At 43.1% G+C, this 72,089-nt stretch overlaps 2 protein-coding genes and 1 pseudogene across 2 annotated transcripts; 1 reads left to right on the top strand and 2 right to left on the bottom strand.

Moving 5' to 3' along the window:
- The first annotated feature begins 9,657 nt into the window (after positions 1-9,657).
- LOC148834163 (uncharacterized) lies at positions 9,658-14,889 on the top strand (annotated as a pseudogene).
- Positions 14,890-22,116: 7,227 nt separating this feature from the next.
- Positions 22,117-42,718, bottom strand: LOC148834162 (calcium-activated chloride channel regulator 1-like). Its single transcript, XM_088916690.1, has 14 exons — positions 42,370-42,718; positions 37,883-38,026; positions 35,961-36,114; positions 35,443-35,551; positions 35,055-35,214; positions 33,898-34,125; positions 31,585-31,809; positions 30,401-30,578; positions 29,697-29,803; positions 28,607-28,828; positions 26,150-26,420; positions 25,309-25,473; positions 24,179-24,400; positions 22,117-23,820 (listed from the first exon to the last, which is right to left on the bottom strand). The coding sequence occupies exons 1-14, from the start codon at positions 42,514-42,516 to the stop codon at positions 23,468-23,470; spliced, it is 2,685 nt and encodes an 894-aa protein (XP_088772816.1). The 5' UTR covers positions 42,517-42,718; the 3' UTR covers positions 22,117-23,467.
- Positions 42,719-47,738: 5,020 nt separating this feature from the next.
- Positions 47,739-71,362, bottom strand: LOC148834161 (calcium-activated chloride channel regulator 1-like). The gene is made up of 14 exons (XM_088916689.1): positions 71,202-71,362; positions 69,125-69,268; positions 67,196-67,349; positions 61,096-61,204; positions 59,842-60,001; positions 58,965-59,192; positions 56,405-56,629; positions 54,816-54,993; positions 53,986-54,092; positions 53,429-53,650; positions 50,892-51,162; positions 49,835-49,999; positions 49,361-49,588; positions 47,739-48,797 (listed from the first exon to the last, which is right to left on the bottom strand). Exons 1-14 carry the CDS (start codon positions 71,346-71,348, stop codon positions 48,445-48,447), a joined length of 2,691 nt encoding a protein of 896 aa, XP_088772815.1. The 5' UTR covers positions 71,349-71,362; the 3' UTR covers positions 47,739-48,444.
- Between the last annotated feature and the right edge of the window lie 727 nt (positions 71,363-72,089).

Here is a 72,089-nt window from a genome sequence, read left to right as displayed (position 1 = left end):
TTGCTCAGGTCCTGGTTTCCTGGTGCTCAGTTGTTAAGTGAACATCTAACATGTCTTGACCGCAAGGGTCCAGGCTGACCAGGTTGAATACATGTCAAACGTGTGTTAATGTTGGAAAAAGGATAAGGATAGAAGTGAGTAAAAGTGTGATCGTGATTGGTGAGTGGTTGGTAAGCTGGAAAAGTCGTGTACAAATAGGCCTTTAAAAAATTCACCTAGTGGGGTGGGGCCTGTCTGGTATAATCAGTATGGGAAAGAATTCCAGTAAACTTAAAAAAATAAGGGAATGAAATTAATTGTCAACTCAGAAATTAAAAAAGGGATAGGCTTTGTGACAGTGTAGTTTCCCACGGTGGTGTATAATCGCTTCTGTAATTGTATAATTGTCTAATTGGCTGGAAGGAGGGTGGAACAGGGGGCAGGTGCACAAAATCAAGTCTGAAGTGAACGAGCCGGAGCGCCCTTAAGGGGGAGAGACTACAATCGTGACAGTGGCTTTACAGTTTGTAATGGTAGTACTCCTGCTGAGGGGCGCAGTTGTTGAGACGTGCCTTATTTCTGTTTGTAAATAAAGCTTGGAAGCCTCCTGTGACTTGAAATCCAAACTGGATCTTTATCTCAATAATCCAAGAATTTTATAATCCTCTTAAAAGAGTCTACAGAACTCAGGAACACCCATAGCTCGAAATACAAGAGGAGCTCAACCTGTCAAAACAGTCATATTTTTTGACTGAACACATGAAAGAATATTCTATTATTTCGCAAGACGTTGACTTCCAACTAACTGGACCCCTGCCAGCTGGACAAAGAAAACTCAAGAAAATTAGCTGTACTTACAACAGAAATTTCAATGTTACTATTACTCATACTGAACGTGCAGCTTCACAATCCAAGAATTTTATAATTATTTTTTACCACAGATTGGAGGACTGCTGTCACACGCTCACAATCCTCTGTTTGAAGAAACTTCCAGAAGCTTATTTATGTTTGTTTTCTAATGGGTTTCTAGCCTTTTTACAAATGGAACTATGAGAAAAGACAAGTGCAACTAACTGTTTTATACTTTTCAACATTCTTACAGCTCATCCTTTGTGTCTGTGCTTTGTGTATCTCTGGCTTTGAACCCAGATCTTACTATATCTCCTAACTATTCTCTCAGATACCTTCTGTGCTTTTGCCATGTGAACTACTGGCTTTGATCCTCACCTGCTAATTACAAACTTGGATTGGGTTTTTAGTTGCACTTTCGGCTGCCTACTCAGCTGCTTCAGACACAACTGGATTCATCCTTCCATCCCGCTGTTTCTGTGTTTCATCAGGTGAGTGGAGCAGCAGTAGAGTTTGACTGAGCCAACTATGAATTCTGTGGGATCAGAGGAAGGCTCACAAATATTGACCAGTCAGCAGGCTAGCGTAACAGAGCTAAGGGAAGCAGTGATAAACCTCTGTGCTTCAAAGAACAACAAGCAGCAGGCGTTTTCTTCATCGTCAAGCAGCGTCAGTCCCAGCTCTGCACCCTGTTCAGAGATTTTATTAGTCACAGATACATCCCCCCCAGACGATCTCTGGAGCTCCTTCGTGCAGCTGGTGGGGATTCTTACTGCATTGTGATATAATATTCTCATTGCAGCCCTCATCATTACCTAGGGGGCCAAATGTATAGGCCACAGTGGCTTATAATTCTCTTCTTTCTGGGGAAGCCTTGTCATGTGTGTAATAGGTGTGATAACTCACTCCATATAGGTGTGATAACTTTCATTTACTCTAAGGCAATTCATTGACTTTAGGGCTCTAATTGATTAATTCTTTGACTCTTTCTAGTGCATCATGAAACTTTATTGCCATCAACCCAGCAAAAAAGCTAAGAATTCTTCTGAAATTTTATCCTGTACCTGAATACAATTAAATGTTTACTTGCATATTTAATCACATGACAAATACAACAGATGACATAATGGTGACATAGTAAATTACATTACGTGCAAGATAACAAATGACATTGCAAATTATTGGAGACAGGAACATGGTTGTAGCTTTCATCTTAAGCAGAATTTAGATAGCAATGATGTGGGAGCTACTGGCAGTGAAACGTACTCTAGGTGAATGAAGGCATCTGCTTTTCATGGACCCCAAAAATCTAAGATATATCGAGAAGGCTAGAAGTCTAAATCCTTGACAGGCCAGGTGGGCTTTAGTTTTCTTGCAATTTATGTTTACCAACTCATTCAGACAGACTAGAGGCTAAGAAAGGTGGGATCAATCCACTCTCAAGAACGATGGCTCTTCAGCAGATCCTGAGCCCAGTATCCCACCTTCCTGCAGTGGAAGTGCCTTCATGATCAGCCTTGGCTTCTGATCCTCCAAATGCTGGTAAGATTCTCATCTCTCCCACTACCAGATTGGAGATTTTGCTTTAGGGACATAATCCGAGGCTCACAGGCAATCCTAGTATGCCATGGACAAACAGATTCTTCTCATTCATTATTCCCTGGTAAACCCTATTCTGTCCCTAGACGTCACTTTGTGGAAGGGAGACAAGGCAGACAAGTCTCCACTCCTATTGTTTCTCATTTCATCTCTCCGTCTGTGTTCTCAAAGACGGTTTTCCTAACTCATACATCAGAAAGACTACCGAAACCAAACTTATCCTGCAGCTAGGATCACACATTCTCCCTTCTCTTAACGACAGACTACTGTTCTTTTAAATTTTCTCCATTCATTGGAAGTTTCAGTTCACACCTCTCTGTACCCATTCTGACTTCACACCTCTTGATTGGCCTCTCTGTCTGTCCCCTGCTCCCGCCTCTCACTCCTCCTCCCTCCCAGCCTTTGCTCTCCCGCTACTTTACCTTTGCCTACTGCCCTGTCTCTCTCACACCTGAAGAAGGCTCCACGGCCAAAACGTTGTGTTTTCTCTCTTCTTTTTTTCAGCATGGAATAAACCTATTGCTTGTTCCTTTGCAGCCTACGCATGCTGATGCAGCTCCCCACCTGAACTACTAAAGTCTCCACTCGGTTAACTTGTTAATTACTGCAATAACTAGATTGGGACAAAGATATATTCCACATCTGCACAGTTAACTGGTACTTACCTTGTTCACCAGTGGATGTTTAAACTAATTTAAACCAAGAAACAAGTAATAGGATTATTCCATGCTGAAAGGAGAAGAAAGGAAACACTACGTTTTGGCTTCGGGCGTGGGCTCATAGAAAACAGAAAAACGCTATTTATTACTGAATGTTTTAATAGAAATAGCAGCACCATCAATTCAGGAAAGTATTACAGTGAAATAGAAATGAAGTTGAAAAGATGCAGTGACTGAGAAATGGTTTGTAAACCCCCTAGGATTTTCACATACTGTATGTGCAGCACAGTACCACGGTCAGTCTGACAGTTTGGGATCCAAGCACAGGGCTTCAGGTCTTTCTGGGGGAAGCCTAGAGGAGCAAAAGGAAAAAGGCAGGCAGGCATGTAGACGGGATCAAGGAAGCAGGTTTGTTTGGAGTTGTTGCTGAATGACCTGTTGGAACGATAGGACCATAGGACCAACTGGAATGAGGCTGCTCTGAGAGTGGGTGCTGAAGGACTGGCTAGAGAGAGGCAGGTCAGAGTGCGTACTCCAGCACACACCAGCAGGAACAAGGCTGCTTAGAAATTGCACCAAAAGACCATCTGGAGAGAAGGGTAACACCACGTTCAGTAGCTGAACAATGAGGTATCTACTAGCAGACTTGTTTGAGCTCATCAATGTCAGAGCACCAGTCCTGTTATGATCCAGGCCTTAAATAGGGTGATCAATTGGAAGATTGGCTGCCTGATTGATAGGCAGCCGGTCTGTTGGACAAACATCCTGATGTTGTCCTTGTGTTCTGGGCTGAAGGTTGAGCACCTATGGGAATGTTCGGGTTGTACAAAGTTTGCTCTGATGAATTTCGTGCAAGTAGTGTAAGTCTCAAAGTTGTCGTAAACCCCTGGTTCACTCTGGGGAGAGCTAGAGTTTGTGAGAATTGTGACATGATGCGGCACTTCCTACTCGCTAGTCACTGTAATAACTCATGTAATGCGATGTACAGACAAATTAGTTTTAAAAAAACAGTAAGGACAGTAAATATTAATAAATAAGGTTAAAACATTATAGCTTTTTCAGAAAGTTTATAAAGTTAAGACAGTCTGAACAAGCACATCAAAACTTTTCCACAATAACCACCTATTGAAATAACTGAGTTAAAGACTTTGATGCAGAAAGAAGATAAGATAAGAAGAAGAAGGTGGAAAAATGCTGTTTTTTTTCAGCTTCCTCTAGCAGCGAAATACAGTACAGTACAGTATAATATATTTATACAGTATATTCCTAAATTAATATAATTTATAACGTTCAGAAAACATTGTGCTTCTCTATATTGTAAACAAGTGCCGTCCTTCGGATGAGACGTAAAACCGAGGTCCTGACTCTGTGTGGTCATTAAAAATCCCAGGGTGTTTCTCGAAGAGAGTAGGGGTGTAACCCCGGCGTCCTGGCCAAAATTTCCCGTGCCTCCTAATAATCCCCCTCTATGAATTGGCTACATTACTTTGTTCTCCTCCACCACTCCAACGGCAGGCGGAGCGCCGCGCCGGTTGGAGTATTCTCGGTCGCATTTAATGGCAACGTCAGCTCAAAGATTTGGTTCAAACCACCAAATGGAGACCGGCGTGCCGACAAGCGGACCCTGCTGATGCGGGATTAACGCCAGGATGAGAGAGAGAGACATTGTGCTTCTGTTATTTTTATTGTCGGCTACCAAAATTTCCATTTAGTTCCAAAACTCCATATCGATATTCCACATTATGTAGATTTAAGGATGAGAAACAATAGGGACACAGATCACATGATGCAACCGTTTCACTAACATCTAATGCACCCCAAGTGCCACCTATTGAAAGCTATTTCTTTCTAATGCCAAAATATAAAAATAGTGTATCCCCTGTGCCTTAATTACTCATGACTTGTTTTATTAATCCATAAAAGACTAGGAACTGGTTATCGTAAACTCTATTGGATATTTACATGAAGACTGCTGGCAGATTGTCACTTCCATAGCCAGTAACACAGAAGTAACTCACTTTGACTTAGGGAACTCTAGTGAAAAGGCTGCCAAGCTAATATTTTGGCTCATGATAGATTGTTTTTCACAAGAGGACAGCTTCCAAGTAAACCCCCTGCCAACGGGGTGGAGAATACTTGGAAAACCAACTGGATTTTCGACTTAGATTTCATTATTACTCATACTGAACTTGTGGTTCAATAAGTCAAGAATTGTTAAAAGATCCTTTCTTAAAAGGGATGCAAAGATTCAGCTTTAACCGCAGGTCTGGAGAACTGCTTTTGCACTCTCACAATCCTTTGTCACGTCTTGTGTTTTACGGTCTGAATATTACAAACATATTTTTCAAAGTTTAATGTTTGTGTTTTCTGATGGGATTGTGGCCTTTCTAAAAAATGCAGGATGACGCCGACAGGGAAGGCTGCCATCCTGCAAGCTCCCATTCGTCCTTGGCTATTTCTTTATTTTTTGTTGTTTTTTGTACTGCTAACTGCACATACTGCTTGCTCGGTGATTAGTTATGACCGACAAACACTTATAAACATCGAATATTGACACAGTTAAATCTACGCCAATAATTACTGCAGACTATCTGGACTGTGGTGTCTCACCTGTACCTGTACTGGGAAGACGGCATCGTAGGAAGAGGGGTAAACGGGCAGGCGTTCTGGTCAGATTGAGGCAGCGCAGCAATCGCGCCCCACTCCCGAGTATACTTCTTGCTAGTGTGCAGTCACTGGACAATAAACTGGATGAACTGAGAGCAAGACTTGCTTTCCAACGGGACATCAAGAACTGCAACGTGCTGGCATTCACTGAAACCTGGCTTGACCCGTCTGTTCCGGACAGAACAACGGATTCGGGTAAGAGCAAAGGCGGCGGGGTATGCTTCATGGTAAACAATTCCAGGTGTACAGACGTGGAGATTATTTCAACATCTTGCTCTACACATCTTTAACATTTGACAATAAAATGTCACCCTTTCTATCTCCCGAGGGAGTTCACATCGGTAGTTCTCACAGTGGTGTATATTCCGCCGCAGGCAAATTACACAAAGGCACTGGATGAACTACACTCTCACCTTAACAGACACGAAAATACACATCCTGAGGGGGCATTCGTCATAGTGGGTGATTTCAATGGTGCGAACTTGAAGAAAACAATGCCCAATGCCTAACACATCGACTGCCCGACGCGCGGAACAAACATATTGGACAATGTTTACACTCCCTTCTGGGATGGTTACAAAGCCCTCCCCCGACCTCCATTCGGCAAATCCGACCACGCCTCCATTCTGCTACTTCCCGTTTACAAGCAGAAGCTTAAACAGGAGAGGCCAGCGTTAAGAACCATTCAACGTTGGTCGGATGAATCAGATTTTATACTAAATCACTGTTTTGCTACCACTGACTGGAAGATCTTCCGCGAAGCTGCCGAAAATAATATCAATCTGTATATGGAATATGTTAGTGGCTACATCAGTAAATGTATTGAAGACGTGGTTCCCAGGATTACTGTTTGCACATATCCAAATCAGAAACCATGGGTAAATGGCGAGATACGCGCCAAACTGAGAGCTAGGATAGCTACTTTCAATTCTGGCGATATGGATAAATGCAAAAAATCCAGATACGACCTCGGGAAAGCTACCAAAATAGCTAAATACAACTACAGAGTTAAATTAGAGTCATATTATCACGGCTGCAACACACGGACCATGTGGAGTGGTATACAGTACGCACCATTACAGACTACAAAACGCAACCCAGCTATATCGCACAACAGTCTGCCTCTCTTCCTGATGAGCTAAATTCATTCTATGCTCGGTTTGAGGTCAGCAACGCAGATCCAGTCAGGAAGATTCCAGAAATCCAAGATGGAAACCCACTGATCATATCCAGAGCGGATGTGTGTAAAGTTTTTAAAAAGACCAATCCACGCAAGGCTCCTGGCCCTGATGCTATCCCTGGCCGTGTTCTGAGGGCATGTGCAGACCAGCTGGCAGATGTCTTCTCGGACATATTCAATCTCTCTCTAGCTCAGTCTATAGTTCCTTCCTTCTTTAAGAGAACCACCATTGTCCATGTTCCTAAGAAACCCAGAGTCAGCTGCCTGAATGATTACCGCCCCGTTGCACTCACATCAGTTATCATGAAGTGCTTCGAGCGGCTGGTCAAAGCATACATCACCTCCTCACTGCCCGACACCCTAGACCCACTGCAATTTGGGTATCGCCAGAACAGGTCAACAGAGGGTGCTATTGCCACTGCCCTCCATACTGCCCTCTCACACCTGGATAAGAAAGGAACACATGTGAGAATGCTGTTTGTTGATTACAGCTCAGCATTCAACACCATAGTGCCCTCAAAGCTTGTCATCAAGCTCCAGGACCTGGGACTGAACACCTCCCTCTGTAACTGGATCCTGGACTTCCTGACAGAACGTCCACAGGTGGTGAAGGTGGGCACCAACATATCCTCTACCCTGACTCTAAACACTGGAGCCTCACAAGGCTGTGTGCTTAGTCCTGTCCTCTACTCCTTATTCACCCATGACTGTGTCACCAGGCATGACTCAAACTCCATCATCAAGTTTGCGGACGATACAACAGTCACCGGCCTGATCACAGATGGCAAGGAGTCTGCGTACAGGGAGGAGGTTGAAACCCTGGCAGTATGGTGCCAGGAGAACAACCTCACTCTGAACATCAGTAAGACTAAGGAGATGATTGTGGATTAGAGGAAACACCAGGGAGGAGATCACACACCTATTTACATCAATGGGACTGCAGTGGAGAGGGTTTTTAAGTTCCTGGGAGTTAACATCTCAGAGGACTTAACCTGGACCAACCAACCAACACCGTGGTCAAGACAGCACGGCAGCGCCTGTTCTTTCTCTGCAGGCTAAAGAAGTTCGGCATGCCGTCACATATCCAGGCCAACTTCTACAGGTGCACTATTGAGAGCATCCTGACTGGTTGCATCACTGCCTGGTATGGGAGCTGCTCCGCCCGGGATCGCAAAGTATTGCAGAGGGTGGTGAAGTCAGCGCAGCTTATCACCAGCTGTGAGCTGCCAGACATCCAGGATATCTACTCAGCTAGATGTCTTAAGAAGTCCAGGTCCATTCTCAAGGACCCCAGTCATCCCAGTCACAAACTGTTTTCCCTCCTACCGTCCGGTAAACGGTACCAAAGCATTCAGTCCAAGTCCAACAGATTACAGAACAGCTTCTACCTCCAGGCAGTAAGACTGCTAAACAGCCAACCTGCAGCTCCTTCAGCAAATCACCTGTAATGGCTACATGGACACACAGTTTTCTCTGTATTCATCATACTGCACTACATGTATATATTGCACACACCATGGACACATAACAGCTCTACTCATATTGAGTTTTATTCAATTTAAAAAATGTAACCTCAATTTTGTGATTTTTGTGTTTTTGTGAATTTTGTAATTGTTGTGATTTTTGTGAGCTCGCAGAAAAAAACATTTCATTGCCAGCAACTACTGCTGCAGGCCGTATTGTTGTGCATTTGAGAAATAAACTTTGATTTGATTTGATTTGAGATTTGATTTGAAGTGAAACTACAAGTGAGAAGCATTCCATACAACTAACTGTTCTTACTGTATGCTCTCAAACCCCACCCAGTGCAGAATAACACTCAGGCCCCAAGTGCTGTTAGGAAAACTGTCCAGACTGGCCTAAGAACCATAACAATGGATGGACAGAAAATAATCAAAAATATATTAAGCATCAGATTGGAATCAACTCCAGATGTCTGGACATTTGAGAGAAATGAAGTTAGCACAATGCATTTGTTCTTGCAAGAATCACTTTGTAGAAATAAGTGAGATTTTACAATATACTGCGTAGCATTTTCCTCATTAGGTCAAATTCCAATAATGTTGCTTTATTAGCCCTATACAATCTCTTGCATTAGGAATCCAGATTTTCACAGACCCCAGCTTGCTCTCCATGAGACACACAGACAGGGAGAGAAGCTTGGGGTCAGAGCACAGGGTCAGCCATTTATACAGCACCCCTGGAGCAGTTGGGGTTAAGGGCCTTGCTCAGGGGCCCAACAGAGTAGGATGCCTCTGCCGGCTGCAGGATTTGAATGAGCGACCTTCCAGTCACGGGCACAGATCCTTTGCCACAGAGCCACTGCTCCGCACCACAAAGCCACTGCTGACAAAAACAGCTGACAAATATAAAGTCATAGCATACTTAGTACTTTGGCATGAATTTACCACGATGAAGAAATTACACTCTCGGCTGAAGATTGATGTGGTCAGCCCCCCTCATGAGGAGTGAGCCCGGGATACAGCTCTGAGACTGAACATTGTGTGGAGGAAGGAGTGATAGAAATGATGAGCTCAGAATTGTGGGTGGCTAGGAAGTATTTAAACGCAGTAGATTGGAAATCCAACACTAGAATTTGACCTCCTACCAGGCCCATAGGTGGAAAAAAGGACACAGCAGATTAATTGTTCTCAGTGTCCGATTAGCGGTGAAGATCACAGAGTTTATTAAGTGAGTGGATGACAATAATGGAATAATGGAATAATGGAAGAGGAGGAAGAGGAATGGCAGAGGATGGAGATGGGCAGGGGAAACAGAAAGGAGAAACAGCAGGCAGCTGAGATGCGCAGGGGAAACAGTCCTTGGATGGAGACAGGAGGGGATGATAGGTAATTAGCGGCTGCAGGAACTGGAGGGCTGTGAGCGTGAAAAAAATATAACATCCTGTCAAATCATATTGCGTTGCTTCTGTCTGTGACGTGCATTGTATATTGTATATTGTGTATTGTGTGCTTGTCATATGGTGCATTTTATAATATGCGTTTTTTAGTGTGTAATGCCGCAGTGTGCATATATGCATGTTATATAGTGTGCATTGTGTTGCGTGAATCGTTGTCATGGTCACCCTGTTAATCGGCCTCTGCTCCACCCACCTGTCACTCAGTGCTGGTTGCCATGGACACCAATTGACAAGAGGGATATTTAAGGGCTTCTCGGATTTTGCTTAAGGTTCTAATATAGAGTTTGGACCTTGTTCCCTTTGTTCTTTGAAGTCTCCTGTTTTGTATTTTTCCTGGATTTCTTGTTCATTCAATCACGATTCCTGGATCTCCACCTTGCTTCATTAGTGTTTCCTGTGTTGGACCTGGAATGCCCAACTTTAAAATACCTTCTCCAGCGAAACAAGCTCTTGCCTGCTTGAAAATTCCCTTTCTACTTCTGCCTTTTTTCACCTCATCAGCATGTCTCCATAGTCCCACCGTGCAGCAGGATCAGTACAGTTGTATTGTGTGTGTTGCCGTGTGTGTGTTACAGTATGCCTATTGGCACTTGCATGCATCGTGCCCTTTTGCATACATTGTGTTTCGAAGTGTTTCGTACCACTAGTTTGTCGAGGTCTTTCAGGAACATTGTTGTCGGGGTGCAGCCTGGTCTCCACTCTGCCCTCCACACCCAGCACCTCAAACTTCAGGCTGCATCGTCCATCAGCCCTATAGTTGTAGAAGAGACCTAAGTATATGCCATCGTTTTTCTTTTTATCAGCTCCTGCAAAGAGAGAGGGGTATTAGCACAGGTTATAAATAAGCCATATGTTCCTTTCAGGAACATTGTTGTCGGGGTACAGCTTGGTTTCCATTCTCACCTCCACCCGGATTTCAGCTATGGTCTCAGCTTTGAACTCGTCACCTTCTCAGCTGTGGCTTTGAACCCCTGCCTGCGCGCAGCACTACACTGCAGTCTCTGTCAGTGCACCCCCTGCACTCCCTGGGTCTCATCCGCCTCGTGCCCAGCAAGTAAGTCATCTGACCACTCCCTGTGTACTGCTAGTCCCACTGTGCAGCAGGGTCAGTACAGTTGTATTGTGTGTGTTGCCGTGTGTGTGTTACAGTATGCCTATTGGCACTTGCATGCATCGTGTCCTTTTGCATACATTGTGCTTCGAAGTGTTTCGTACCACTGGTTTGTCGAGGTCTTTCAGGAACATTGTTGTCGGGGTACAGTCTGGTCTCCATTTTGCTCTCCACACCGAGCACCTCAAACTTCAGGCTGTATCTCCTGTCAGCCCCATAGTGGTAGAAGAGATCTGAGTGTATGCCATCATTTTTCTTTTCATCAGCTCCTGAATCATCTTTGATTTGATCTCCAGTTGCAAAGATAGGTGAGGAGAAGGAGAGAGAGACCAGCAAACACTGATTGGCTGATTGTAGCAGCTAGAGAGAGAGAAACTGCTTTAAAAATCACTTGAAGATCATTCATAGTCCTCTTTTATATGATATACCTGTATAGTATCTTGCAAAACTATTCAGCCTCTTGCACAGTTTTCGCACTTTGTTACACTAAAGATTGCTATCACGACACAAAAAACATTCAGGTGTTTGTCTGTTGCTCTGGATAGCACTGGATAGCAGAGGTCAGCAGCTCTGTGACAGGTAGACAGATGACTGGTGATTCCAAGCCATTTCCCGTTTCCTTCTATGGAATTTGGCTCCAACAAAAAACACCAAAAATACTTAGCTCTGGCATCATAATGACCCACTACTGTGGAGGATGGTTTACAACAGCAGTGATCTCTATTGGCCCCTATACCAGCTGCTGTTGTACCGTTGATATACTGGTCTCAAATTGCTGCCGTAAACTTAAGCTATATTAGTCAGTTTTTTTCAAAGCTGTCTATGGTAATGAAAATGTGTTCTTGATTACTTTATCTCGGTAAATAAAGGGCTGTATCTCCAAGGCTACCTGAACTGCATGTGTGAAATATACAAATGATGGACAGTCAACATGTGCCTGTACAGCTGTCAAACAAATCCAGCATCACTGTGGCCTTATCACTGAGGTCCGCTATGGCCGTGACATGACAGGCCGGGCGCCCTGGGACAGCTGTGCAGAGATAACAAGGGGCTGGGGGTAGATCATGCATCCAGTGACAATGATTGAAGCGACACATCCATTGATGGCCTTGGAGGTCACTAGCGAAGTGAAGGTCTGGTGGGAGCTGTAGGTATTGAGACCCTCGTACCTCCATGAACCAATCTGCAAGATTTGACCAAGAATGAGAACTCATAAACATTAGATGCTCAGCCAAAGTAGGTGTCACGCCCTCTGCAGCCAGAGGGCGCTCCTTCTCTGTCCTGTCCCTAGTTTCCGGTCTGCTGTCCTTCCTGTCCCTCTCTTTCCCTTGGGCTATATATTTCCGGGTCTTGCACTCTGTCCTCGCTCAGCATTGACGTTCGGATGTCCTGAGACCCGCCTAGCACCAGGGCGCCCCACGTCCGCTCCCTGAGGGCGTAGGTTTCTATACGGCACTCCTGAACTCTTTGCATTAATGAGCCCGGGCCTTTTTCCCGTTCCGCCGCTACGCATATGGGTCTTTTTCCGCTCTCCTGCTCCCCACGGTTAGTCCCTTTGGACGTCCGTGACAGTAGGCTGAATACATTACTAATGAGATCTCCTGATATCGCTACTACTACTCAGAAGGTCCAAGGTTCCTGATTCCTAGTCAAACCAAAGAATTATTTTGTTTTACTTAGTCAGATATACAGTATAAACTATAATCAAATTTTGTATATCACAGTATATCAAATATTAACATAAGAATTATAATAAAGTAATAATATAAACAAACCTCCAGACCAGCAATTTCCAGGATTTTTGTATTTAGTCTAGGTTGTGTTCTATTTGCTATAGAAGGCAGGTCTATCTCTATGTGTGGCCTGTTAGGCATTATAAAGGATTTGAGTACTTGGTAGCAGTCATGGAAGGAGATAGTGGAGGATGTGTTTGTCCAGAGCTCATTCCCATTCCTCAGCTATACAGTCCAGAAACCATCCTCAGGGCTCAGAAACCATCTTGTGGATCAACTCACTGGTGACTCCTTCCCCTTACTCTTAATGCTCAGGCTATTTATAGAAAATATATCAATGGAGGAAATGAAAGTCTCTATAAAAAATCAAATTAAATATTTTGGAGAGATTTGGGCTCCAGTTATCTAAATTTATCGAGCACACTCAGATATGTACAGTACTTACTGTACAAAGAGTCACATACACATACAGTACATGTACACTTATAAAGTATATACTGTACCATCATATGCCACATTGTCCTTTTTTCATTTTTTTCTTGCTTTTTGGGGACGTTATCATTCCTATCATCCCATATTATTATTGTGATTATTTCCTTATCTATCCTTTATATAAGTAAACTATACTGAATTTAACCATAAAATTTCCCTTTTATATGTCACATTTACTGTACATTCTGTTCTCTCATTCTGTCATTTGTACGGTTTTATCCTTTTTTCAAAACAAAAAGTTTTGTTTTTCTTTTTCTCCTATTCTTGTGAAATTTGTTTGATCAAAATAAGTTGATAGAAAGCTTCTTAACCACTTCTGCATTGGATCAATGTCTGCCAACAGATGAGACAGCAAAGTTGTTCTTCAAATAGAAAGAAACTGTGCTGAGGGGCTTGAGTCAGACCTGGGCCGTTTCCCCATGGGAGAATTCTATAAAAATCAGTTCAGGGGTGAGAACTTTGACAGTAGATATGAGGAGGAGAAGAGGGGCCTGACTGGGAAAGCACAGTCTGTCTAGGGCACTTGGAGGGGAGGTCTGATTTTAGTGCTGGGCTGGACCTGGAGAACGTGGCTGAGCAATTTATTTTTCTTTCTGCGACTGGCCACAAGATGAAGGGAGGCAGACAAAGGCAGTTAATCCACAGGGCACTGGAAATGCCCTACTGGATGGCTCTGGGATTCAGAGCAATGATGCTCAGAATGGTCCCAACGCAGGTTTTATGGGGACCGGATAGGGCAGGATAGAGAACCACAGTAGCAGAAGCAGAGCTCCAGCATCCAGTTCCTAGTCACCTGTAGCAAGAAGAGCCTGATGGCTCAGTTGCATGTGAGGAGGCACAGTAACATCTATGTGCTGATAGGGACAAATAGGTCCCACCTCATCACTACCTTCCTGAAGAGCTGCAGGCACAAGACCTGGGTGATCCTGGTGGCTTCCTACTGGGGCTGCAACATCTGTGAAGAACCAGTAATACTCCCTGACCATAAGCCTCTCCAGCTGCTGTCCATCTCCTGCAGTGATGTGTGCATGACTATGAGACTCCCTGCTAGCTGCCTGGAGGAGACCAAGTTCAGGGATCCTCTGAAAGTCAAGATTCAGTGGAGGAAAGTGTCCAATCCTTTGGCTACATGGTGAAAGACGGCAAGCAGCTCAATGCTCTGATTATCACCCGCGCTGCCTGTTACTTCCTGCTCGTGAGGAACCACTACACAGTGAAGGTGGCATATATAATATATATTTGATGGACAAAGATGGGAAATCAAGATGCCCTGTCCTCATTACACCTTAATCCATAAGAGCACTGCAGGATTTCCAAAGGTTGCAGATGCCCTGTGGCACGGGGAACCTCTCTCCTGCCCAGTGTCTGGCCAAGAGCTTTTGTGTGGACCCTGATATGTCCTCTGGCTATTATTGCCTGGAAGAGCACACAGCAGATAAGCACTTTACCTTCTCCATCAACTAGATCTTCTCTGTACCCTCTATGAACCCAGCTAGTAATGGGTTGCTGGGAAAAAATCTTGTACCTTGGTTATCTGTATCCTATATTGGGCCATTTTCAGGTTGCTTGTGTTTGGCGGTGAGACCCATGTCTATGTGGTGGGGGAACCCTCAATCTACCTGGCTGAGGTGGAGACCTTGGTCAGATACAGCAACACCAACTATGAAGACATCACAAGGAAAATTCACTCGGACAGCTAGCTGGATGGTGCTCTTTGACTGCTGCCCTAGTTTTCTGGACTAAGGCCACACTTCCTCTCTGTATATCCACACCCAGCAGTCTCCACACAGACACCACCACCTCTTCCACAGCCAGACCTTCCAGGTCCTGCACTGTACCTCCCAACAGCACCTGGCCATTGAGATCTACTCCATGTGCTTCACGGAAGTGTTTCTTCCGTGAAGTGTTTCACAGTGCCTCAGAGAGGCGCTGTGCGGAGGGGCTGCTTGACGGCCACAAGATTCAAGAGACTCAGAACCTGAACACTGACTGGCATTGTGCCAGGACAATTTGCCCAGGAGAGGTGACCAGTCCTGCCCCACAGAGGGAGGGGGTTGTTGCTGGTGAGAGGCCCTGAAAGGCTGATGGGAAAGGAAGTCTTGTCTTCAGGTTGCAGAGAGTCTGGGGGAACTGGGTTCAATTACAGACTGGGTTCAATTTTTGTGTGACTACTTGAGATCTTTTTCAGATGTTTATAGTTGTTTATGTGTCTATGTGAAAGAGATTGTAAGTTGTTTTTTTAGAAAATAAATGAGAACCAGTAAAAAAAGGAAGGATGCTTTCTACTAATATTCTATAAATCCTCTTTAAAATATTTTGACAAACTCTAAAAGTAAACCACCTCCAGCTAAAACAAACAGTTTCTGATCCAGTAATAAGGGTGGTTGGCATTGCTACCTTGCAGGGCTCCGTGTTCAATTCCTGGGGTACTGTCTATGTGGAGTATTACACATATACTACATATATAATGTATATATAATACATATACATATACATAGTATTACACATATAGTACCTATGTGGAGTTTATATATTCCCCCCACGTTCACACGGTTTTCCAAACAGTCCAAAGACATGCGAGGAGGTTGATTGTCTTCTGGGAAATTTATCCCTGATGTGAGTGTGTTTGTGTCTGTGTGAGCCCTGCATTGAACTGGTGTCCTGCCCATGGTGTATCCAGCCTTGTGCCCTATTCCTTCCAGTACAGGCTCTGGGCCCACTGTGACCCTGAATTGGATCAGCAGTTATTGAAAGTAATGTGATCTGGTAATGTATTGAAAGAAGATAATTTCCTGTAGCTGTCTGGATAGTTGTATCCATACCTCTACCAGGATTTAATTTACAATCAAGAAGCTCATGACTAGCTGAGACATCCAGGACTCAGCAGATACGTGTGGTTCATCACACAAGGTGGAAGAATGTGTTAAAATACACTGAGTGCATTACAAGGGTATGTCCATCAGAGGGAACCCTCTGTTCACTCTTTCAGACTTGAAAATCTAAATCCCTTCATAGTATTAAGACGCAGCAGCACCCAGTTCCACAGCAAGGCAGCCTGCAGTCAAAACAATAGAAACATATTTTGGACTGATTTTAATATTAATTAAAACTGTCATTGTTGTTAAATGGATATAGAGTTTGAATGCTAGACTGCTTGTGCTGGAAGTCTTAAGTCAATTAATTAATTATTCATCTTGAAAATTCACTTTTACGTGTTTAGCGGCTACTGTTATCCATGGTGACCTACTTTTTAGACAAAGTTAACATTAAGTGTAGATTCAAGTACGAGAAATAATGTTATTGTCACAGCTTTTATTTATGTAGCACACATACTGCGCATACAATACAAGTCCAAAAGCAGCTACTGTAGCATCTGTCTGTCTAAACCAGTGTCAGATGTCCTGTCTGGGAGTGCAAGAAATGCCAGAATTAAAATGATTCTAGATAAGGGTGTATTTTTACATGTTTACTTATTTTTACTGTGAATTAATATATATATATATATATTTCTTAAAGATGTGCTTAATTTGTCATATATTCTTAATTTAGTTGCAATAGTAAAATATAATTTCATGTCTTTCATTCTTCAGTTATTAGTTACCTAGTCATACCCTGTACCGTATATCTCAGGTTAAAAGAACTGGTCTACTTCAACAATTATTCACAAGGGGTGTGAGAACACATGTTCACAAGAGGAAAATCACCAGAGGCAGAAGAACATTGCTGTTTCCTTATCAAGGCTGTCAACCCCTCCTTGGGAGGTACTGTAGTTCAGGACGATTTGTGGCTCCTTGTTCCCTCTCGTGCGCAGAGATGCATCTTTGTTCATTGTGCACATAAAGACTTTTTTGTTCTTCTTTGAGCAGTAACAGCATGATTGCTTTCAGAAATAGCATTTTTTAGGAATTCACAGCTCTGCCCTCCCTATTTAAAAGGGAACTCTGGCTTATTTTTTACTCTATGTTGGCAGGACATGAATCACATGTTATGTTATGACCATACAGCCCTTCACTTATATCCAGCACCACCTGTAGGCCCTGATTCTTCTCAGGTGCTCCTTCAGATGGTTTTCCAGAATAGACCTGCATATAGTTATATATTTTAGGCATATATATTGCATATGTTCCGGGCATAGCTAGATTTCACATCACATGCTGCCCAAACTTCGATGCCTTACTTTGCAGGCTTGTTTAGCTGATGCACCATAACATGCGAGGCCAGGATTGCACAAGAGGCAGGAACTCCTCCTGTTTTACCCCCACATCTCTGATCGCAGCCAGCTTGTCTCTTTCACAGTGAGTGGGTCTGGCATGACAATGATTGAAACAATCTCCCTGGAAATGACATGAAATGATTCCGGTTACATGGTTGCTGAAAAAGTTCCCACTCTGGAAACTACACAGGGAAAATCCAAGGGAAAATCCCAAGAATGTGAACTGTCCTGAGTGCACAGTGTGCAGCCTGGGTTCTGCCTCTTTGTAGAGACAGTAGGGGCAGCTGGATGGATGGTGTGAGTAAACATGAACTCGTGCACTGTTTGTGCAAAACTGACTCATGACAGCTGTTTCTCATTTTGGGTTACAAATTTAGATTATTTAAATGATCTAACCGCACATTCTCGTGTCCTTATTTCTAGAAGACAGCTCTTTGCTCCAGATCCAGTTCAAGATATATGGCCTTACAAAAGTATTCACCCTCTTCCCATGGTGTCCCACTGTTGCTTCTGCATATTTCAGTGGCAGGTGAAAGAAGTAATAATATATTGCTTCATATAATTTCTTTCAAATCAGGGAAGAAAATGGAATGATACATTGATAAGAAGTACTTTATTTTCATAGTCATTTTATAGTCTTTCTAGTGTATTTTTGTCATGTTCTGGTATCTAAAAAGACTGTGTTAAAATTTTGTTAGGATAATTATTACATTTGTTAAAGCTTTGGTTCGGCATTTGGTTAGGTTTTGAGTGGTCTGCCCCTAACCCTGTTTTTCCCATAAGCCCTGTTATTTTTATTGCGTAATTTTGCATACTGCGAGGTTTTACAGGAATGCACCTATCACGTTATAGCAGAGACGCCTGTACTTTAAAGGAGAAGCTGTGGTATGATGCAAAACAGACTTCTCTGTGAGAGAAAACAGAACAATACTGAAAATAAACACAAACAACATCCCAATTAGAACCACTGCACGGACAATATGTTTTGTCTCGAAAAAGAAAGAACTGGAGGAGTAAGCAATAAGCAAGGAGCAGCTTATCCAAGGAAGATGACAATATTTGATGATGAAAAAACTAAAGTAACAGCCAAAGAGATAGCAGATAATCCCCAGAGTGCAGGGGTAAAAGTATCTCCATTCACTGTGCTCAGAGGACTTCAACAGGAGAAACCCAAGGGCAAATCTTTCATCAGCAGTAGACCAGGCTAGATCTGAGTTTGCACAGAATTTCAAAGATGTGCCACAATACATTTCTGGACAGATGAGATGAAGATAAACATTCATCAAAGAGATGGAGAGCCTCTCTCTCCAAAAGTGTGGGGAAAGAGAGGAACTGCTGATGCTTCTCAGCACACTACCTCATTTGTGAAGCGTGATGGAGTTGGAGCCATGGCTTGTGCAACAGACTCTGGAAATGACTCTGGTCTTCATTGATGATGAAACAGACGATGACAGCAGCAGAATGATTCCTGAAGTGCACCAAAACTTTTTTCTGCTCCATGTCCAAAACAAATTCCTCCAGACTCATTAGGAGACAACCCTGCAGTGATGACCCAAATATAAACATCAATTGTTGTGCATGCATTTCACATTTTGAAGAGGAAACCAAAGTCAAAATAACTCCACAACCAAGAAGCAACAGAACGTAGCTGCAGCTTAGGCTTGGCAAAGCACCTCAGGAGTCTGGTGCTGTTGATGGATCACAGACTGGAAGCAGTCATTGGTAGTGTATGCATGTAATTGGTACTGTTTGTGACTATAACAGCGCAGCCAGATCTGTTTCAAAACTGGGTTGGGCTACCAGACAACAGCATGGAGACACTGCAGAACCAGAAGGAAAAAGAAGTGCAGTACCTGCATTTTCACCAGTTTTTTTAGGGCATAGGCTTTGCCTTCTTGGAAATGGTTTCCCTATTTAGGGATTGAGAGAGGAAACAGAAATTGCTTACTCTGGTCATGAAACAGACATTTGCGGTCTCCCGACAGTGAGAAATCTGGTATAAATGAATAGTGTCGCCATCTCCTTTTGAATTGTAGTGTCATCGAAATGAACAGTTGCTTCAGGACAGATTTTCTGTCTCCACATGCTGACCATGCATTTCAAGTCAGCAATCACACCTCGATCCACGGGTAAAATGAAGACCATGACCTAAGTCAAGTGTAACAGCATTGTCTGAGAAAAGAAAACACATTTTTAATGTTAGACTCTGCTTTTCACAATATTTTGTTTTTCATTTCCATTACAAAATAATCCATGAACCACCTATGTTTTGTAAAACAAGGTTATTTTTGTGGATTTTTGCGATGCATTCCTCAATTCTCCAATGTCATACTGTACAGTAATGTGAAAGATGTTTAATGGGACAGCTTACAATGGGGACTGCCTGTGCTTGATTCATTGGCAACACCATTACCACATTGTAATCTTATCTCATGTCTAATACAATATATCTCATATCGAAAAGAGTATGGGTGTTACCCCATCGTCCTGGCCAAATTTACCCCTGGCCTTCACCAATTATGGCCTCTTAATACTCCCCATGTCTGAACTTGCTATGGCTGCCGTCTATGACTACACCAGCAGCTGCAGTAGATGTGGAAGCTGAGCTAGTATTCAGAGCTGTAGCAACTCCCTGTGTCCTGGGGACCTTACCTTGATCTTGTCAATGAGCGCTGTTCTCAGGCACACGGGGGTTGATGGCGACGACCACCCCCCTGTATCCATTATTAATCAGCTGGACTGGAGACCCCAGAGTTACAGAGACCGTCCAGCACAGCAGCAGCACAGAGGACAACATTTCCTAGAGCTCAGAGGGAGGGTTTGCTGAGTGTGTGCTGTGTTCCTGCACTATTTATTGAAAGACCCAAGCAGGGAAATACCTGGTGGGAGTGGATCAGCTGGAGCATGTCTCCACTTTTCTCCATATCTCTCCTTCTGACACAGTCTCAGAAACCCTGTTTTGCCTTTTCCTTCCTCTCATACTACTGTATTGTGTCTCAGAAGAATAACACAGTTTTATCACCATTACTTTGCACTTTTAACCCATTCTCTAATTACAGTTTACAGTGTGATGGACCATACCTAAATCATGATAAAGAACAATTATCTTCAATTTTGAAGTAAGACCATAGCAAAGAATACATATGTTTTACACATTTTTACACATTACACAGCTGTTACACACAATTGTTACTGGTGGTTTGTCAGACTGCAGCGAGATTTCTTTCCTGTTTGGCAATGCACAAGAGTGACAGAAAGTGAGCATTTCTCACTTTCTATCTACTGGTACATATCTTGGAAAATTACATTAATCCAAGAATTAATCCTCTAAGTCACCCTACCAGAAGCGAGGAACTCCCATAGCTCAGACCTCAAGAGAAGCTCAATCTCTCAAAGCAAAGTCACATTTTTTGGCTGAACTTATGAAAAGAATATCCTATTTTTTTGCTAGAGGTTGACTTCCAGGCAATCCGGTTGGACTCCTGCCAGAACAGCTGAGAAGAGCCAAGAAAACCAGCTGCAGTTCCAACAGAAATCTCATTGTCTGTCAAAACTGTTACTACTGTACACATACTAAGGATTTTATTTTTGTTTGTAACAGGATCACAAAGATTCTACTTAGAACTGCTTCCATACTCTCACCTCCCTCTGTATGAAGAAACATCTTGTGTTCTGTGGCTCACAACTAAGGTTATTTTCCAAAGATAAAAGGTTTTCTGAGGGGTTTGTCACCTTTTTACAAGTAGAAATATCCTGTGAAATGAATTAATCTGTGCCCTGATGAAATGAGGTAAAGAAGTACACAACAAGCTTATTCACAGGTACAGTATGTCATGCCCATTCTCACAGAAACTCTGGTTTGTGCACCTGAAGCACGAGGAAACACTTAAAAGGGAACCACAGTCCCAATTTCTCAGACCGGTTATTACATCTCAGTAATAAATTCATTGACAGTATAGAAAACTTTTACGTGACCATGCTCAGGACTGCCTTTTGTGTTTTGAACCCAGCTTGCTTCTTCAACAGCACTCACGGACCATCCTCGTGCCTTGTGTACCTGTGGCTTTGAAGCCCTTTTTTACTACATCTCTTTACTACTCTTTCAGATACCTGCTGTGCTCTTGGCCAGTATACTACTGGTTTTGATCCTCGCTTGCTTGTTACAAACCTGTCCTGGCGAAACGTCCCATTGGCCTTTACCAGTCATGGCTTCCTAATAATCCCCAACTATGAACTGGCTTCATCACTCTGCTCTCCTCGCCACTGAGAGCTGCTGTGTGGTGAGCATACTGGTGGACTATGGCCACCGTCACATTATCCAGGTGGGGCTGCATGTTGATGCTGGTGGAGGGGAGTCCCCATTACCTGTAAAGCCATTAGAATGGAGTGTTGAGAAAAGCGCTATATAAGTGTAAGGAATTATTATTATTAAACCTGGATTATGTTTTTTGTTTCACCTTTGCCTGCCTGTTCTCTGCCTGTGCAGCTGCTTCACATGCAACTGGATTCATCCTTCCATCCCACTGTTGACTTTGGAAGTGCCTGGTTAGAGGAGGCTGTCATTGCGCTATTTAGACAGAGCTGCCTGAAAAGTTAAAGGATGAGCTGGTCTCCAGGGATCTACCCCATGAACTGGAAACTTTAATTAACCTGGCAATCCTTTTGGACAATCATCTTCATGAAAAGAGAGGAAATGTCTTCATACCAGACAAGATTTAGACAAGATGGACTTTATTTTTCTTACAATTTAACTTTACCATCCCATACAAACTAAAGGCTAAGACACACAAGACCAATGCCTTCACAGACCTTAAAAATCTAACCTACTGTATATAGAGAAGGCTAAAAGCCTAAATCCTAGACAGGCAAGATACACAAATTTTCAACAGACCCGCAGCCCATCATCCCTCCCTCCTGCATCATTGGAACCACCCTTCTGAAAGAGGAACAGCCAGCGTGATCAGCTTTGGCCTCTAATCCTGCATCTCTAAACACTGCTTGACAAGCTGTTCATCCCTCTTGCTGCCAGGTTGGAGGTTTTGCTTCAGGGACATATTTTGCAGCTTGCTGGCTATCCCAGTATGCAATGGACCAAAAACCTCTTTTCACGCACGATCCCCTGGCAATCCTTGTTGTGTGCCCAGATCTGCTCCATGAGGCGGGGTGGGGGTGGTTGTCATACACTGGTCTGTGCACCTGAAGCACTACTGCTAAAAGACAAGCCTCCACCTGGTTAACTTGTCAATTACTGCCATACGTTAATATGGTCGTAGATGTTTTCCACATGTGCTCAGTTATCCAATACTTGCCTCGTCCACCAGTGGATATTTCAGAACGGTAATGACAGTCACTTCTGGATTATACCGTCTGCATAGGGTCCTAAATACGCACTACACAGGAGTCAGGACCAGCTTCCATTACAGGAAACCCATCAAATATGTAGCTGCTTTGTGCCTATTGCTTACTGGGATAGGTCCTGGTTTCCCCTGTACTAGATAAATGATGGATGGGACAAATAGATTATTGCACAATCAAACGTGTTCCCTTCTGAGTATTTTATTTAGACAGAAGGCAGGTTGATCGTAATGTCTTCATTACTCCATTGAAAAATAGTAGATGGGTGAAGATACAAACCATTTCTTATTGAACTGAAAACATCCAATCGGTACGGTCAATCTTAAGTCAATGACATTATACTTTTCATCAGTGAGGATTTGAATCTGCAAACTTAAAACATTAATTAGCTGTTTAAAAAATAAAGAAGAAACTGTCAGCTAACCGAATGTGCCCCTCAAAAAATCCAAGGTGATAAAATTAAAGATGAAACTCTGAGCTGGACGAAAAAGCTGAATGCATGAAATTGCTCGATTAACTACAATTCTGCCAACCCTTTTGAAATCCGAATAACAAGACTGAAAATATGTTTAGTGATATACAGTAGCAAATTATCTGACAACAGACACAATTACTGTAATTATACACCAGGTTTTAAATTCCGTTCTTTAAAGCAAGGGCAGAAGCATGATGCTGTGACATCACAGGGTGATATAAAGCCCTCGTGCATTTCAGATACTCAGATCCAGCAGAACCAGAGCTGCCACCAGCAGAAACACAGAACAGAATCCAACAGGAGCTGGGGAGGCGTGTCCCTGGGAGTGGGGCAACATTAAAGGGTCAAATGTGGACACTTGGGTGATGCTGGAGATCTCAGAGGTGCCCCCCTCTTCATCTGTGGCACGCAGGGCGAGGTAGACCACCGATTGGTTCATGGCAGCCAAGGACTCCAAAGGCAGGAGGAGAGTCTGGGTCTGTCCTGCTGGAACACTGTGCAGAGAGGAGGTGTTGAGGGGCAGAGCAGCAGTGAAGCTCTCTCTCAGGGCCTGTGGGCTGAGGCCAATTCTGATGTCATAGCTGGACACTGGAGGAGAGGGAGAGGAAGATCAGAGGGGTTTGGAACAAGGACTGAGGACTGGAGGAGAGAGCCTTCCCATTGTAGTGATGGGTGTCCAGTCTGTGTCTCGCAGCTGTCCCAGTGTAGTGATGGGTGTCCAGTCTGTGTCTCGCAGCTGTCTCAGTGTAGTGATGGGTGTCCAGTCTGTGTCTCTCACCTGTCCCAATGTAGTGATGTGTGTCCCGTCTATGTCTCTCAGCTGTCCCAGTGTAGTGATGGGTGTCCAGTCTGTGTCTCTCACCTGTCCCACTGTAGTGATGGGTGTCCAGTCTGTGTCTCTCACCTGTCCCAGTAAAGTGATGGGTGTCCAGTCTGTGTCTCTCACCTGTCCCAGTGTAGTAGTCATCTCCAGGTGCAGTCCACTGCAGAACAACAGTCTTGTTGGCCACAGAGGCGGTCAGGTCGGTCACTTTTCCAGGGGGGAAGTCATCCCTGGGCACAGCTGGCACTCCCTTCACTGTCACTGTGCCCCCACTGGCAGTGCGGCTGAAGCTGCCTAGAGCTGTGCTAGTCTGGCGAAGAGAGGGGGCGCTACGACGCATCCTACCTATGAATTAAAAGAAAGAAAGATTACAGTGTTACAAGGGTCCATACTGAAGGTCCCAGCTGTGACTATGTGTGTATGTGTGTGATAAGCATAGTTATAACACAAGTGTACTGTACACAGTTTTTGTGTGAGAAACTGATAGACAAATTGTGTTGTTTCTGTCTTTACTGTGAATTCTATTCTATAGTGTGTTGTATGGAGAATGTTATAGTATGTGTATTGTAGTGTGTATGCTGCACTGCATATATGTTCCTGTGCAAGTTATATTGCATGTATGAGGTGAATCATTGTCAGGGTTACCCTGTCAGTCGGCCTCTGCTCCACCCACTCGTCACTCAGTTTGGACTCCAGATCTAAAAATTTGCTCCCTTCATTCTTTGAAGCCTCCTGTGTGTTGTATTTTTGCTGGGTTTCTTGTTAATTCAATCACGATTGCTGGATCTATGCCTTGCTTCATTACTGTTTCCCGTATTGGACCTGCAATGCCCAACCTTGACTTATCTTCTCCAGCGAAACACAATCTCTCCTGCTTGAAAATTCCCTGTGTGCTTCTGCCTGTTTCCACCTCAGCAGGATGTCTCCAGCTCTGCAGCTCTGTGACTGCAGATTTCAGCTAAGATTTCTGCTTTGAACCCGTCCCCTTCTCAGCTGTGGCTTTGAACCCCTGCCTGCACGCAGCACTACACTGTAGTCTCTGTCAGTGCACCCCCTGCACTCCCTGGGTCTCATCTGCCTTTTGCCCAGCAAGTAAGTCATCTGACCACTCCCTGTGTACTGCTAGTCCCACTGTGCAGCAGGATCAGTACAGTTGTATTGTGTGTGTTGCCGTGTGTGTGTTACAGTATGCCTATTGGCACTTGCATGCATCATGTCCTTTTGCATACATTGTGTTTCGAAGTGTTTCGTACCACTGGTTTGTCGAGGTCTTTCAGGAACATTGTTGTCGGGGTACAGTCTGGTCTCCACTTTGCCCTCCACACCCTGTACCTCAAACTTCAGGCTGTATCTCCCATTAGCCCTATAGTTGTAGAAGAGACCTGAGTATATGCCATCATTTTTCTTTTTATCAGCTCCTGCAAAGCGAGAGGAGAGGAGAGGAGAGGGAGAGAGGGACCAATAAACACTGATTAGCTGATTGTAGCCAGAGAGAGAGAAACTGCCTTAAAAATCACTTGAAAATCCTTCTTAAAGGGTCCTTTTATTATTCTCAATATGATATATAGTGTCTTGCAAAAGTATTTAGCCCATTGTGCAGTTTTCACACTTTGTTACTCTAAAGATTGCTATCATGACACAAAAAACATTTTTGTTTAGGTTTTCTAAATGTTTGTCTGTTGCTCAATTCCTTGCTCTACTGCCTTCCTGGATAACAGTGGTCAGCAGCTCTGTAACAGGTAGACAGATGACCGGTGATTCCATCCTACTGTGGAATATGGCTCCAACAAGAACCACCAAAAAGTACTTAGTTCTGGCATCATAATGACCCACTACTGTGGAGGATGGTTTACAACAGCAGTGATCTCTATTGGCCCCTATACCAGCTGCTGTTGTACCCGTGAATGAGATACTGGACTCAGATTGCTTCAGTAAATGCTAAGTATCTTTCAGTACTTTTTCAAAGTTGTCTTTGGAAATGAGAACATATTCTCAGTTGATATGTCTGGTTAAAGAAAGGGCTGTAGCTCCAAGGCTCCCTGAACTATACTGATACACTGTAATCAGAAAATGGTGAACATGCAATAGACTTGCCTATACCACCATCGAACAGATCCAGCTTCACTGTGTTCTTATCACTGAGGTCCACTACGGCCTTGACATCAGCGTTGATGACAGGCCGGGTGCCCTGGGACAGCTGCGCAGAGATGACGAGGGGCTGGGGGTAGGTCACCTCGGTCTCGCTCATGCCACCAGTGACAATGACCGGAGGGACACATTCATTAATGGCTCTGGAGGTCACTTGCAAAGTGAAGGTCTGGGGGGAGCTGTGGGTATTGACAACTTCATAGCTCCATGTACCACTCTGCAAAATTTGACCAAAAAGGAGAATTGATAAGCAACTATTCAGCTAATGTAAGCAAGCTCAGTCCGTTACTAAGGAGATCACCTCTCTTTACCTTTCTCTCTCACCCTCTCCGTACAGCCTGGACACAGACAGAACCTCCTCATCCTCCTTGTTGGTAGTGAGGAATCCAGAATAAGTGCTTTTAACAATTTATCTTCTAAAGATCAAGCTGCATATTCTTTGCCTGTCAGCAGGAAACATATAGCAAGTGATGTCCATTCATGATTTCACAAAATACTTTCACTAATACTTTGTTTGTTACACTATATTAAAAGACTAACTTTATAACCATTCCTAGAGATTGGCTGTGGCAAGCTACTCTCCCACATGCATGCGTAATAAACGACTCCTCTTTCACCAACATCAGGACTCTGTCATTTTATTTGACACTACAGTAGTATAAGGATGTCTAACTCATTTCAGCTCCTTTCCCTCATGTGGATTTTCACTCCCACTGAGGTCAAATCACTCACTGAGAGTCCACCCAGTTTGATGACAGGTGAGAGTAGTTTAGCACATGGTTTTATTAAATTTGTTAAAATCAGTGAGGATGGACAAAACCATGATCCATTCATTTTCTAGACTACTTTATGTTGTGTAACCCCGGCATCCTGGCCAAATTTCCCATTGGCCCTTACCAATCATGGCCTCCTAATAATCCCCATCTATGAATTGGCTTCATTACTCTGCTCTCCTCCCCACTGATAGCTGATGTGTGGTGAGCGTTCTGGCGCACTATGGCTGCTGCACATTGGTGGTGGTGGAGGGGAGTCCCCATTACCTATAAAGTGCTTTTTTGTGTCCAGAAAATCGCTTTTTTAAGTGTAAGCAATTATTATTATTATTATTATTATTATTATTATTATCATCTAAAAAAGGGTCACAGGGCAGCTGGAGCCTATCCAGCAGTCAATGGGTGCAAGGCTGGTACACCCTGGACAGGACACTAGTCCATCACAGGACACACACAGACACACACTCTCACACACCCTGGGCAGGATGTCAGTGCATCGCAGGGCAAATACACAGACACACACCCTCACACACCCTGGACAGGACGCCAGTCCATCGCAGGACACACACAGACACATACTCTCACACACCCTGGACAGGACACCAGTCCATCGCAGGACACATCCAGACACACACTCTCACACACCGTGGAGAGGATGTCAGTCCATCGCAGGGCAAATACTCAGACACACACTCTCACACACCTTGGACAGGACGCCAGTCCATCGCAGGACACATCCAGTCACACACTCTCACACACCCTGGACAGGACACCAGTCCATCGCAGGGTAAATACACAGACACAGACACACACAATGCCAGATGCCAAGTCACCTACTAGCATGTCTTTGGACTGTGAGAGGAATCGGGGGCAGCTGGAAGAAATCTGTGTGAACTACATGCGTATAACACCCCAGGCATACATACATACTGTACAAATCTTACACTAAATCCTTTTGGGGAAGACGATACAGTATATGGAGCAAGTGTTTTTACTTGCATTTATTAATTGTAAATGATTAAATTTGGAATTGTATTTTTTTAAAAGTTTGATGTTCAAAAACAGTAACTAATTTAAGTGGAGGACATTATTTGAATACTAAAATGAACTTTTCTAGACTGCTGCTTCTCATGTATTTAGTGATGAAAACTGTAGCCTAGTCTATAGTATAATCTGACCTAGACTGTAGTCTAGTTTGTAGTATTGTATAGTCACATCTAGACTGTTATACAGTATAAGTCATAGTAAGAGTATAGTCTCAACACAGTATAGTCTGATCTAGATTATATTATAGTCTGAATGTTCAAAAACAGAAAAAGTACAAATGCAAAAATGCTAGCAATGCTAGCAAGGTACAAGTAATCATAAAAGTTTGTATGTTAGTAGACATGTGGCGCATGAAGTTTAATGTGGATAAATGCCAAACATTAGAAGCTGGCTGAAGAAGATATTCTCTGAATATCAAACAGGTGATATTTAACTATAAGAAACAATAAATCAAATAAGATTGAGCATTTTCTACTGATTATATAAGATGAATACCTTATGGATAAACGTAGAAGTCTCTAACCAACTCCCAAATTACAGAATGTCCTTTTCTGTTTAATAACTGTTCCTGTGTGTTCAGTACCTGAGCTATTCCAGGGATCTTAAACAAGACGATTTTCTCCGCAGAGTGTATTTCCATGTCGATATTTTTGTAGGAAACTCCACTCGGGCTGCGGACTGTGATGTCCGGCTGGGCGTGTTCCCAGGTGAATGTCAGCACGGTGTCGTTGCCCACAGTGGGGTCCACAGGGACTTCACCCTGAAACTGTGACCCCGGGTCTGTCCGACTCCCTTTGCTCAGCAGCTGAGGGTTTGGAGGAACAGAGAGAAAGAAGTCAAGAATGAAAATCTTCAATGTGTATAAAGAAGATAAAGAATATAGGTTTTTTTAAATGTTAATGTTTAAAGAGTTCAGGTTTTTTAAATGTTTGTTCTTAAAGTTAAATAGTCACATTTTATTTTTAGATTTATTTGAAGGATATTGTTGATGAATCTTACTGAAGGTAAATCTTGCCTCTTGTTGGAATCTGTTATTTTTTCTAGAATCACATTTGAATGGATACATTTTGATTTCACAAGGCCTAAAGCTCAATATTTCATTACAATGACTGGCAAAAGCATTCACCTACTTCCAATGATGTCCTGTTTAGTTGAACAGGACTAAATATTTCATAATGATTGTTTTATGGTGCATCGTTTTCTTTATAGTAATATGGCGCATCTAGATTTTATTTGATTAGTCTTTGTACCTTGAGAAGGAAGGGAATTGAATTAAAGGTCACAATTAATCATAAAACCTCTAACCTTTTCACCTGTAAATTTAAGTTAGTATCTCCACTCTCTCGATATTCTGATGAGTCAGTTGATTTCTATAACCACCTCCACCTAAGTACTTCATGCACTTGCTCTGCACTTCTGAGTGGATTTCTAGGAATTCATGACATGTCCTGTCTGAATGTTTTCCTTTGTTAGCATTTTCCATGTGACCGACGTGAGTAGTTGACATACAGTACGTGACACCTGAAGAGGTTTTGCAACATCTTGTTGGGACATTCTAAAGCCTGAAGCATTCTGTTCCCTTGATTGCTCCCATCATTAGACAATGGCTACATTACTGTGTCACAGATGGGTATTATAACAACAGGAGCAGTGAGAACAGCTCAAAGCCCCACCTGGATGGCACTGGTGATGTCATCTCCAGACTGAGAAGTGATGCTACCAAATGAGATGATCAGTTCGTTGGAGTCCAGTTTGTCACTGGCTGAGAAACGTGTTCCTCCTGTGCAGGGACATCACAATGGATTTGAATATGACAGTACTAGATGAACAGCATTGCAAGACAATGTGATGTCTCTAAACATCAAAGCATAAAGGTGCACATTCTTGTCAGACTGAACAGAAGTGTTTAGTCACAACTCCAGTCACTCTACCTACAGCACTTTTACTGCATTATTCTGCACTTTTAGTGCACTAAAGCACTTATTTAAATGTGTTGGCATATGTGCAGTAATTTGGAGCCTCTGTTAGAATATTATAAAATATCATCTCCTATAAGACAAGGATAATGCAGTCTATTAAGCAAGAAAGAAACTATAAATATATCCATCCATATTCTAACCATTTAATCTAATTCAGGGTGATGGGGGAACCCGTGTTTCTCCCGGCAAGCGATGTGAGCAGGGCAAGATACACCCTGGAGGGGACACCAGTCCATCACAGGGCAGACAGTTACAAACACAAACACACTCACATCGAAGCAAGTCTTCCAGAAGCCAACCAGCAATACTGTACATTTGGACTGTAGAAGGAAACCAGAGCACCCAGAGGAAATCCATGCAAACACATCAGAGAGAGTCCCGACCTCTGGCTGAAGTACCTGTCTCTTTCGCAAACTCCTCCAGCCGGGGGTCGGCACTGGGTCCCAGAGCGATGGTGTGGACGTGGACACCACTCCTCTTCACTTCCTCCAGACAGGACCCTACGCTGCTGTCTTCACCGTCCGTCAGGAGAATGATCTCGTCCCCAGCCGTGTCCCCGTCATCCTGTCGGAGAACCTGGGAGAGGAGGAACTGGTCAGGACAGCAGTGTGGAGCAGTGCTCAGGGTTCAAATCCCAGGTGAGACACTGCTGCTGTGCTCTTGAGCACCTGAAATGTTCTACTAAAATCTCTTGCCTGTATAAAAGGAAGTTGCTTTCTATAGAAGTGTTAAACATGCAGGCACAGTGGTGAGCATTGCTGTCTTGCAGTGCTGGAGCTGGTTCAATTCCTGGGCTGCTGTTGTGTGGAGTTTATGTGTTCTCCTGCACTCTCATGGTTTTTGTCTCGACATACTGTACTGGAGGTTAATTGGCTTTTGAGAAAACTGGCCATGGTGTGAGTGTGTCTATGTTTATCATGCAATGGACTGATGACCCAGGGTTTATCAGGGTTTAACCAGGTGGATGCTGCACATTGGTGGTGGTGGAGGGGATCCCCATTACCTGTATAGCACTTTGAGTGGAGTGTCCAGAAAAGCGCTATATAAGTGTAAGCAATTATTATTATTATTATTTTTATTTTTATTTTTATTATTATTATTATTATTATCATGCCTTGCACCTGTTGCTTGCTGGGATAGACTCCGCCCCCCCCTCAACCCTGTACTGGAATAAGTGAATAGAATGCTTAAAATTATAAAGACGTTTTTACGGGGGTGCTGTGCTATGTACCTACAACTATACACCCTGTACAATGCACATGTGGTTATTTTAATCATACTTCCTGCCCAGACCTTGGTAGACCTGTAGGAGGTGCTATAAACACAAAACCTTACAGGCGAAGCACCTTGACATTCTTGATTTAAATTCAAATTTCCCATAATTTTCAATTTATTTAGTTTTAATAAAATATTGATCTGGTTTATTACGCAATATTCTTTTTACAAAAAAGATGTACAGTACTTATGTCCACACAACACTTACATCTTCTACACAATGTGCCGAGGCAAGAAAATTGTAAAATGATTCCAATATATAGTTAAATGTCTAAAATTCTGGCAGGTCAATGCAGAGCTCGCTCACCTCAAACGCTTTCTGGATGCCGCTGCAGATCTTGGTGCCTCCATCGGCTGCAGAAGGCAGCGCACTGGCAAGCTGGGTCCGTGCCGCCTGCCCATCGATGAGAACCAGACCCTTCAAGATCCGGGCATAACCTTTGAACTCCACGATGCCCACTCGCGAGCCCTGCTCCACAATCTGGTCCAGGAAGATCATCGCAGCCTGACGGAGCCTGTTGATCCGGTCAGACTAGAAGAGGGAAGAGGCAGAACTAACACCACTCGTTTGCCAGAGTTCCATGAATCTTTGAAAGGCTTAAATGAAGAGTCTGAGACAGACTTTGTTTATTTGGAAATTTAAAGATGAGTCTGAGAGACTGTACGAATTGCTTGTTTAGAATACAGTTAGTGGTTTAGCTGCTCAACTTGGATAGAAAAGGTCTTCAAGAAAATGTTATGATAGAAGCTCAAAGGACAGCAAAACCTTTTGGCTGCGGTGTTTTGATTTTTCTTACTCTGTGAAAAAAGGCACTTTGGTGTTTTTTAACCTCACAGCTGCATATTTGTTCTGTCTGTTGGACTAGGCCTACTTATTTTAAAAATCCTATAATGGATCGTGTCAATGTCCAAGGGTCTGTCACACTATACTGTATATAACAATACAAGCGGGGAAATGCTGAGCTTAAAGATGCTACTAACAAAAAACGATGTAGTTCTGTTCACTAGTTCTGACCTAGTCATCTTTCTTAAAGCAAGTCTAAGCAGCTCCACTCTTCACATTAACTTTTTAATAAAAACATTAGCAAAATATGCAATTTTGTTCATAAAAAAGTTAGTACTTTCATAAAACTTAGTTCAATTTTAATTTTAGTACTGTACATTAATAGGTGATGATTTTTACGGGGTAAGAAGTGGATGTAGGCATAGGTGGTCCACCGCATCTGTGACTTGGATTAAGTGGTCCGCAGACCATAGAACTTTGAGAGCCACTGCTCTAGACAATGTGGAGAAGCAAGAAAGTTATATAATTATTAGAATAAATAGATAAAAATGTCAAATTAAAATCAATGGATGTTATTAGAATATAGTATGACGCACTAGCAAAGCCTCCAAATTGAATCTGAAAATCTGTCTAGTTTACGAACCATACCAGAGCAAAAGGCTCCCATCAATGATATATTATATACTGTATGTACTGTATATTGGCATACTGTATATGACACCAGAAGCACAGACTGGAATGTGCATTCCAGTGGTCCGCATTTCATCCTGAAAATAACACCCTTTTCAAGCGTCCATTTCATTCATAAAAGGTGAGGAGAAAAAAATGAACTTACCAGGTTATCTACTGTTGGAAAACAAAAATCACTTTTCCTTTACTAAAAGTGCAGAAATGAGCCTGTTCTTAATACAGTAGCTTCATTTCTACTGTTCAATACTGCCTGACAGTATTGTGTCTATTCTTGTATATTGTGTATTGTGTCTATTCTTGTAAATGACCATCATCAGTGAGAGATAAAGCAGAGAGCTCTGGGAGTCAGAACTTGCTTCTTGCTTTTCGCTTATGAACCCCACAACAGCACACAGGGGAGATGGGGAAGTGTTTGCAGACTCCTTCAAGCCAATCATCTTTCAGCACATTGCAGGCAGCACAGCCCTCTTACTGGATGCTCAGAACTGATTGGAGGAGACGCACATCCCTCATGACAGCACCAATAGACTGCAAGCTGGGTATTATCATGACCCAGGAGAGGCCCTGGCTGGCAAGTCCAATCCTATAAGTGGTGACGCCACTTAACAAACCCAAGTGTCCAATAGAGCTGCCTAGTGACATGACCCAGGCTTGAATTCAAAAACTTTGACTGAGCCTCTCAGGACACCTTACCTTGATGCTATGTTTAACACTGTACTTTCATTTGAATTGCATGGTAGGAAAGTCGTAAGGGCATCTTCCTTCCACCTGTGTAAGACTGATGGGTAAAGGCCTTTGTTCTGCCTGTCTGATATTGAAATATTGATACAGTAAGTGACTTTTCATGACATAACATCACCATTTTCATGCAGGTGAAACAGGTCTCAAATCTTGTTGTCTTAGTACCAGCAGGGGACATAGCCAACAGATTCTGTGCATGTGCACCACAGACCAGCACAAGAGAAATACTTGCTTTTAAACTTAATTCAATGCACAAAGAAAGGGAAAAAAACTGATACTGTCAGTCTACTGTATATATGATTAAAAAATCAGGCCATGCATTCACTGAGCTGCTTTATACAATGCAGAACTCTGGCAAGTGTGACGACCCATCCTTCTCTTGGTTGTGTAATAATGAAAACGTACCTGTGTCATGCTCCCGGAGGTGTCCAGCACCAGACATACCACCCGTTGTCTGGCCCTCAGCAGAGTGAAGGTTGGACTGGGGGGGTCTGCTGTCATGGGGGGGTTGTTGCCGTCTTTGAAGTCAGGAGTCTGGCTGATGACGCCCCAGACACTCCTGTAGTCACAGAGCTTGTTCTGGGCATTCTGCACCCAGAAATTGTGAGTGTTCTCATCACAGAATGTAGCTTCCTTGGAGCAATGAATAAAAAAACCATATTATATGTAGTATATAAACATGTGGAGGTTAATTCCACCCTGGTATGTAAGTAATCGGGGGGCATGATGTCACAGTGGTTCTTATTACTGCCTTGCTGCCCTGGGACCTTGGGTTCAATTCTGAATATGGGGTGCTATCTGTGTGGAGTCTGCATGTTCTTCCTTGGTTCACGTGGGTTTCCTCAGGGTCTCTGGTCTGCACCCCACGTCCAAAGACACAGTGGTAAGTTAATTGGTTTCTGGGAAAATTGTTCCTTTTGTAAATGGTGTTGGTGTCTGCCCTGTGATGGACTGGTGTCCTGCCAAGGGTGTATCCTGCCTTCACCCATTGCTTGCCAAGGATAATCTCTGCCTCCCCTCTCAACCCTGAATTGGATGAGATGGTTAGAAAATGGATGGATGTACAATGTTTCATACAGCAGTTAACCATTTTTTGTTCCCATTGCAGCCAACACACAAGCTGAGAGCTCCTGACTCAAACCTTTGTTCATTTGTCTCTAGTCCTATGTTTACCTACAACCTACAGATCACAGTTAAGGTACAGTATTTGACCAACAGGCACAATTGACTTCTTCATGACCGGTCTACTTTCTTCATTAGCTTTGAAGGGGTAGAGTTGTAGATACAGATACAGTATTTCCATTTCTGCCTGCTATCTATGTTAACAGTATACTGCTCACTACAGTACCAGTTTTCTGTTTTCAGGTGTGAAGTGAATAAAAGGCAAAACAAAAGAGCTCACGTACAGTACCGTTTGTGACTGAGGCTGTGTAAGGAGCAGTCTCTTTCAATAGGAGGTCACCTGTGAGACTGAGACTGAGGGAGGAGCAGTATCATTCTACAGGAGCTCATCTGTGTGACTGAGGCAGTACGGGGAGCAATATCTTTCTACTGGAGCTCACCTGTGTAATAGAAGGCTGATACATGATTGAGACATTTGTATTCTGCTCACTGTCAGGGATGAAGACACAGTTCTTTGTGGGCAGCAGTGTGCTGGGGTCTATCTCACAATGTCTGTCTCCATCACGGTTCTTGAATGTGCCGCTAATGTGTTCAGGACACCTAAGAGTATAGGAGAGAACAGATAGGCAATTGGTACACCTAAATGTCATGAGAATTGTGCTGAATCTTGACAGTCATCTAGAGTACTGGAGAAGAGGAAAAACCTGTGTGTACAGTCAGAGTGAAAGCTGTTGGGGCAGCAATAATGAAGGAGCAGATTCTATGTTTAGACTGAGATTGAGCTAAAATGTGTGTGGAGATCTTGCTGGAGAAGGGATTTCCACTCACCTAACAGCTTCTATCTCACCAGTGTCATGCATATAAAAGGGTTCCTGGGAGTTCAATTCACTGAACACTCCCCATCGCAGGACTGCCCAGGTATACAATAAAACACGACCTGGAGCACAGAAAAAAATAGTGCAGTCTAGTAACACGAGATGTACTGTAAGAGACAGGGGGATTCTGAAGAGACTCTTTTGTATATTTGCTTAGTTTAAAAATACCACAAATTATGCTCAAAATGCATAACTGCAGCTAAGGAGAACAAGAATATATTTCACAATACAGCTTGGCTCATTGATTTCTAGCTTCCATTCTGAGTTACTATGAAGTTGGATCAATCTGATGCTTGATTAGAAGAAGTTAACAAGCTACGCAGAGCTCTGTTCATTGAGCTCTAATCTACCTAATCAAACTAAAGCACAATGGCACAATGGCTCTCCAGGTTTACAACCAGGATAAGAGGTGGACACCTGGATGCAAGCTAATTCAGTGGGAGTCCGAGGTGCTCAGGGCTGCAGTCTTACCTCTGGGTCCGTACATGTCAAGGGCCTGGTCATTCAACAGGTATGCAGGGGTCAGGTGGACATGTTCCCCTTCTTGACCACATTTACCAAGAGTGGAAGTGTATGGAGTACCGATGCTGTTGTCACAGAATGGATCAGCAACCAGCACACTTGCCTGTGACAGATAAATCATATATTGATATTGTTAGTGGTACAATAGTGGTACCTGTGTGAGTGTGTGTGTACTCACTGGTGTCCCATCCAGGAAGAAGCCCCTCCTATCACCCTTTGCTACCAGGAGAGACTGAGTTTTGAGGGGTCAGGGAATAGGGATATGATGAAAATTGAGGGTTAGGGGTCCTGGGACAATCTTAGTGTTGAGGGTTAAATGTACTGGAATAGGCTGTGGGTTGAGGATTAATGTTAAGGATTGGTTTCATCCTTAAAGATTGGTAGTCCTTAACAAGATTAAGCAGCATTGCTGTAATACATCACTCAACTGGTCATAGTGAAATAGCTACTGTCTCTAGAATAGTAGGGGTTATCAGGAAATAGTACCAAATGAGTTTAACAAGATGAATAATGTCTGATTATACCTCGCCATTATGAGGATGTGATTTCTCCAAAAATTATCCAAATTGTCCACATTTTAATTCACAACTCCAGCATGCACTGAAAATGTCTTGGCCATGTTACACCTGTGGCTAATTTAATTCATCGCGGTTCATTATTGTTGAAGAAAGATACAAGATGTGAAGAAAGGGTTAACTGAGTCCTTTCTGCATGAGGATTGGACTTCTAAGTAGCAGGCTTAGAGTTATGGCAGGAAAGGGGGTAACTGATAAGGATTCCAGAGGCCAGCTAGGAAACCCCAGGGAAGAAAACCTAACACTGACTATTAAGAGTGACCAAAGTCTGTGAACTGGCCGGACACCGTGACCTCCCCCCATTACCATGGTAACGAGCTACGTCAGAAGCGGCAGAAAAGAGCTATATAAACTGTAAGTTTTGTACCAGTATTTCGAACAGTACTTCGGTTTTATTGTTCCTTACATGCAATAAAACTCATTTGTTTAAACTTCATCTCTGGATCCAGAACTTATTCGTCTGTTACAACATTGTTATGCCTTTAAGTGCACAAGAAATACAGTGTGTTTTTAAATTCACTATAAATATTTATAATTAAAATATTTTTAGAATTAAAATATGTATTTTTCTGTATTAATTATCTAATTAGTACTTATACACAATTACTAATAATTCTGTGAACTGCATGTAATTAAAAAACAATAATTCTATTTGTGTTCTCCAGTGTTATGACATACTGTCTCATTTCGATTTTTGGTAGGAACATGGCAACAACATTCTTTCCCAACAATATAATCATTGTATTTTATGAAATTGTCGCTAGTACAGTATGCATAACGTATACTGTAATTAGTGCAGGAAAACAATTTAAATGTTGTACCAATTTCTCTAAAAACCACATGGAGCTGCGCTATTTAGGGGTTCACCACGGCCCCTGGCAGCTTTACAGAATAATGCAGTCCTGCAATTAATTTTTTGAAAAAAATAAAAAAGCAATGTCTTGTTGACACAGCGGTGCCTACAGAGGTACTGTATAACGACTGACACCTTGCAAATTCTAGATGGCTACATCTGTACAATGTCATAAAATATCCAGATGAGGACCATATTGAAAACAGTGCATAGACATCTAGCAGAAATAGTTCATTTAAAAACACTTTTAAGGTTGGATTAAATTTCAGTTTAACCTTATGAAGCTATTTTTATAATATACTCACATTATATATATATTTAATGTACAGAGAAAAGAAATCTGTCTCTCAATTTCAGTCCAGTGTCTTCAGTCTAATACACATCATGAAATACTGTATCTACTGTAGCACAGCGTGAAATTCTGTAGAGATGCGTTTTTGTACCTTAAAATAGGTCTCAGTGCCTGGTTTCCTGTAGAGAGAGTTGTTTTCTTTCCACGTTGTGGGAATTAAAATCCTCACATCCTGGAAAAAAGCACGTTTCTTTGTGGCCGTGAATAGGTAAGGGGAAGCTTCTGTGAACATTTCCTGAAGAAAAAAAACAAGAGAGGTGATTAATCAGTGTGTCTGCAGTGGTGCTGTCCAATTCGGACCCTGAAGAGGCGCTCGGTGTGTCTGCAGTGGTGCAGTCCAGACCTGGTTCTGGAGTGGCCAGTGTGTGTACTGCAGGGCTGCAGACACACCGAGCGCCAACAGGCATGTCCGGACCTGGTTCTGGAGTCAGTGTGTGGTCAGTGGTCAGTGGTCAGTGGACTAAAGCAGGCCTGTCCAGTCCTGAATCTGGAAGGGTCAGGGTTTCTGCAGCAGGGCTGTCTTGTCCTGGTCCTGCAGGGCTGGTCCTAGTGGACAGGTTTCCTGTGCTTTATAACAGCAGGGCAATGAAAAGCTGAGAGAAGCTGTTATATTGACCCCATTAAGCTGATTGAGTTTTTCGGGAGCTGGGTTAGAACAAAAACCTGCAGACAGATACTGGCCTTCCAAACCTTCAACCCCCTGTTTCCTCTCCTTGTTTCTAGTGTCCTCCCTGGCCCCAATTCAACATTTTTTTATGCTTTCAGATCTCTTGGTTTTCTTATCTCTTGGCCCCTGGTTCCATTTCACGTGTTGCTGTCTTCTCAGCCCAGAGTCTCTCTGGTGTCCTACCCTCAGCTCAGCCAGCAGGTGTCCTGTGACCATTGTTTCTACTGGCCTTGTGTCTGGTGTCATCCCAGGTCCCAGATTAACCTTTTTATGGTTTCCAATCTCTTCCTATCTCTTGGACCCAGGTTTCATCTCACTTGTTGCTTTTAATGCCTTTTTTTTCAGACCGGAGGCTCTCTGGTGTCCTGCTCTGAAGGTGTCCTGTGACCCTCTCTCTCTTCACTTCCCACCTGACGTCTAGCACAACACAACTTCCAACCACTCTCACAATTGTTCAGGCCAAAATCATGAAGGCCTCAGGGCTCAGAATCTGAGCAAAAAGTACGACCATAAAACCCCCATACTTAGCTCTCTTTCTTGGCTTCCTGTCTGGCACAGGGCGGACTTTAATATCCTTCTACTTACTAAAAGGCTCTCAGAGGTCAGGCACCTGTCTATCTAATGGAACTTATTAAAGTTTAGCATCCAAGTCGCCTGCTTAGATCACAGAATGCAGGCCTTCTTCATATTCCACGAATTAATAAAATAACAGTTGGCGGTAAAGCTTTAGTTGCAGGGCCCCTAGCTTATGGAACAGTCTCCCACCCCATGCTCGGGATGCCGAGTCAGTCTCAGTATTCAAATCCAGCCTGAAGACCTATTACTTTAGCCTAGCCTACTCACACCTTACATCATAGCCTGCTGCAGCCATGGCTGCTGGTGCCATTGTGTGTCTGTGTGTTGGCCCACCAGGTAGATACATCTGTTCTGACCAGACTATCCTATTCTCCTCCCCACATGTCCGGATGGTGCCTGAGCTGGGCACCACCTGAGTTGGATGCTGCATCACTGCCATGGCTCCAAGAGGGACATCGTGGATATAGCTATCATTTAGGAGGAATTTACTGGTCTACAGAGATCTGCACGGAGTACTGGCACACAGCAGACATGATGGATGGATTAATACCTTTATTCAGGTATTCCTTTTTTATTAATTGCATAATGTTAGCATGCCAAAAGGGGTTGGGCAGCCAATTGACCTTGGACCCCTAGAGGTTATTTTTTCCTTACTAGAGTTTTTGGTTCCTCTCCTCCATTGTCTTCTGGCCTTCTGTGTTCTGTATTCACAACATGTCACAGGTCACTTGCTTTGTTAAGTGCCATGGGGCAACCTTGTTGTGAAAGGCCGTATATAAAAATAAATTAAATTGAATTGAACAATTAGCTTACTAGTATGTTTTTTGCACTGTGGGTGGAAACAGGAGCTCCTGGAGGGTATCGGTTGTCATGTTTACAATAATATGTTTACAACTCCTCTTCCTGCAGCATCTGTGGTGGTGAAGCTGGAGACCATTCTGAGTCATTTCCCCAGCCCAGTCTGCCTCACATGCTCCTTATTAACTATCTTTCCACCTCAAATGACATCCCTATGCTTGACACTGAATTGCTTTTCCACCCTCATCTGTTATTGCTCAATACCTAGAAAGAAACCTTGTTTGGTTTCTCTGATGGTTTTTCTGTCTCAGATTTCCTCTCCTGTCAACGTACAAATCTTGAATTGGCCACTTCTGACCCTGAGTCAGCAGACTCCTTGCTCCTAGTTGAAGACAGCAATGGCTTTATTGTCCAACGTCTTGATTCTCCCTTCTCCTTCTGCTTCTGCTCCTACTGTACTCCCTACCCCCATCTACTGTCTCCTCTTATTGTGTATTCTCTATTGTGTATTGTGCACATCTTGTGTATTGTTTTTATTGTTGTTTTTGTCATTCTGTAAAGCAAATTGAGAAGCCGCCTTTAAAGATTATTATTATTAGTAGTAGTAGTAGTAGTAGTAGTAGTGTGCTGCATCAGCCCCATCACAGTTTCAAGTCAGAAGTATTCTGGGAAGAAATGCTAATTAAATGACTTGTCAGAAGCTTTTAACCCTTCAATTATTAACAGCCTGGTTTTTCTTTCCATCCTCAGGTGCCTGCAGTTTCATAGCCAACATCTCCAGCACTTTCCAGACCTGCCTCTTGACCCCCATGTTGCGCATGTCATTGTCGTCAGCTTACCGGTACTTTGTCATACATGGATATTGAACACATGAAGCAGCCCAAAGATCTTCTGCACTGTACCGCCTGTGTCAGATTGTGGTGCGCAAATTACAGTCTATCAGATTTTCATCTCTTTAAAATTGATTTCAGAGTCGGGTTGCCCGCTTACTAAGCACATGACTTCTACTCCTTTTACAAAGTTGGAGTTTCTTAGAATCTTTCTCACTTCTGAGGCTTTTTCCACCTCCTCCTTGCCTGGAGCCTCAATCGCATTCAGTTACATCTCTTCACCTTCTTGTCAGGGAAGTCTTGTACTAATAGTGAACTGCTATCCACTACCTCATTATACCTCAGCTACACCTTGGAAATCATGGCCACAAAAAGATGACATACAGTACATACCATGAAAATTATTTGGCTCATATGTATTGTATTGTATGTGTTACATATAGTCTGAATTCTGAATTCTGCTTGCCATTGGATACACTGGATCAAAAGATTATTTCAGACATAAAATTCCACAATTATTCAATCTGACCAGCAATAACAAAAAATAAAACAATCATGCAAGTTGAAAATCCTATGTGTTTCTCATTTTGCCATTGCTGTTAAAGTTTATCAGGTAGTGCACATTACAATACATATGACCACAGAAGTCCTACAAATGACCATAAACACAGATATACAGTACAAATAAGAACAACAGGATCCATGAGACAACGTCCATTTACTAACATTCAGTTTAATGATTCAGCATTTCTCTTCACTGTTTCCCTACAAATAAAAAACGAAATATTATAATGGTATTCCATTTATCCCTATCAAAATTATTTGTTGTGAGGAAAGCATAATTGTGTTGTGTTTTAATACAGGTAACTGGAGGGAAGCTGAAATTTGAACAGGAAAACAAATTAACTTCCTCATCAAAGAAACAACAAAAGTATACATCCTGTTTTCACCTCTCTAAGCTTGTAAAAGTGGTACAAGAGACATAATTCACATTCATGTGGTACAATACCAAAATAAAGACAAAAGCAGCAAATTCCAGAAATGTTTTTGCTTCTATTTCAACCCAGTGATAAATAATATGATATCATATATAAAAATTAGAATTTTGTCTCATAAAGATCACCAATATCTTATTTGTATGGTGTGTTAATGTGTGATTGGTCTTTTTGACATTGAAAAGCATCGTAGTAACTTCTTGATCAACCCTGCTTTTAATCATTCATCAACTAACTTTTTTCACATTACATGTTGTTGAAGAGGTTTGACGCTCAGCTCAACCGCTCAATTTTTAGTACTTTACAGATTTGGTAAACAATACTGTACTGATGCTTTTTGCTGGAGTTAGTAAGAACATCCAGCCAAACAGGATAATCCAGATAAATTAAAGTTTAGACTTGCATGCTTTCTGACAAAACTGACCTTGTATTGCTGTAGGCATTGTTAGGTTTGCAGAATACCTCTGTTTTTTTTAAGTGAGGTTATAAATTGCATTATGTTATGATACAAAAAAGAATCTGAATATTCTGAACAACAACCTAATTTAAATACAGTATACCCTGTAAGTAAAGACAGCTTCCATATTCCTGCATTGTGTTAAAGGCAGCAGTGATCACTGTGCTGACGGTAGCACTAGCAGCAGTAGTAGATGTTAAATCTGATTTAGTATTAGTAAAGCAACAACAACTCCCTGTGTCCTGAGGACCTTACCTTGATCTTGTCAATGAGCGCTGGGTTCTCAGGCACACGGGGGTTGATGGCGACGACCACCCCTCTGTATCCATTATCAATCAGCTGGACTGGAGACCCCAGAGTTACAGAGGCCGTCCAGCACAGCAGCAGCACAGAGGACAACATTCCTTTGGAGCTCAGAAGGAGGGATTGTGTGTGTGTGCTGTGATCCCGCACTATTTATTGAAAGGCCCCAGCAGGGGAGTGCTTGGTGGTCATGAATCACTACTACCATGTCTCCTGTTTTCTCCATATCTCTCACTGCATTGTCTCACAAACACTTTTCGTGACCTTTCCTTCCCCTAGTTTTGCCCTGTGTTGTTTCTCAAGAAATTAACTCTGTTTTAAATCATTAAATCATTAAAATCGTTAATTTTTAACTAACACACTCTCTGCCACTTTAACTAACACACATTTGTGCCAGGATAAATACAGTATGAAGTGTTTTGGTAATGGACATTACCCACAATAGTATTACACACAAGGAACTTTATTTGTGAAGCAAACCGTTCGCAAAGTTAGTAAATTGATAATAAAAGCATGGGCAGCTATATTTTGCAGATGTATTTTGTATGTACTGTATTTTTGGGTATATACAAGACACTACTGAGGTATACAGACAAATCAAAAAGTTTGATTTGTTTTCTATTTTCAATAATTACTGTACTTAATTATATGAACACATTAAGACCACAAGTTACGAAGATACACATACTGTATCTAAAAGAGGCGTATTTTTTCTCATACTCATACAACATTGTATTATCATACGACATAAGGAGTTTGGGGTGTCCTGGACAAATTGTGCTCTGCACTTGATGATTCTAATACTTTCTTGATGTTGCTGCTACTTCTATTAAAACATTCAGTAATAATCAGTGTGTTTCTGTAAAACTTGCAACACCAAGCACTCTCCATTAGGAGCACCTCCCACCAGAGCACGGTGAAGCAGCCCCTGTCCACAGCAGAGCAGGGGGAGAGAGGAGCTGCTTCATCAATCATACTCTACGTCCTAATGAGAGAATGTGTGAAAACAAAAATGACACAAAATGGTACTTTTTCAACACATACTGTATTTAACCTCAAATGATTGCAACGTTCGAGATCCATGTGTGGGGAACTATGTGAACCTTTAGATTCACTAACTGTGGCACCACCTTGAGCTGCAATGGCTGCAAATAAACAATTCCTGTAAGCGCTGATCAGTCTCTCACATTGGTTTTGAGGACTTCTGGAGCTCCATAGAGAAGGTCTTCAGCTCTGTGACATTTAAGAGTTGCTTTGCATGGACAGCTTGTGGCTCCTGCCACAACATCTCCGGGGGGGGTTCAGTCTGAATTTTCACCAGGCCGTTGTAAAACGTGAATCTGCTTCTTCTGTGTTCCTTTGTAGATGTGCTTGTGTTGTTTAGGACCATTCTCGTGCTGTAACACTCACTTTTAGCTCAGCTTCAGGTCTCTTCGAGAGTCTTCTGATACAATTTTGTATCAGCATTTGAAAGGAATTAGGTCAGGCTTTTATTACACTATTGTTATATTAGCATTACTGTAGTGTTGCTAATGCGCTACATGCCATTTATAATCTTAAAAATGTAAAATTCCCACATTTGTAGTTGATTTTCTGTGATCTTCACCTTCACACTGTTTTTATGTGCCATGTATTGGTTATTAACAAGCTATGTTTAATCGAAATAATATGAAGAACCGTATGTATTCAAATAGTATTATTATTATTTATACTTACTCGTCAAAAGAGGATTGCCGAGATTTTTGCAGATTACTTCTTCGTTGAAAAACGTGACAGTATTTAACCAAAATCAACGAATATCAGCAATGCATTGTGAAAAAGATTGTGAAAAGATGCCGTGTTATATGTTTTCAGTTTCAATTATATATGCATTTATTAATGTTGTCGATATTACGGTTGCAATTTAACATTGATAATACATCGTCCTATCAAGGAAGCCCCGAGAGAGAGTTCTCACCCGAGTAAGGTCTTTATTTCAATATTGCAACATTGGGATCCCCGTGTCAGAGACTCAACTCATTACAAGCAGTACAGACTTTTTATAAAGATGTTGCAATGCAAGGGAAAGTACAGCACTTTGTTCCCTCTAATACTTCTCCTTTCCTTAGGACAAAACGGATTACATCCTAAAAACGAAAGAAGAAGCACCAATATATTTTTTTTCAAAGCTTAGCAGTTACCCTCGGCTAATTTAGTAATCTAGACAGTCTTCTAAGAATCTGCACGTAGCACAGCAGTTACATATTTTCCTAAAGTTCTTTACATTTTAAGACTCAATTTAATTATTAGATTTCCATTTCAATTACCTTCTTTTTATACTTTAAATGTTTAAAAGTTAGATCCTTCATATGGATTCCCAGGAGGCTCCTGTCACGATCGTTACTCTCCCTCTTAAGGGCGCTCCAGCCCTTCCTCGTTTTCCCCCATTCCCCACACCTGTTCCTTATTCCAGCCCCTCTTTAGTTCCACCTTTAAAGCCAGACGCAGGCGTTTGCTCGGGGCTTCTCATTGAATCCCGTTTCCTGAGAGCCCGGGGGGGGGGTCCTGCCGCGTCTGGCTCCGTTATGGTTTTAGGTTCCTTGTCCCGACGGTCCCGACCCGGTTCTGGTTTTTAATAACTTTGGATGGAAACCCTGGTCTTGGACTTTGCCTTCCGTTTTGGATTTCCCTTTTGGATTTATGCTTGGATTGTTTGCCCTGGACACCAGCTCACCTTGGACACGCCCCCCTGTCTCCTGACCGACTCCTGCATGATATTGTAACGCTTACGGCCGACAGGTACTGTGTAAGAGCCGGCGTACCAGAGCAGGTGACGTCACCGCCCTTCCCTGTGATAGCAGGACTACAGCTACTGGGCTGTGGAGAGATCTCTCTTTAGCTCACGGGGCTAGGTCGCTGCAGAGAGACGCGGAAGTCCCGGGTCCGAGCCCCGGACGGTGTGGGGCCGACCTGATGCGGCAAGGGCGCCCGCCTGAGCCCCCGTTGCGTTACAATATTTTTCCCTATTGTTTCTTCACCTTTCGGATCGTGTCGTCCGCATAGGGCCCGGAAAGAACTGTTCCTGACGGCTCCCATACTTTGGATTCTTGCGTTCTTAACAGAATATACTGATGTGTAAACATATTCATCACCATATTGCGAAGCACTGGAATAATACATGTCATACAGCAACCTGAAAACAGGAAGACAAGTGTCACAGCTACTATAACCAGTGTTAGTAACTTAAAGAAAAACATTCCCATGTTCCAAACAGTGACTCTAATCAGAAGAAGAAAGCGGGTGTATCTTTGATGCCTCTCTCCTTTTTCACTCATTAGTTCTTAAAGCACAGGTAAATCCCTATGGGCTGGAGCCCAGCATAATCTTAGGGGGTTTACAAGATAGGTCAACAGCTGGGTAATAACTACACTTTGTCCCCCTGCCTCAGCTGTGCCGTTTTGCAGAACAATTCGAGCTGAAGTTGTAAAATTTCTCTTTGTTCCGTTCTTGCAAAACATCTTATTATGAACAAACCAATCACAATCATTTGCATCTAGGGAGATAACTCTCGAGGGTAACCCCCCCTTAAAACTATATTGTTCTACCAATCAGGTTCTGCTACTAGATAAGAGATGTAGAAACCTTTCCCATGAAATCATTTTTTTGACCTTTGTGATCCCTTCAGGGAGTAAATCAGCACAGAAGCAGCAGCTTTAGTCCACATGTTTTTCAAGCAGGATATTAACAGTATGATCATAACGAATAATACCAGACCCACAAATATGTATTGAACCAGAGACCCTCCCCATGTTCCTAGCACAGACTGTAGCCATGCACCAATGCCCCAATCATCTGGATTATAATTATGATATTTTTTTTTGTTCTTCATCATAGATGTGCTGTTCTATATCATTAATGTGCTCAGACTTGTCTAGAATACAAATACTGCTTAGTCTTCGCTCACCTAAACAGCTGTTTACTATCGCCCTAATAGAGAATGGCCTAGAACTGTGATTATAGCGGGGAGCATACGGTTAGTTCCATTCTAATACATTTGAGTTAAAAAAAAAAAGATTAAAAGCAGAACTATTTACCCATGTCAGTAAACCTAATATGTAAAAGCCATTGCAATTGCTATAAAAAGCCTTTAGGCATTGCTAGAGAGTCGTTTCTGCTATTAGGCATTAAAAAAAAAACTTTAGAGTGGCCTTCAGGTGTGACAAAAATAACCACTGATAAGAATCTGATTGATTACCACCTTCTGTGTCAATAATTGACTGCTGGAATGCAGGTAGAAGGCAGCCAAAGGCTCCCGGAGGAAGTCCCACCCCCTAAGGGCTCTGAATGGCTGAACATACAATGAATGACACTGTTTTTATCCAATCAGACCTTTTTGAAGTGGTCGGTTTCAAACTTCAATTCCAATAGCCAATACGTTGTACTCTGTTTCCTCCAGGTCTGGAGATGAGTAAGGTTAGCCTTTTGTGGATATATCACTAGTCTTACGGATGCCGAAAACAAGTTAAAAACATGGCACATATTCTTTTCTGATAGTTTTTGCTTTTGCGGACATGTTTTGCTGGCTTACTGATTACTTATCGACGCACTTCGGAAGCTTGCTGAGGTGCATCATCAGATAAAAAAGTCTGTTATTGTGATCGATTGCCTCGGTGTATTTCGGTTTCCGAAAACGGTTTTGTGAAGCACCGGTTGTCTATTTTCGATTGATAAAAGGTTTTCTGTAAAGGTCTGTTGGTTTTTTGGTTTTGTTGGTGAAGCACAATGAAATGAGACGTGGTCTTCAGTCAATATTGACTTAGGTCGAACCTGCCAGCACATAGAAAGTTAGTAAGGGCCACACAATGGCATGGTGGCTCGGATTGCTATTTTGAAGACATGGGGCCTTGGATTCAATTTCTGGGGTGTTATCTGCATGGAGTCTGTACAGTATGTACTCCCGTGTTCACACACAGGTATGAGAAGTGTGTCTTAAGTCAATATTGACCTAGTCAATATTGTTCACATAGGTTTCCTCCCACAGTAGGTTAAATGGCTTCTGGAAATATTGGCCCTTGTGTTTGTATCTGTTTGTGTCTTGCAATACTCCTGCTGCTTGCTGGGCTTGCTCCCCTGCACCCTTGTACTGGATAAAGCAGTTAGAAAAGTGATGGATGGAAGAACTAGATAACTGCAGAGTCACTTCTGAGTATTTTATTTAGACAGAAGACAGGTTGACTGTAAGGTCTTCATTAGCTCCATTGAAAAATAGCAGATGAATAAAGTCAAAACTTTTTTTTTTTGCTAAACTGAAAATACCCAGTAAGTATAATCAAATGTATGTCAATGACATTACATTTTGCATCAGTTGGCTTTTTGCATACAAAATTAGAAAAAAATCCAAGGCCAACGACATCACTAAAAATATTTAAATAGATCTTTAATAGGACCGCATTCGCAAATGCTCACTTTCAAGTTTTAGTTTTTACAATAGTTAGATATTAACTAATAGTTTTAGTTACTGTGGTACAATAAATCTCAAGTCCATGGCACTGCATTTCGGATCAGTCAGATTTCCACATACCAACTTTAAAGAACATTGATTAGCTGATAAAAAGAAGAAATTATACAAAAAGCTTACTACATGTGCCACTCACAAAATTCAAGATGATAGAATACAATCCAACTTTATAGCAGCTTTGGAACAGGATGGGATTATCAATTTAATTGAACACTTAACCCCAGTTCTTGAAAAATCCAAACAACATAGCAATCATGTATAAACTGAAACCAGACTCATTCCTTCACTCTGCCTGGAAGCTCTCCAGTTACTGCTACAACCATCACTTAATCCATTGTTTGACTGGGAAACAGCCCACAGCTGGCAAAATAGAGAAGCTTGGGAATTTCCAGAAGAAAAAATGATCACGTTGCACAGCCTGCAGGGAGTGAGTGTAATAATACACCAAGTTTTAACTTGAGTGCTTTAAAAGAGAAGCAGTTTGCATGATACTGTTACATCACAGTGTTATATAAGGACCTGTGTGCATTTCAGATACTCAGATCCAGCAGAACCAGAGCTGCTACCAGGAGAACCACAGAATGGAGTCCAAGAGGAGCTGGGGAAATGGATCCTCGTGACAAAAGCAACATTCTGGGCTCGTATGTGGACACTTGGGTGATGGTGGAGGTCTCAGAGGTGCCCCCCTTTTCATCCGTGGCGCGCAGGGCGAAGTAGACCACTGATTGGGTCATGGCAGACAAGGGCTCCAAAGGCAGGAGGAGAGTCTGGGTCTGTCCTGCTGGAACACTGTGCAGAGAGGAGGTGTTGAGGGGCAGAGCAGCAGTGAAGCTCTCTCTCAGGGCCTGTGGGCTGAGGCCAATTCTGATGTCATAGCTGGACACTGGAGGAGAGGGAGAGGAAGATCAGAGGGGGGAGGAACCCAGTGTCTCTCTCCTGTCCCATTGTAGTGATGGGTGTCCAATCTGTGTGTCTCTCACCTGTCCCAGTCTAGAGATGGGTGTCCAGTCTGTGTATCTCACCTGTCCCAGTGAAGTTATAATTGTCCAGTCTGTGTCTCTCACCTGTCCCGGTGTAGTGGTGGGTGTCCAGCCTTTCTCTCACCTGTCCCAGTGTAGTGATGGGTGTCCAGTCTATGTCTCTCACCTGTCCCAGTGTAGTGATGGGTGTCCAGTCTGTGTCTCTCACCTGTCCCAGTGTAGTGATGGGGGTCCAGTCTGTGTGTCTTTCACCTGTCCCAGTGTAGTGATGGGTGTCCAGTCTATGTCTCTCACCTGTCCCAGTGTAGTGATGGGTGTCCAGTCTGTGTCTCTCACTTGTCCCAGTGTAGTGATGGGGGTCCAGTCTGTGTGTCTTTCACCTGTCCCAGTGTAGTGATGGGGGTCCAGTCTGTGTGTCTTTCACCTGTCCCAGTGTAGTGATGGGTGTCCACTCTGTGTCTCTCACCTGTCCCAGTGTAGTAATCATCTCCAGGTGCAGTCCACTGCAGAACAACAGTCTTGTTGACCACAGAGGCGGTCAGGTCGGTCACTTTTCCAGGGGGAAAGTCATCCCTGGGCACAGCTGGCACTCCCTTCACTGTCACTGTGCCCCCACTGGCAGTGCGGCTGAAGCTGCCTAGAGCTGTTCTACTCTGGCGAAGAGAGGGGGCGCTACGACGCACCGTTTCTATGACTTAATAAAAGAAAGATCACAGTTTTACAAGAGTCAGTAGGTCCCAACTGTGACTGTGTGTGTATGTGTATGAGACGCAGGAATGGTGATGATATAAGGGTACTAAACTGATATTTTTATTGTAAGAATTGCATATTGTACTGTGCATGCTGTAACGTGCGTATTTTAGTGTGTTACATTGTGTATTACATTGGTATGTATTGTGCATGTTGAATTGTATCCTTTGTGTTCTTAGGTGTCTTGTACCACTGCTTGGTCGAGATCTTTCAGGAACAGTGTTTTCAGGACACATTCTGGTCATCACTCTGCCCTCCACACCCAGCACCTCGAACTTCAGGCTGTATCGCCCGTTACCCTCGTAGTTGTGAAAGATAGCGGAGTATAGGCCATCATCTTTCAATTGATCCCCAGCTGCAAAGAAAGAGGTACTGTATTAGCACAGCCAAAGAATAATCCACCAGTGCAGCTACAGCACACTGCAAGGAGAAGACGAGAGGGGCCAATAGATACTGACTGGCATTAGGAACTGCTTTTAAAGAAAACACTTCAAAATCCACTTTTTAAAAAGTCCTGTTCTGTTTTCAATAGGAAATGCTGTACAGTGCCTGGCAAAAGTATTCAGACCCTTGCACAGCTTTCATATTTTGATTTTGTTGCATTAAAGATTGCTAATGCAGTATGACATAAAAGGTTTCCAAGGGCAGGTCTATTGCTCAGTTCCTTGCTCTGTTCTCCCAATGGTGCAGTGCATGTCGGGAGCTCTGTTCTCTCCCTGGATAGCAGAGGTCAGCAGCTCCTGGGAGCCTCCGCTCCCTGATTTATCTGTCACCTGATCAACTGTCAGTCCGGTGACTTTCTCTAGATGACAGGTAAATTCCCACATCCTTCTGGGAAATGTGGCACCATCAAGACCAGCCATCTTGTCTCCACCTACTCCTGTCTTACAACCCTTACTAATAAAACATTCTGATCTTTACCTTCACAAATTAGGCCTTTTGTTTTCAGAATTCTAGCTTCAAGTTGCCAGATAACTACTGTGGAAGGTGTTTTACAACAGTAGTCTTCTCTATTGGCTCTGATACCAACTGTTGTTGTACCCTTATGTGACATACAGGACTTAAATTGTTGCACTTAAACGCTGTATCAGTCTATACTTTTAAAAAGTTGTCCTTCAAAATGAGAACATGTTCTGGTTTTCTGATTACATGAAGGGCTTTGTGCCATAAGAGGGTTGTGGTGTCACGGTTCCCCGAACTGCCCTGATATGTGTGCAAATGATGGACCGTCAACCGTGAACACGTACCTGTGCCACCGTCTAACAGAGCCAGCTTCACTGTGGTCTTATCACTGAGTTCCACTACAGCCGTGGCATCAGCGTTGATGACGGGCCAGTTGCCCTGGGACAGCTGCGCAGAGATGACGAGGGGCCGGGGATAGATCACCTCAGTCTCGCTCATGCCTCCAGTGATAGTGACCGGAGGGACACATTCATCGGCGGCTCTGGAGGTCACTAGCAATGTGAAGGTCTGGGGGGAGCTGTGGGTATTGACAACCTTGTAGCTCCACGTACCAATCTGCAAGAATTGACCAAGAAAGAGAATTCATAAACTTTAGTTATTCAGCTAATGCAAGCTAGCTGAATCCATTACTGAATGAGATCTCCTCACAGTACCTCTCGCATTTGCACTCTCTTAATGAGAGTGCACACAGTCTGACCCCTTTGTCCACCTTGCTGGTCCTACAATATGTGTCTCGAATTTAGCCCAGAGGACTGACTAAGTTCACACAGAATCACGTCAGCTCCTTTCCCTCATGTGACATTTCACTCCCTCTGATTGCTAATTACTCATTCAGGGTACTGTAGGTTTGTCTTTTGATTTTGCAGGTTTTCCTATTTAACTGACCACCCAGACAGGAAGAAATTGTAAAATCCGCCCAGGTCTTGATGTCAAGCCTCGAAACAGATGAGAGCAGTGCAGTGTGTGGTTTTATGAAATGTGTCACAAATAGCAAGAACTAGTTGATCTGAACAGAAGGGGGACAGAACAGATACTATCCATCCACCCCTTCACGAACCTCTCTATCCATTACAGTGTGAGCAGAGCCCGATCCTATTCCAGTAAGACATGTGTCACGGGTGCCGGAGGGGCATGCCCTGGAATGGCAGGAGAGTGAAAAAAAGACCCCATGCGTATCGGCAAGACGGGGCTCAGCTGGATTCACAGACGTGGAAGAAAGAGAGGATCTGGTGGACTCCGACAGGGAGGAATTGCCAGCCGAGGATGTCACGGATGTCAGAAGGGCATGCCAGGCCAGGAGAGCAAAGAAGACCCGATGCGAAGCAGAAAAGGGGGAAAGACGGAGGTTAGCCCGGGCTCTGGGGGTCAGACGATGTCGGATAGAAACCTATGCCCTCAGGCCACGGAAGAGACGACCTGGTGCTAGGCGGGTCTCAGGACATCGGAACCCTCAACACTGAGAGAGGAGGAAATGGTGACCCGGAAATATACAGCCCCACACAAAGACACAAAGGGAAAGCCAAGCAAAACACAGGGAAACTTGGGATAGGACAGAGCAGAAGCGCCCTCTAGCTGTAGCGGGTGTGACAAAATGGGCACAAGGCAGGCTACACCCTGGACAGGACGCCAGTCCATCACAGGGCACACAGAGATACAAATAAACATTCAGATCAGGGCAATTTTTCACACAGGGAAAACATGGGGAGTACATCAAAACTCCACACAGATAGGACAGCAAAAATTTGAATCCAGGCCCCAGATATTATAACCCAGAACAGATATTACATGTGATAAAATCAAAACGTACAAGAAATATGTTGGAGGAAGAAAATAAATGCAGCATGTAGGTGTTTGTGTTTATTACTTGTAAATTCGTTATTATTAAGTTGGGGTTCTAATTTAAAAAAGTTTAACATTTAAAATGATTTAAATGGAGGTTGTTCTTTGAATACTAAATGGTCATTGCTGCTTCTCACTTTATATCACTAATGTAGACTGCAGTCTCCAGTATAATCTAATCAAGACTGTAGTATAATCTATTATATAGTCTGATCTAACCTGTAGGGTAGTCAGTGGTATAGTACTGTCTGATCAAGACTGTACTGTAGTGTATAGTGTCGTATATTCTGATCTACACTGTATTATAGTCTGTAGTAGAGTATAATCTAATGAAGAGTCTATGAGTATAGTGTTATCTAGACTGTAGTATAGTCTACATATAAATATAGTCTGATCTAGAATGTAATATAGTTCATATTTACAAAAACAGTGTGTGCAAATGCAAAAATGCTAGAAAAAGCACAGGTAATTATAAAGGTAGAGAGAGATCACTTTATTGGCCCTATACAATTTCTTGCATTAGGAATTTGTCCTTTCTCGTACCCCAGCTTGCTCTCCATGAGACACACAGACAGGGAGAGAAGCTTGGGGTCAGAGCGCAGGGTCAGCCATTTTACAGCACCCCTGGAGCAGCTGGGGTTATGGGTCTTGCTCAGGGGCCCAACAGAGTAGGATTCCTCTGCCGGCCACAGGATTCAAACCAGCAACCTTCCAGCCACAGGCACAGATCCTGAGCCACAGAGCAACAGAGTTGTTTGTATATTAGCAGACACTTTACAATTGAAGGTTAATGTGGATAAATGCAAAGCATCAGAAGCTCACAAAAGATGATACACAGTACTCTGAATATCAAACAGGTGATAACTGGAAGAAACAACACATCAAGTAAGATCAAGGATAGATAGATTTATAAGCCTCTAACCAGCTCCCTAATGACTGAATGTCCTTATGGATTTAATAACTGTTCCTGTGTGTTCAGTACCTCGGATATTCCAGGGATGTTCAGCTTGGCGATTCTCTCCTCAGAGTGTATTTCCATGTCGTTATTTTTGTAGGAAACTCCACTCGGGCTGCGGACTGTGATGTCCGGCTGGGCGTGTTCCCAGGTGAATGTCAGCACGGTGTTGTTGCCCACAGTGGGGTCCACAGGGACTTCACCCTGAAACTGTGACCCCGGGTCTGTCCGACTCCCTTTGCTCAGCAGCTGAGGGTTTGGAGGAACAGAGAGAAAAAAGTCAAGCAACAAAAACTTTAATATTTAATGTTTAATGTGCTGTATAAATGGCTGACACTGCGGTCTGACCTCAAGCTTCTCTCTCTGTCTGTGTGTCTCATGGAGAGCAAGTTGGGGTATACCAAAAGACAAATTCCTAATACGAGAAATTGTATATGGCCAATAAAGAGATCTCTTATCTTATTGAAGCCTGAAGCATTCTGAGCCCTCGATTGCTTCCAGAATTAAGAACGGCTACATTATTACAGCACAGATACTGTAGGTATTATAACAGCAGGTACAGTGAGAACAGCTCAAAGCCACACCTGGACAGCACTGGCGATGTCATCTCCAGACTGAGAAGTGATGTCACTGAATGCGATGATGAGTGCGTCAGAGTCCAGTTTGTCACTGGCTGAGAAACGTGTTCCTCCTGTACAGTGACATCACAATGGATTTGAATATGACAGTACTAAATGCATGGCATTGCGAGACAATGTGATGTCCCTTAATATTAGAGCATTCAGGTGTACGTTCTTGACACAAAGATGCATTTAGCTCACAACTCCAGTCACTCTACACAGCCTTATTTTATGATTATTTAGATTATTCTGTACTTTTAGTGTATTCAAACACTCTTTGAGTTGATTTGGACATACAATATGTGCAGAAATTCAGAGTATCTATTAGAATATTTTAAACATCATCTCCAGTAAGGCTACAATGAGGGAGTCTACTGAGCACGCAAGTTAATACAAATAAATGAATGAATGGTTAATGATTAGTTAATGATTACTGAATACTAGTTAATGAAAACAATCATACAAAGGAGATGGGAAAAGAATCAGGAAATGTGCAGTACAATCAAATCAGCAAACCCATGGCATTTTACAAGATTGCCGACAAGGATTTAGAGAGGGGCCAGCTAAATCCAAGTTTTGTTCAATGCATTGCAGGCCAAGGAAAACCTCCATGTTCCTGCCATGTTTTCAGAAGTGTTTGCTGAGAGGCAGATAGTTTCCCTTTCCGGGATGCACAGAGAGGCAGTCCAGGTGTTTCCTGATCAGTGCTCGTCTCCACACACTGCGTTACAGGAAGCTAAACTCACATGAAAGAGCACCAGACAGACTCTCAACCTCTGGCTGAAGTACTGTACCTGTCCCAATTGCAAACTCCTCCAGCCGGGGGTCGGCACTGGGTCCCAGAGCGATGGTGTGAATGGTGACACCACTGCTCTTCACTTCCTCCAGACAGGACCCTACACCTTTGTCTTCGCCATCCGTCAGGAGAATGATCTCGTCCCCAGCCGTGTCCCCGTCATCCTGTCGGAGAACCTGGGAGAGGAGGAACTGGTCAGGACAGCCGTGTGGAGCAGCGCTCGGGGTTGTGTGCTTATATCTAGAAGGTTGCGGGTTCAAGCTGCAGGTGAGAGACTGCTGTTTTACCCTTGAGCAAAGCGCTTCACCTGAAATGGTCCAGTGGCAGAGTTTGATCTGTAGATGTGAAAGGTTTCATTCTAGATCTGGTTCCGCTCTGCTGAGGAAGAGAGAGAGGCACCTGCTGTGTGGGATGTTTACAGAGTGAGTAAGTGACATTTCAGAGCAGCCGGAAGACAAGGGTAAGCTGTGCCAAGAATATTTTAAAAGGCAATGTCTTGCAAATATGCAAAACTCTCTGCTCTAATTATGACATTTATGGTGTAGCAGCAATGCTTATTAGTAAACTAGAGAATTGAAGTGTTGCTGTGGATTTTTAGTAAGGCCTTGACCACAGCATAGCTCTGTTAATTCTAGCATGATGGGTTGCAGGGGAGACAACCCTTTCTGACAAGCAGCACATCGCAGGACTGTAACACAAACCAGGACACTACTCTTCATAATGGATATCTGGCCTTTAGAGTTTCTGCGTCTACATATACAGCCCAGCCTCTACTCACACCTTAATAGCTAATAGACTGATTACTATTGATTAGTGACCAGAAGAGTAGTTTGGCATGGAAGCAGGAAGACAGCTAACAGTTAGCAGCTAGCAGTACTGGCGAGTTTGAAAGTTGGAACTCCGTGGAGGTCAGTGGTGACCTACTCTGAGTACTCTGATGCAGAAAACAGAAGACAGCTCTCGTGTTCCAAATCTAACTAGATCACAAGAACTAATTTTGAGTTGAACCCCCCAAAATAGAAGGAATATCAGCTGCATTGGGAGAGGGAAGAGTCTAGAGCTAATATCGCCCAGTTTGATGCCAGTTTGCACCCGTGGGATGGAGTGAGAGTCATGAGTGGGGGCTCTGCTGGTAGACAGAATAAGAAGGACTGGAGAGAGGGGAGAGACAAAACACCAGATATAAGCTGGGGACACAGATGTGGTGGGCTGGATGTTTGACCAGACAGGCTCCCCAAGCAAACTGGAAGAAGAAACGCGGACGCTATGGTAGGCACAGAGCTACCTGTTTTCAGGAGAGGGTTGAGGCTGAAGAGAGCTAGACTCCTGTCCTAGATGAACATGACGAAGATGAGATACCAGCAATGCCAAGGGTGCAAATGTCTGTTGGTAACAAAGTGAAATGCAGAGTTCTAGTAAGGAAGGACAGTGCCATGTTTAACCACGCAGATCTTCGACACAGGGAAGCAGAAGTACAGGATTCGAATTTGACCTCCACCTGAACTGCTGTTCAATGACACCATGAACTGCATGAAATTGCTCTCCCTGCTACTTAGCAGCCTTTTTCGTCACCATCAGCTCACTCACCCCAAACGCTTTCTGGATGCCAGTGCAGATCTCGGTGCCACCACCTGTTGAAGAAGGCAGCTCGTTGGCAAGCTGAGCCCGTGCCTCCTTCCCGTCAATGAGAACCAGATCTATTAAAACGTGGGCGAAATGTTTGAACTCCACGATGCCCACTCGCGAGCCCTGCTCCACAATCTGGTCCAGGAAGATCATCGCAGCCTGACGGAGTCTGTGGATCCGACCGGACTGGAAGAGGGAAAAGGCAAAGTCAACATAACTCAGACTGTCAAGTGGCAGCTCCTGAAGTAAGACAGCTTCCCGAGAGAGATTGCAAACTATTCCACCTTGGAGAAGATGATCTAGATTCCGATACAGTTACTGTAATAAACTAGTCACATTTGCAGATGATACCAAAATAGGAGGATTATCAAACACTGAAGAAACAGGGATTGAAATTCAAAGAGATTTAATTCACTACTGGGTGAAACGCCTGGTAGATGATGTTGAATGTTGTTGCATGCAGGAAGTAAAAACATAAACTGTTTATAACTATACAAAATGGGAAATACTGAGCTAAAAGAGGCTACTGGCGCTCTTCAAGAGTCAGTTCCATGTATAAGAGGTGAGAATGAAGGATTTTCAAGTCTATTGTTGAGAATATGATGTAAGACTTTTTTCTATTTTTCTCAATATGATTGTAGAAGAAACCTTTTTTTTAGAGCTTCGTTTTTGCCGTTTAAATACTCCTTCCTAGTATAGTGGATACATATCCTCGTATTTGTCCATGAGCAATGAGAGAGAGTTCACAGCTTTGTGGCTGCCAAAGCTTTTTCACTTTTTGTTCTTGGCTCAGAGCTATGAACCCCAATATGACGCAGAGGGGATCACGAGGAAGTGTTTGCAGACTCCTTCAACCCTCCCACATTCAGGCCACTTGTCTTTTAACACACCATAGGCAACAGACTGCAAGCAGGGGGTGCTGCAGGGGGTATCAGAAGATGCCTGGCTGGTTACTACCCTTGAGGAATCCTGGTTACAGTCGCTTGTGACATGACCCCATGATCAGAGATCTCAACTTGCAGTCAAACCTGCAATCATAGATTATAATAATAATAATTGCTTACACTTCTATAGCGCTTTTCTGAACACTCCACTCAAAGCGCTTTACAGGTAATGGGGACTCCCCTCCACCACCACCAATGTGCAGCCCCACCTGGATGATGTGACGGCAGCCATAGTGCACCAGAACGCTCACCACACATCAGCTGTCAGTGGGGAGGAGAGCAGACTAATGTAGCCAATTCATAGAGGGGAATTATTAGGAGGCATGGGAAATTTGGCCAGGATGCCAGGGTTACACCCCTACTCTTTTCGAGAAACACCCTGGGATTTTTAATGACCACAGAGAGTCAGGACCTCAGTTTTACATCTCATCCGAAGGACGACGCCTGTTTACAGTATAGTGTCCCCGTCACTATACTGGGGCATTAGGACCCACATGGACCGCAGGGTGAGCGCCCCCTGCTGGCCCCACTAACACCTCTTCCAGCAGCAACCCTAGTTTTTCCCAGGAGGTCTCCCATCCAGGTACTGACCAGGCTCACACCTGCTTATCTTTAGTGGGTTACCAGTTGTGAGTTGCAGGGTGATATGGCTGCTGGCTGATCTCAACCCATGATGGAAACTGTGATCACAAAGCTCAACCCACTGACCTAGTTTTTTAGGACAGGTTCAGAACAGATGGGGAATCTTTTGGGCAGGATTCAAAGTATGAAAGACACAGGTTAGTAATGCTGAGAGCACTACCTGACATATAAGGTATCTCAGCACCCCATCTGTGGCAGAACAAGGTTTACAGTATATATTGTATAATCGATGTAATTGGTACCTGTTAATTGGAGGATGGTGGCAGGAACAGTCTGCCCTGGGAGGTGTTAGACTCCTTGTGCAAAAGCACCTGGTTTCTGAGGAGTCCGAGGGCTGCGAGTACTGGTTCACCCAGGTAAAACAATGGGGACACAGTTGATTGGTTCAGAGTTGATTTTTTTCGAGGCTCACTGAAAGGCTCATGTCCTTCAGTCTCCTCAGCGTGGCATCTAACACTGCACTGTGGGAGGGGAGAGTTGCTCCGACGTCCCTCTTCATCCTCAGATTCCTTTCTCTGCTGTTTGTGTGTATGTTTTCATCCATTGCCTCATGTCTCCATTGTTGCCCAACTCTTACTGTTCCTTTAAAATTACAGTTAGGGCATTGTGGGGTGAGAGAGTCTGAGCGAGCACAACTATTAAGTGGCCTTTGTTGATGGTGACGTCACCAGAAGCCGACATGCATCGGAAGGTCTTAAATCTTGTCTTAGTACCAGCCGGAGATGTGCAGTAGCAAACAGATTCTGTGTATGTGCACCCCAGACCAGTACAAGAGAAAGACTTGCTCTTAAACATCATCCAGTGCACAAACACAGTGCACAAGCAGATACTGTCAGTCTACATATGACTAAAAAATCAGGGCATGCATTCACTAAGCAAATTCTGTGAGTGAGACTACCCATCCTTCACCCGCTTGTGTAGTAACGAAAACTTACATCTTTCATGCTCCCAGAGGTGTCCAGCACCAGACATACCACACGTTGTCTGGCCCTCAGCAGAGTGAAGGTTGGACTGGGGGGGTCCGCTGTCATGGGGGGGTTGTTGCCACCTTTGAAGTCGGGAGTCTGGCTGATGACATCCCAGACACTCCTGTAGTCACAGAGCTTGTTCTGGGCATTTAGTACCTTGGAATTGTGAGATCTGTCATCACAGAATGTGGCTTCCTTGGTGCAGCAAATAAACACATATATTATAAACCATATACAATGGTTTGTAAATATACAATAAACAAGCAAAGTTTAATTTCTCACTGAAATGTACAAAGAATAAACACATTTTTTGGATGTTGAATAGTTTTTCCTTCCTATTTTTCAGTGTGGAAGTAACCATTTCCTGTTCTTTGTTGCAGCCAATACACACTGATGCAGCTCCCCACTCTGACTTTTGTATCATGACCAATGTCTTCCTACAGCCCACCAGGTTACAGTTATTTGACTAATAGGCATAATCCATTTCTAATAGACTAATACACGGTCTTTTTTCTTCAGTGATTGTGAAGGGGTAGAGTTGTAGATATTGATTTTTCCACTTCCCCCAGCTTTTTTTCTCAACAATACTGTTCAGTACAGTAGGATGGCTTCGCTTCTTCACGTATGTGATATGAAGAATGGCAGCCTGTGACTGAGGCAGTATGAGGGGCAGTATCTTCCTATAGCAGCTCACCTGTGTGACTGAGGCTATATAAGGAGCAGCATCTTTTTACAGGAACGCACTTGTGTGACTGCAGCAGTTTAAGGAGCAATATCTTTAAATAAGAGCTCATCTGCATGACTGAGACTGTGTGAGGAGCACTATCATTCTCTAGGAGCTCACCTGTGCAATGGAAGGCTGATACATGATGGAGACCTTTGTATTCTGCTTGATGTGAGGGACGAAGACACAGTCATTTGTGGGCTGCCCTGCGCTGGGGTCTATCTCACAGTCTGTCTCCCCATTGGGGTTCTTCAATGTGCCCCTAATGTTTTTAGGGCAACTAAGAGATTAAGAGAGAGCACAGAGGGACAGTTGTTACACTGATTGGACACTAAGGTACCTGAGTATTGTACTGAATCATGAAAGGTATCTACAGCAATGGAGAAATGAGAACCTGTGTGTTGATTCAGAGAGAAAATCAGAGGGAAATTTGTTGGGAGAATTAAAATATAATAAATAATAATAATAATAATAAAGAATAGATTCCAGTTATACTTAGCACTCCGGTGGATGGGAGAGATGGACCTTTGATAAGGTAGGAACCCAAACACGAGGTTCAAACAACCCAGTAAGCAAGGGAAGTCAAGCCAACAGGGGGCAAGGCATGAGCAGAGCGGGAGCTGGGGCCGAGGAGGGAGAGCATGGACGGATGTGCCTGGAGTGGCTGAACAGCGCTGCACACTCACTGTGGCTGGGCTGAGCACTATGTGTGACCTGGAGGGGCTGTGGCCTAGAAGAGCTCGCAGGTTGCTGGCATGTTGTCAAGCGGGGCTCTTCCCGCTCATGGCCAGGCAGGCAGGAGCCAAAGCCAGGAAAGTCAGAAGAGACACTGTCCAAAACACCCGGGGGGAATCCATGGGCGTAGGTCCAAGCCGGGATTCACACTGTAAACATTCCAAGCCATAGGGGAAAATCCCATAACAAGTTCAGGATAAGCCGGATCAGGAATCCTAAATGAACACCAGCGAGGGCACATGGGGACAAAGACAGCAGCATGGGAACTTGGGAACAGAGGAACAGAGGTAGCAACCAGGAAATCAGAGACTGGGCTACAGAGGTAGCACACATGGTAAAAATCAGGAACCTGGGAATACAGAAATGTGAGAGCAAAGGATGAAGAGAACAAACCTCAGAAACTATCAGACTATCAAACGACTCCATACCACAGCACCAAGTGCAGTCTGACCTGGCAGTAAGCAGCCTGCACCTTCTAAGGCTGGGGTGCTCATAATCGCACACAGGTGATCAGGCTTTGCTGTGGTACCAGCTGTTGACAAGAGAGGTAACCACGGCGCTGGAGCTGGGTCGGACATGACAATTCCATGCTAAAACTAAGACTGAACATGTATTGGTTTAGAAGGGATTGTCACTTACCTAACAGCTTCTGCCTCACCAGTTTTACCCACATAAAAGGGTTCCTGAGAGTTAAATTCACTGAACACTCCCCATCGCAGAATGGCCCAAGTGTACACTAATACTCGACCTGGAGCACAGAAAGAGGAGAATATTTCTGTGTGTGAACACAAGGTATGAAAGACAAGGGGTTAAAACAGGCGCATAGTACGTGGAAGCTACAGTATATATACAGTACACTAAAGAGAAAAACCTGCATGTACTGAACGTGTTGAATCTGCGGTAGGTGGTAACCTACTTTGATACGTTCACAGCTTCTAACAGTACATAATTAAAAGAGGAGAAAGCAGATGTCTGGCCCTTGTCAGTTTTGAAGCAGTCGTCTTCCTGCTAACATTCCTGCTTCACTGGGGCCCTGGATTTAATTCCTGGGGTTATATCTGTTTGGAGATCATATGGTCTGCTTGTGTTTACATAGGTTTCCTCCTGGTTCTCCAGTTTCTGTCACAAAAGCGTTCTTTCCGGACCCTATGCAGACGACACAATCTGGGGTAGAGTACACCGGGAAAAAGGCATGCGGGAGCCGGGAATGAAAACAAGGGGCGTGTCCATGGTGCACTGGTGTTTGGGGGAGGTGTGGCCGAGGCAAACAATCCAGAATAAAGTCCAAACAGAGGCAAAAGTCCAAAACCGAGCAGTCCATCCAAGACAAACAGAATTAAAAGCGGAACCGGGTCAGAACCGGCAGGAACAGGAACTTAAAACCTTGATGGTTCAGGCGCTTCCAGGTTCCGGACTCGCCTGGTACAGAAACCAGAGCAGAGCCCAGAATAGAGTGAGCGCCTGGCTTTCAAGGAAAAGGGGGTTGGAACGGGGAGCAGGTGCGGTGGATGAGTAGAAAACAAGGAAGGGCTGGAGCCTCCTTAAGAGGAGGGGTTTACGAACGTGACAGTTTCCTCCCACCAAAGACATACTGGTGGGTTAATTGGCTTCTGGGAAAAATGACCCTGAGTGTGCGTGATGGACTAGTGTCCCATCCATGGTGTATCCTGCCTTGCGCCTGTTGCTTGCTGATATAGGCTCTGCTTTCCCTGCGACCCTGCTTTGGATGAGCACTTATTGAAAGTAATGTGTGATATGATGTATAATTGCAACCTAAGCATTAATATAGTTAAGAATGCAGTTTGTCTCCCTACTTCCTAGCTTTCATTCTCAGGTACTGTAAAGCACAGTTTCAAAAACTGTTTCTGCAGAACCATGAGATCCTCTAGTTTGTTTGTTCCAGCTGACTTCATTGGATCACTCTGTTGCTTAATTAGAAGAAATCAACAACCTTTCCCGAGCGCTGATCATTGAGCTCTTAGCTACCTACAGTATAAAACCTACCATTGCAGTCTGCTAAGATAACATGTGAGAGACAAAGGGATTAAAACAAGTCTGCATGATATATTAAAACTGCATATATAAATGCATATATAACCCTGCATATACAGTATATCCTCAGACTCTTACTATTGCAACTAATGTAGGTGGTAATGTGATAACACAGAGTGCTAGCTAATGAATGTTACAGATGAAGGTATTTCTTGGGACAATGTCTTTCAGAAATACTAACCATAAAAAAAAATCCAATTTTTCACACACAGATCCTACTTGACCCCTTCTTGATATAAACTTAATTTCTAATCAGTACTAATGGGTAATTGCATACATATTCATCCCCATGCTATGACAAAGCTTAATTAAATTTCTGTAGTTCAGGTGCACAAAAGGTATCGACAAGACATACAGTACAGTTGAATATCCTCTGTCTGTGAGTAATATTAGTGGTTGACATGAGTTCAGAATAAATGCACTAGTGTGATATCCACTGCTTAGCAAAGGAGCACCAGCTGGCTAGGGAAACAAGCAGCACAGTGAACACCAGCAAGCACAGGCAAGAGTGGTGACAAACGAATTCGTCTCGAGTCAAGGTATGATGAAACAATGGTCAAATCCAAGAAAATGTCGCAACGGAAGACGGGGAGAATTCAAGCCGACATCACTCATAAACAGGCCAAATAAACAGAGGAGTGTGACAAGCACAGGGGTGATCCAGGAACAAAGTTGAGACAATGTGAAGTTAGGAAACCAAAGTACAAGGTAGAGAACACAAGAACTCAGAACCGTGTGAAAGAGCTAAGAGCACTGTCAGAGCAGCCTTTAAAGAGCATGATTCACCAGAGAGCAATAGAGTTAGTAATACGGCACAGGTGAGTTGAGCTTTCTGTCTCATTGCATGTTGGCAACCAGCACAGTTGACAAGAGAGAGAAGGGGCACGTCTGGCTGTAATGTAATGATCGGCAGATGGTCTACCAGATGATCAGTGTGCGTGAGCATGACAACCTGTAGGAGCTCAACCTGTAAAGCTGGTAGAGACCCGTCCAAAAGGACCTTCAGCAGTGATTGCTGACAAAAGCACTTCCACCAATTATTGACGCTCATCAAAAAGCTTGGAAATACATTACGATCACTTCAACAGATGGACCTAATAATCTGCCAATTATGTCCCAGTGTGGGTGAAGAGCTGTCCCACCTGTTCACACTCAGTCCGGGGCTATTAAAGAACTTACAATGCTAGGTTACTCAGTCATAGTGCTTTGTTCTTGTCTTGGTGTTGAGTTGTGTCTTGTGGATTTCCCTTGTACGGCTTGCTGTGTTTCCCGGGCTTTTCAACTTGCTTGGACTCAGTTGTAAGGTTTTGTCTTTGGGACTTTTGGTACTGTTTTTTTGTCCTCTGCCTGTTCTTGGATTAAGGGTTTGGACTGTTTTTGCTTTACCTGCTTCTTGTCTTGTGTGCTGCTCACCTGCTGCTGTCTGTACTTCACCTGGCTTAATGTTGCCGCATAGCCTCTGTACTGTAGCTACAAGAAAGTGCAGTATTTGACTCAGTGCTGAATACTTACAGTATACAAAATAATGTATTTGTTTGGGATTTTTCTTTGCTGTTATTTCTGACATTTCCTCCTAGTCATTAGGAGGTGCCAATTACAGCTGCAAGATACCATAGGTCAGCTACTACTGCTAATGAGAAACTATACTTGTCTTTATAGCCTTTACTTGTTTCCAATTCTATGTCCATCTGAAACTGAAAGTACTGTAACTACAACTATTATTTTTCCCTTTTCACAACAGCTCAGTAGAAAGTGCAGATTAATTGGTTTTGACAAATAACCTAAACCAAAATATTGAATTTACTGTTGAAGCAGAAATGCTTATTAATAAGCCACAGATTTAAGTGTTGGTGTAGATTTGTTGTTTTTTTTTCAGTGAGCTGCCTCTCTGTGGTACAAGCCCCAGAATATTTATTTTAAATATACATATATCTGTATTTTTAGAATGCTTAGTTTCTTGTTCTATGTGGCAGGGCCACTGGTAATTTTACCTGAAGCCAAAGGAGGGCGCCCGTGTCCTCTCGATAAGCCTTTAAATCGCTGTTTCTATAACTCCCACTGTATAAAAGAGAATGAGTCACATGCATGTTCTAAGCATGTAAGTACAGCTGTAGGTGAGTTACTTGTGAGACTCCCGCAGAGTAATAGTGTTGCTTAAAAGTACAAGTTAAAAGCAATTTTTTTGTTTCCTTTGAAGAAAGATAAAAGATGTGGAGAAAGGGTTAACATTCCTTTCTGCACAAGGACTGGACTTCTTATGACACAAGACATTCCAGACTTAGAGTTATGGCAGGAAAGGGGGATAACTGATAAGGATTCCAGAGGCCAGCTAGGAAACCCCCAGGGAAGGAAACCTAACACTGACCATTTGGCCAATGTCTGTGAACTGTCCGAACACCATGACCTCCCCCCATTACCATGGTAACGAGATATGTCAGAAGCGGTAGAGAAGGCCTATATACTGTAAACTGGAAGTTTTGTACCGGTAGTTCGATCAATACTTCAGTTTTATTGTTCCTTGCATGCAATAAAACTCATCTGTTTAAACTTCTTCTCGGGATCCCAAACTCATTTGTCAGTTACAACACCTTTCTATTCTTTTTAGACCAGACGTCCAACTAACTAAGAGAAAACATATAGGAGAATTCATGCTTTTTGTATGATAGTGGGAGAAGTTTGTATAAAAAGGTCATAACCTGTAAGCCACAGAAAAGACCTCTCCCAAGGAAAAATACAAGATTGTCAAGTCAGGATATACTGTAGGAGCTGAGGGCCAGCTTGTCAGAGTGCAGTCATGGATGAAAATGCAGTAAGCTAGAATGCAGAATAATCGCAGTCTACATGAGCTCATAATGTGAGAATTACCGTTCGACAGGTATTTACGCAAAACGTCCGCATATGACCGTGTAAATCAGAATTCCACAAACTCAAAATATGTTACCATTACAAATATCGTGTGAGTATTGGATTCAACCTTAGAAAATAGTTTATTTAATCATTCAGATAAGGGTCTGTAGCATTATAACACGCTGTGGTGAAAATTCTGTTGACTCTTCCTGCACCCAGTATTTAGACCAAGAAATTTTACTTTATGTAAGATATTGGTGGTGTTTCAATACTAACTGCCTTGGCACACAAAGAGCGAGAGGTAAGCAAATATACGTCATTTGAAATACCTAATTACAGTATGTATTCTAAAGTAGTATTGCTGACTTAATTTTTACAATCTATTGTTTTATTAGTTCCTCGTGGCCTGCTCTTCAAGAAAGCGCTGTACACGATCTTCCAAGACAATCAGGATAGTAAGAAAGAAAGAGGAAAGACGGAGAGAACAGAGAACATGCCATCTCCATTCAAGGATTCACTGTGCAATAAATTGCGTTTTGATTTGTTTATAGTCACTCCATGAAATGCTTTTCGTGTATTAACTTTAATGCTTTTATGTTCATATTTTATGCATCAAAATATGTACAGTATTCATTATTTTGTGAATCCGTGTGCAGACTGCTTGTTATTCTGTCATATTAATTCAAAATAGCCAGGGTACACACCTTATTATTGCAATTACAATTGTATCAGTAAGTTCACACAATCCCTACACTGTATTTCATAATTATTGTCATATTATTTTACTAGTTATTAGTTGTAACTTTGTTAATTAGTTTCCTTTAACCCAGTTTTTACGGTTCTCAAAACGTTACAAACAGCACAATAGCTATAGTGAGTCTCACCAATAAGTTAATTGAATAGGGTGCTGTGAATGTTTCTAAATACACATTTTGATTGGCCAACTGGTGTACAGTATAGTTGAGCAGACTCTTCTGTATGTTTGCTCATTTAAACATTCTACAAATAAAGTTCAAAGCATCCAACTGTACAAAAGTGAACATAAATGTATTTCACAATAGCCTGATGGCCTGATTCTTAACTTGAATTCTCATGTCCTGTCAATCATTCAGGTCCTGTGAGGAACAATCATTTGTTTAACTAGAAGAAGCTTTCTAGATCTCTGCTCATTGAGCTCTTAGGGGCTGTTACTTGACAGACAGAAACATCTAGAACTACAACTAGAAGCAAATACTAAGATGGCCATGAGAGAATGCTAGCAGTCAAGATGAAGCAATTGCTGGAACAGGGAACAGCAGTGTCTGCTAACTTAGCAGAAGTGCAGAGTGAAAGAAGGCTGCCGCATTAAGGACACTGTGGAGAGGAGAGCTGAGAGAGATTGTGGAGAGAGGAATCGGACCGCGGGAAGACCTGAGCCTCAAGAGAAAGGAATCTAACTACGGCAAACTCCGATATTTGATAGAAAGGGAAGACTTGAGAGACAATTCAAATCATGGGTGTGTCTGTGCCCTAGGACCCACATGATGACCACGCCACCTGTGGCATCACACTACCTACGTATATGACCTACAGTCTGAGACAGGCTGGCATAGCCGATCTGACTTTCTGGCCTGCTCTCCTGTCTCAGATTCAGGCTGCAGCCCCCTGCAACACCCCCGGGAGGCCCCTGGACTCAAACTCCTGAGCCCTCACTATCCTGCAGTCGCTCCACCGCCTGCCTGGACTCTACCAGAGTCCTGCCAACAGGCCACCATGGTGTCTGGGACTCCAGCACACCTGGACACAAGCTCACCTCAGAATAATTAGTGAGTGTCTGAGGTGCGCAGGGCTGCAGTCTCACCTCTTGGTCCGTACATGACGATGGCCTGGTCATTCAACAGGTATTCGGGAGTCAGGTGAATATGTTCCCCTTCTTGACCACAGTTACCAAGAGTGGAAGTGTATGGAGTGCCGATGCTGTTGTCACAGAATGGATCAGCAACCAGCACACTTGCCTGTAACAGAAAAGCTTTGGGTAACAACAGTGGTATCTGTGTGAGTGTAGCTTTCTCTGTGGACTGAAGTGGTGTCCAATTCAGGAGGCAGTTACTCTATGCTGCCAGGATAGACTGGGGATTGATGGTACTGGGATAATTTGGGGGTCTGGAATTAATGGTACTGGCACTGGCTGAGGGTTGAGAATTTTGGGAAACTGGGATAGGCTGAGGGTTGAGAATTAAAGTTATTTGGAACAGGCAGAACTTTGAGGTTCAAGAGTATTGGGTTAGACTGGGGGTGGAGGGTTAAGGTTATATGGGAGATGTTGAAGGTACCAGGATTGGTTTAAGGGTTTTTCTTAAATAGAGTAATCAGCTTTCCAGTAATGCATCACACGTTAAGGAGCGTTAAGGAGCTGGTCCTGCTGAAAAACCACTGCCTATGGAATTATAGAGAAATAGGACCAAATGAACTGGACATGATGAATATATCCTATTATTTGTAGCCATTCTGATGGTGTGATTTCTTCTAAAATGCTTAAATATGTAACCGTCTTCATTTGCAGTCCCCACATGTAGTTAAAATGCCTTGGCCAGTGTTTAACACCTGAGACCAGTTTAATCCTTCACAGTTCATTTTTGTTATGCCCTTCAGTGCACATTCATGCTAACATACAGTCTGTATTTATTAGATCATAAGAAAATAAAATATGTTTGTCCCACAAGTGATGTGTTTTAGTTGTTTTTTTTTACATCGAGCACTTTAATGTTAATACATTAAAGGATCACTTTAATGTATTTTGTTACTGAAAGATAATTCAATCAAGGGATGAAAGTGTTTACTATTACTTCATATCACCAGCAGCTATATTACCCTGCAGGTAACAACTGGCAGCCCACTGTAAGTCAGCAGGTGTGAGCCTGGTCAGTAGCTGGATGGGAGGCCTCCTGGGAAAACTAAGGTTGCTGCTGGAAGAGGAGTTAGTGGGACCAGTAGGGGGTGCTCACCCTGCAATCTGTGTGGGTCCTAATGCCCCATAACACTGAAGTCCCAACTCTCCTTGGTCATCAGTAATCTCAGGGTATTTCTAAAACATATTAGGGGTGTTACCCCACTGTCATGGCCAAATTTCCTCCCGATACCAAAAAACCTAAACCTACTACCTCCTAATAATAAACACCCCCTTTTATGAATTGGCCTCATTACTCTGATAGCTTCTTTACTCCTTAGTCTGTAGTCTGGTTTCACACACTGATAGCCGGTGCGTGGTGAGCTGCCATCGTGGGGCTACACATGGGTGTTGGAGGAAGGGGGTCGGCATTACCTAAAGGCCTTTGAGTGTTACATCCATTCATGCATGGGAATCCATATAACAGAAAGTTTATATTAACCGATTATTATTAGTAGTAGTAGTAGTAGTTTAGTCCTGATTAGTGGTATTTAAATTGCCATGCAGTAAAATCAGAATGGGACCATATTGAAAACAGCACATAGAATTCTGTCATGAACAGGTTATTAGCAATATTGAGTTTTATCTTAACCTTATACAGGTATTTTGTATAATGAAACTGAATTTAAAGCAATCAAGTTACACTCACACTTACACACATCCTCACACAAATACAGTATACTGCATATATTTATTGAACATATACTGTAGATCTACCTGTCTCTCAACTTCAGTCCAGAATCTCTTATCTAATATGTGAATGTGTAACTAAAATAAAACATAACATAAAATACTATATATATATACAGTTGCACAGCGTAAAATCCAGAAGTGTTTTTGTACCTTAACATAAGTCTCAGTGCCTGGTTTCCTGTAGAGAGAATTGTTTTCTTTCCATGTTCTTGGAATTAAAATCCTCACATCCTGGAAGAAAGCTTGTTTCCTTGTGGCCGTGAACAGAGAAAGGGAAGCCTCTGTGAACATTTCCTGAGGAGAAAGGCAAATGAGGTGATTAATCAGCATTTCCACATCAGCGCTCTCCAGTCCTGGCCCTGGAGGTCCAGTCATCATGTCCACATCAGGGCTGTCCACTCCTGGTCCTGGAGGGCTGGTCAGGGCTTTCTATGTCTCTTTATAACAGGGCTTTATAAAAGCTGAGAGATGCTGTTACATTGGCCCCATTAAGCTGATTGAGTTTTTCAGGAGATGGATTAGGATGAAAACCTGCAGACAGATACTGGCCCTCCAAACCTTCAACTCCTTGTTTCTACTGCCCTTGTGTCTGGTGTCATCCCAGGTCCCAGATTAATATTTTTATGGTTTCCAATCTCTTCCTATCTCTTGGACCCTGGTTTCATTTCACTTGTTGCTTTTAATGCTTTTTTAATCAGACCAGAGGCTCTCTGGTGTCCTGCTCTGAAGGTGTCCTGTGACCCTCTCTCTCTTCACTTCCCACCTGACGTCTAGCACAACACAACTTCCAACCACTCTCACAATTGTTCAGGCCAAAATCTGAATCAGAATCTGAAGGTCCACACCTTGTATAGTTTACAAAACAAAAACAGGATAATTCAACTGTGGCTTATTCTACGTGGGCGGATGTTCAAGAACTGCCAGCTGGCTTCTCCCTGCTGCTGATTAGGCTGACTACCTGTCACCATCTCGATTCACTGGGACTCAGGCCTGGGTTTGATCGGATTCATTCTTCGTGTAGTCTTACTTCTCCTCTCTCCTCGGTCTCTCCTCTGCTCTCTGGGAATGCAGTTTCAATATATTGTGTGTTTAGCTCATCTGTTACTTTGCCACTGGCCCCAGCATTCTATCAAGCTCACAGCCCAGCCTTTGGTACTGGATGGGACCTGCACAAATAAAATAATAACAACCCAAAATGAGGCAATCCAATGAAAAGTAATATCATCCCATTGGCCTTGGGTCTGTCCTGCATCCCACCTCTGGCTCAGACAGCAGGTGTTTACTCTGTCCTGGGCATCCAGTTTGGCCCCAGACTCCCTCCTCTCGGCTCCTGCTTCAGACGTCATATGTAACGCATGATATCTGCCTTCTCTTTTAACGTTTCCACGTTCCTCCCCTCCATTGCTGCATTTCGCCCTGCTGCTCCTGATGCCACCTCTTTGGCCCCGAGTCTGTCCAGCGTTCAATCTGCACCTCAATCATGCACCTTCTCTGCATTTCCATACTGTGCATGTAGGTTCCTTTCTTCCCTGTTTCTACATGGGGGTTTTGGGGTTCCCTTGTTTCCTTTGGTTTCTTTTGGTGGTGGAGCCTCCTCATCCTCCTCATCCTATAACTGGGAGGCTCCCTCTTAACCAATCCGGTAAAGCCAAAACCTTTTGTATTTAAATACCCAAACATCAGAAAGCCTCTGATTCTTGGATGGCGTTATTCCATGTGAAATTCTTGTTTAGCCCAACGTGCCAGAATTATTACAGAATTATTACTCTTTTCACCAAAGCTGTGCCAGAGGACAAAGAACTCATATGCATCTACAGTAACTACACCAACCGCAAATTAATATTCTTTGCAAAATCATTTACAAGGTGGAAAATGATGATTTATGTACTTATCGATTTATCCAGATAACCTAAAGTTTAAAATTGCATTCATCATGACAGAATTGACCTTTTGTTACTGCAGGTGTTATTGCATTTGGAGAATGCCTCGTTTAAAAAATAAAGTTTTTAAATTTCATTATGATATGCTGCAAAAAGAAAGAATTTAAATATTCTGAACAACAATAATCTAGTTTAAATATAGCTATTCATAGCTTACATACTGCTCCAATGTATTAGAGGAAGCAGTGATCACTATGCTGATAGTCGTACTAGCAACTGTAGCAGACATGAAATCTGAATTAATATTAGTAAAGCAACAGCAATTCTCTGTGTCCTGAGGACCTTACCTTGATCTTGTCAATGAGCGCTGGGTTCTCAGGCACACGGGGGTTGATGGCGACGACCACCCCCCTGTATCCATTATTAATCAGCTGGACTGGAGACCCCAGAGTTACAGAGACCGTCCAGCACAGCAGCAGCACAGAGGACAACATTTCTTTGGAGCTCAGAGCGAGGGTTTGCTGTGTGTGTGCTGTGATCCCACACTGTTTGTTGAAAGACACACACAGAGAATTGCCTAGTGGGTGTGGATTAGCTGTAGTATGTTTCTAATTTTCTTCAAATCTCTCCTTGCCACTTAGTCTATAAAAAAGCTTCTCTGCCTTTTCATTCCTCTCTTGTTACTTTGTTGTTTTTCAGAAGAATAACCCAGATTCATCAATGCTTTCTCTGCTAGGTATCTGTGCCAAGATAATTACTATTTGCTGTGTGATGAATCACGATAAAGCACAAATACAGTATGCCATTATTTGTGAAGCAAAACAATAGCAGTGAAAAGTCTGGACAGATACAGTATGTTTTACACATGTATTTTGTAAGAATGTTTTGGCATGGATTAAACATTGTCCGGGTGCACAGCAAGTACAACTGTTGTTGTTTGATGTAGGTTCTTTACAATTTTTAATAATTGCTACATAATTTAATAGTTGCTTAACACACTCATTAATAAATGTAGATCACAGTTACATTGAGACACAAGTCTATATTGGGCATTTTTTTCTCATAACAAACAATATACACGCTCCAGGACAGTGACTCATTGAGCTGAGGTCCTGCCCCAGTGCTGTGTGAACATCTGGCATCTATCAATTGCAAGGACAGAAAAGGACTTTGGCCAGTATATACGGCGTGTCAGACTATCAGGTATTGTGCAGAATGAGAACAAGAGAGCGGGA

The sequence above is a fragment of the Atractosteus spatula genome, chromosome 5 (genome assembly GCF_055471065.1).
Source record: "Atractosteus spatula isolate fAtrSpa1 chromosome 5, fAtrSpa1.hap1, whole genome shotgun sequence".
NCBI classification, from domain to species: Eukaryota; Metazoa; Chordata; class Actinopteri; order Semionotiformes; family Lepisosteidae; genus Atractosteus; species Atractosteus spatula.
The sequence above is the reverse complement of the archived record's forward strand: the minus strand, read 5'-3'. Positions and strand labels throughout refer to the sequence as shown.

Excerpts from the sequence above, each read along its gene's own strand:
- LOC148834162 (XM_088916690.1), bottom strand. The coding sequence starts at position 42,516 with ATGTTGTCCTCTGTGCTGCTGCTGTGCTGGACGGCCTCTGTAACTCTG. Across the intron at positions 36,115-37,882 it reads GCACTGAGACCTATTTTAAG|GCAAGTGTGCTGGTTGCTGA; the intron begins GTACAAAAACGC and ends TATCTGTCACAG. Across the intron at positions 25,474-26,149 it reads TCTGTTCGATGGTGGTATAG|GAGCTGATAAAAAGAAAAAT; the intron begins GCAAGTCTATTG and ends CTCGCTTTGCAG.
- LOC148834161 (XM_088916689.1), bottom strand. The coding sequence starts at position 71,348 with ATGTTGTCCTCTGTGCTGCTGCTGTGCTGGACGGTCTCTGTAACTCTG. Across the intron at positions 61,205-67,195 it reads CGTCATGTACGGACCAAGAG|GTCGAGTATTAGTGTACACT; the intron begins GTGAGACTGCAG and ends TCTGTGCTCCAG. Across the intron at positions 48,798-49,360 it reads TGATTACTACACTGGGACAG|TGTCCAGCTATGACATCAGA; the intron begins GTGAGAGACACA and ends CCTCTCCTCCAG.